At 37.0% G+C, this 72,089-nt stretch overlaps 2 protein-coding genes across 7 annotated transcripts; both read left to right on the top strand.

Moving 5' to 3' along the window:
• Nucleotides 1-28,913: 28,913 nt before the first annotated feature.
• LOC131948771 (outer dense fiber protein 2) lies at nucleotides 28,914-57,867 on the top strand. 6 transcript variants are annotated; one of them, XM_059310448.1, is made up of 21 exons: nucleotides 28,914-29,001; nucleotides 32,744-32,853; nucleotides 33,508-33,660; nucleotides 34,938-35,081; nucleotides 35,973-36,026; nucleotides 36,375-36,562; nucleotides 40,774-40,864; nucleotides 41,552-41,797; nucleotides 42,152-42,223; nucleotides 42,528-42,644; nucleotides 43,171-43,286; nucleotides 44,316-44,495; nucleotides 45,762-45,897; nucleotides 46,591-46,701; nucleotides 47,807-47,854; nucleotides 50,223-50,486; nucleotides 54,029-54,129; nucleotides 54,815-54,896; nucleotides 56,227-56,340; nucleotides 56,755-56,847; nucleotides 57,587-57,867. In XM_059310448.1, the coding sequence occupies exons 1-21, from the start codon at nucleotides 28,989-28,991 to the stop codon at nucleotides 57,764-57,766; spliced, it is 2,613 nt and encodes an 870-aa protein (XP_059166431.1). In that variant the 5' UTR covers nucleotides 28,914-28,988; the 3' UTR covers nucleotides 57,767-57,867. The 6 variants fall into 6 exon arrangements, with proteins under 6 accessions (XP_059166431.1, XP_059166433.1, XP_059166435.1 ...); XM_059310450.1 differs by lacking the exon at nucleotides 35,973-36,026; XM_059310452.1 differs by lacking the exon at nucleotides 44,316-44,495.
• Nucleotides 57,868-69,041: 11,174 nt separating this feature from the next.
• On the top strand, nucleotides 69,042-71,828 carry LOC131948768 (G-protein coupled receptor GRL101-like). The gene is made up of 4 exons (XM_059310444.1): nucleotides 69,042-69,268; nucleotides 69,515-69,609; nucleotides 70,051-70,244; nucleotides 70,857-71,828. Exons 1-4 carry the CDS (start codon nucleotides 69,042-69,044, stop codon nucleotides 71,826-71,828), a joined length of 1,488 nt encoding a protein of 495 aa, XP_059166427.1.
• Nucleotides 71,829-72,089: the final 261 nt, after the last annotated feature.

Below are 72,089 nucleotides of genomic sequence, written 5' to 3'. Positions count from 1 at the left end.
AAAAAGTCATCAAGTCATCAGTAGAAAGTCATATAGTCGTCAAGTCATGAGGAGAAAACCAAGTAACCGCCAAGTCACCAGCAAGAAGCCAAACAGCCATCAAGTCATCAGTAGCAAGCAAAATAGTCGTCAAGTCATCGTTAGCGAGCAAAACAGTTGTCAAGTCATCAAACAAAAGCAAAATAGTCGTTTAGACATCAGTAAAAAGTCATCAAGTCATCAGAAGAAAGTCATATAGTCGTCAAGTCATGAGGAGAAAGCCAAACAACCGCAAAGTCATCAGCAGTACGTCAAATAGCCGTAAAGTCAACGTTAGCAAGCAAAATAGTCGTTAGGTCATCAGTAGAAAGTCATACAGTCGTCAAGTCATGTGGAGAAAGCCAAACAACCGCCAAGTCACCAGTAAGAAGCAAAACAGCCATCAAGTCATCAGTAGCAAGTAAAATAGTCTTCAAGTCATCAAAAGAAAGCAAAATAGTTGTCAAGTCATCAAAAGAAAGAAAAATAGTCGTCAAGTCATCAGTAGAAAGTCATATAGTCGTCAAGTCTTAAGGAGAAACCAAATAACCGCCAAGTCACCAGAAAGAAGCCAAACAGCCATCAAGTCATCAATAGCAAGCTAAACAGTCGTCAAATCAACAGCAGTAAGTCAAACAGTCGTAAAGTCATCAGTAGCAAGTAAAATAGTCTTCAAGTCATCAAAAGAAAGCAAAATAGTTGTCAAGTCATCAGTAGAAACCAAAAAAGTCCTCAAGTCATCAGTAGAAAGTCTTATAGTCGTCAAGTCATGAGGAGAAAGCCAAATAACCGCCAAGTCACCAGTAAGAAGCCAAACAGCCATCAAGTCATCAATAGCAAGCAAATTAGTCGTCAAGTCATCAAAATAAAGTAAAAAGTCGTCAAGTCATTAGTAGAAAGTCATATAGTCGTCAAGTCATCAGTAGAAAGTCATATAGTCGTCACGTCATGAGGAGAAAGCCAAATAACCGCCAAGTCACCAGTAAGAAGCCAAACAGTCATCAAGTCATCAGTAGCAAGCAAAATAGTCGTCAAGTCATCCTTAGCAAGCAAAGTAGTCGTCAAGTCATCAAAGGAAAGCAAAATAGTCGTTATCAAAATCAGTAAAAAGTCATCAAGTCATCAGTAGAAAGTCATACAGTCGTCAAGTCATGAGGAGAAAGCCAAACAACCGCCAAGTCACCAGTAAGAAGCAAAACAGCCATCAAGTCATCAGTAGCAAGCAAAATAGTCTTCAAGTCATCAAAAGAAAGCAAAATAGTTGTCAAGTCATCAAAAGAAAGAAAAATAGTCGTCAAGTCATCAGTAGAAAACCAAAAAGTCGTCAAGTCATCAGTAGAAAGTCATATAGTCGTCAAGTCTTGAGGAGAAACCAAATAACCGCCAAGTCACCAGAAAGAAGCCAAACAGCCATCAAGTCATCAATAGCAAGCTAAACAGTCGTCAAATCAACAGCAGTAAGTCAAACAGTCGTAAAGTCATTGTTAGCAAGAAAAATAGTCGTCAAGTCATCAAAAGAAATCAAAATAGTCAAGTCATCAGTATAAACCAAAAAAGTCCTCAAGTCATCAGTAGAAAGTCTTACAGTCGTCAAGTCATGAGGAGAAAGCCAAATAACCGCCAAGTCACCAGTAAGAAGCCAAACAGCCATCAAGTCATCAATAGCAAGCAAATTAGTCGTCAGGTCATCAAAAGAAAGTAAAAAAGTCGTCAAGTCATCAGTAGAAAGTCATATAGTCGTCAAGTCATCAGTAGAAAGTCATATAGTCGTCAAGTCATGAGGAGAAAGCCAAATAACCGCCAAGTCACCAGTAAGAAGCCAAACAGCCATTAAGTCATCAATAGCAAGCAAATTAGTCGTCAAGTCATCAAAAGAAAGTAAAAAAGTCGTCAAGTCATCAAAAGAAAGCAAAATAGTCGTTAAGACATCAGTAAAAAGTCATCAAGTCATCAGTAGAAAGACATATAGTCGTCAAGTCATGAGGAGAAAGCCAAATAACCGCCAAGTCACCAGAAAGAAGCCAAACAGCCATCAAGTCATCAATAGCAAGCTAAACAGTCGTCAAATCAACAGCAGTAAGTCAAACAGTCGTAAAGTCATCGTTAGCAATAAAAATAGTCGTCAAGTCATCAAAAGAAATCAAAATAGTCGTCAAGTCATCAGTAGAAACCAAAAAAGTCCTCAAGTCATCAGTAGAAAGTCTTATAGTCGTCAAGTCATGAGGAGAAAGCCAAATAACCGCCAAGTCACCAGTAAGAAGCCAAACAGCCATCAAGTCATCAATAGCAAGCAAATTAGTCGTCAAGTCATCAAAATAAAGTAAAAAGTCGTCAAGTCATTAGTAGAAAGTCATATAGTCGTCAAGTCATCAGTAGAAAGTCATATAGTCGTCAAGTCATGAGGAGAAAGCCAAATAACCGCCAAGTCACCAGTAAGAAGCCAAACAGTCATCAAGTCATCAGTAGCAAGCAAAATAGTCGTCAAGTCATCCTTAGCAAGCAAAGTAGTCGTCAAGTCATCAAAAGAAAGCAAAATAGTCGTTAACAAAATCAGTAAAAAGTCATCAAGTCATCAGTAGAAAGTCATACAGTCGTCAAGTCATGAGGAGAAAGCCAAACAACCGCCAAGTCACCAGTAAGAAGCAAAACAGCCATCAAGTCATCAGTAGCAAGCAAAATAGTCTTCAAGTCATCAAAAGAAAGCAAAATAGTTGTCAAGTCATCAAAAGAAAGAAAAATAGTCGTCAAGTCATCAGTAGAAAACCAAAAAGTCGTCAAGTCATCAGTAGAAAGTCATATAGTCGTAAAGTCTTGAGGAGAAACCAAATAACCGCCAAGTCACCAGAAAGAAGCCAAACAGCCATCAAGTCATCAATAGCAAGCTAAACAGTCGTCAAATCAACAGCAGTAAGTCAAACAGTCGTAAAGTCATCGTTAGCAAGAAAAATAGTCGTCAAGTCATCAAAAGAAATCAAAATAGACAAGTCATCAGTATAAACCAAAAAAGTCCTCAAGTCATCAGTAGAAAGTCTTACAGTCGTCAAGTCATGAGGAGAAAGCCAAATAACCGCCAAGTCACCAGTAAGAAGCCAAACAGCCATCAAGTCATCAATAGCAAGCAAATTAGTCGTCAGGTCATCAAAAGAAAGTAAAAAAGTCGTCAAGTCATCAGTAGAAAGTCATATAGTCGTCAAGTCATCAGTAGAAAGTCATATAGTCGTCAAGTCATGAGGAGAAAGCCAAATAACCGCCAAGTCACCAGTAAGAAGCCAAACAGCCATCAAGTCATCAGTAGCAAGCAAAATAGTCGTCACGTCATCGTTAGCAAGCAAAATAGTCGTCAAGTCATCAAAAGAAAGCAAAATAGTCGTTAAGACATCAGCAAAACAGCCATCAAGTCATAAGTAGCAAGCAAAATAGTCTTCAAGTCATCAAAAGAAAGCAAAATAGTTGTCAAGTCATCAAAAGAAAGAAAAATAGTCGTCAAGTCATCAGTAGAAAACCAAAAAGTCAAATCATCAGTAGAAAGTCATATAGTCGTCAAGTCTTGAGGAGAAACCAAATAACCGTCAAGTCACCAGAAAGAAGCCAAACAGCCATCAAGTCATCAGTAGCAAGCAAAATAGTCGTCAAGTCATCGTTAGCAAGCAAAATAGTCGTCAAGTCATCAAAAGAAAGCAAAATAGTCGTTAAGACATCAGTAAAAAGTCATCAAGTCATCAGTAGAAAGTCATATAGTCGTCAAGTCATGAGGAGAAAGCCAAACAACCGCCAAGTCATCAGCAGTAAGTCAAATAGCCGTAAAGTCATCGTTAGCAAGCAAAATAGTCGTTAGGTCATCAGTAGAAAGTCATACAGTCGTCAAGTCATGTGGAGAAAGCCAAACAACCGCCAAGTCACCAGTAAGAAGCAAAACAGCCATCAAGTCATCAGTAGCAAGCAAAATAGTCTTCAAGTCATCAAAAGAAAGCAAAATAGTTGTCAAGTCATCAAAAGAAAGAAAAATAGTCGTCAAGTCATCAGTAGAAAACCAAAAAGTCGTCAAGTCATCAGTAGAAAGTCATATAGTCGTCAAGTCTTGAGGAGAAACCAAATAACCGCCAAGTCACCAGAAAGAAGCCAAACAGCCATCAAGTCATCAATAGCAAGCTAAACAGTCGTCAAATCAACAGCAGTAAGTCAAACAGTCGTAAAGTCATCGTTAGCAAGAAAAATAGTCGTCAAGTCATCAAAAGAAATCAAAATAGTCGTCAAGTCATCAGTAGAAACCAAAAAAGTCCTCAAGTCTTCAGTAGAAAGTCTTATAGTCGTCAAGTCATGAGGAGAAAGCCAAATAACCGCCAAGTCACCAGTAAGAAGCCAAACAGCCATCAAGTCATCAATAGCAAGCAAATTAGTCGTCAAGTCATCAAAATAAAGTAAAAAGTCGTCAAGTCATTAGTAGAAAGTCATATAGTCGTCAAGTCATCAGTAGAAAGTCATATAGTCGTCAAGTCATGAGGAGAAAGCCAAATAACCGCCAAGTCACCAGTAAGAAGCCAAACAGTCATCAAGTCATCAGTAGCAAGCAAAATAGTGGTCAAGTCATCCTTAGCAAGCAAAGTAGTCGTCAAGTCATCAAAGGAAAGCAAAATAGTCGTTATCAAAATCAGTAAAAAGTCATCAAGTCATCAGTAGAAAGTCATACAGTTGTCAAGTCATGAGGAGAAAGCCAAACAACCGCCAATTCACCAGTAAGAAGCAAAACAGCCATCAAGTCATCAGTAGCAAGCAAAATAGTCTTCAAGTCATCAAAAGAAAGCAAAATAGTTGTCAAGTCATCAAAAGAAAGAAAAATAGTCGTCAAGTCATCAGTAGAAAACCAAAAAGTCGTCAAGTCATCAGTAGAAAGTCATATAGTCGTCAAGTCTTGAGGAGAAAGCCAAATAACCGCCAAGTCACCAGAAAGAAGCCAAACAGCCATCAAGTCATCAATAGCAAGCTAAACAGTCGTCAAATCAACAGCAGTAAGTCAAACAGTCGTAAAGTCATTGTTAGCAAGAAAAATAGTCGTCAAGTCATCAAAAGAAATCAAAATAGTCAAGTCATCAGTATAAACCAAAAAAGTCCTCAAGTCATCAGTAGAAAGTCTTACAGTCGTCAAGTCATGAGGAGAAAGCCAAATAACCGCCAAGTCACCAGTAAGAAGCCAAACAGCCATCAAGTCATCAATAGCAAGCAAATTAGTCGTCAGGTCATCAAAAGAAAGTAAAAAAGTCGTCAAGTCATCAGTAGAAAGTCATATAGTCGTCAAGTCATCAGTAGAAAGTCATATAGTCGTCAAGTCATGAGGAGAAAGCCAAATAACCGCCAAGTCACCAGTAAGAAGCCAAACAGCCATTAAGTCATCAATAGCAAGCAAATTAGTCGTCAAGTCATCAAACGAAAGTAAAAAAGTCGTCAAGTCATCAAAAGAAAGCAAAATAGTCGTTAAGACATCAGTAAAAAGTCATCAAGTCATCAGTAGAAAGACATATAGTCGTCAAGTCATGAGGAGAAAGCCAAATAACCGCCAAGTCACCAGAAAGAAGCCAAACAGCCATCAAGTCATCAATAGCAAGCTAAACAGTCGTCAAATCAACAGCAGTAAGTCAAACAGTCGTAAAGTCATCGTTAGCAAGAAAAATAGTCGTCAAGTCATCAAAAGAAAGCAAAATAGTCGTTAAGACATCAGTAAAAAAAGTCATCAGTAGAAAGTCATATAGTCGTCAGGTCATGAGGAGAAAGCCAAACAACCGCCAAGTCATCAGCAGTTAGTCAAATAGCCGTAAAGTCATCGTTAGCAAGCAAAATAGTCGTTAAGTCATCAATAGAAAGTCATACAGTCGTCAAGTCATGAGGAGAAAGCCAAACAACCGCCAAGTCACCAGTAAGAAGCAAAACAGCCATCAAGTCATCAGTAGCAAGCAAAATAGTCTTCAAGTCATCAAAAGAAAGCAAAATAGTTGTCAAGTCATCAAAAGAAAGAAAAATAGTCGTCACGTCATCGTTATCAAGCAAAATAGTCGTCAAGTCATCAAAAGAAAGCAAAATAGTTGTCAAGTCATCAAAAGAAAGAAAAATAGTCGTCAAGTCATCAGTAGAAAACCAAAAAGTCGTCAAGTCATCAGTAGAAAGTCATATAGTCGTCAAGTCTTGAGGAGAAACCAAATAACCGCCAAGTCACCAGAAAGAAGCCAAACAGCCATCAAGTCATCAATAGCAAGCTAAACAGTCGTCAAATCAACAGCAGTAAGTCAAACAGTCGTAAAGTCATCGTTAGCAAGAAAAATAGTCGTCAAGTCATCAAAAGAATTCAAAATAGTCGTCAAGTCATCAGTAGAAACCAAAAAAGTCCTCAAGTCATCAGTAGAAAGTCTTATAGTCGTCAAGTCATGAGGAGAAAGCCAAATAACCGCCAAGTCACCAGTAAGAAGCCAAACAGCCATCAAGTCATCAATAGCAAGCAAATTAGTCGTCAAGTCATCAAAAGAAAGTAAAAAGTCGTCAAGTCATTAGTAGAAAGTCATATAGTCGTTAAGTCATCAGTAGAAAGTCATATAGTCGTCAAGTCATGAGGAGAAAGCCAAACAACCGTCAAGTCACCAGTAAGAAGCCCAACAGCCATCAAGTCATCAGTAGCAAGCAAAATAGTCGTCAAGTCATCAGCAGTAAGTCAAATAGCCGTAAAGTCATCGTTAGCAAGCAAAATAGTCGTCAAGTCATCAAAAGAAAGCAAAATAGTCATCAAGTCATCAAAAGAAAGCAAAATAGTCGTCAAGTCATAAAAAGAACGCAAAATAGTCGTCAGGTCATCAGTAGAAAAGCAAAAAGTCGTCAAGTCATCAGTAGAAAGTATTTTAGTCGTCAAGTCATGAGAAGAAAGCCAAACAACCGCTAAGTCACCAGTAATAAGCCAAACAGCCGTAAAGTCAGCGTTAGCAAGAAAATAGTCGTTAAGTCATCAGTAGAAAGTCATATAGTCAAGTCATGAGGAGAAAGCCAAACAATCGCTAAGTCACCAGTAAGAAGCAAAACAGCCATCAAGTCATCAGTAGCAAGCAAAATAGTCTTCAAGTCATCAAAAGAAAGCAAAATAGTCGTCAAGTCATAAAACGAACGCAAAATAGTCGTCAGGTCATCAGTAGAAAAGCAAAAAGTCGTCAAGTCACCAGTAGAAAGTCATATAGTCGTCAAGTCATGAGGAGAAAGCCAAACAACCGCCACGTCACCAGTAAGAAGCAAAACAGCCATCAAGTCATCAGTAGCAAGCAAAATAGTCTTCAAGTCATCAAAAGAAATCAAAATAGTCGTCAAGTCATAAAACGAACGCAAAATAGTCGTCAGGTCATCAGTAGAAAAGCAAAAAGTCGTCAAGTCACCAGTAGAAAGTCATATAGTCGTCAAGTCATGAGGAGAAAGCCAAACAACCGCCACGTCACCAGTAAGAAGCCAAACAGCCATCAAGTCATCAGTAGCTAGCAAATTAGTCGTCAAGTCATCAGCAGTAAGTTAAATAGCCGTAAAGTCATCGTTAGCAAGCAAAATAGTCGTCAAATCATAAAAAGAAAGCAAAATAGTTGTCAAGTCATCAGTAGAAAACTAAAAAGTCGTCAAGTCATCAGTAGAAAGTATTATAGTCGTCAAGTCATGAGAAGAAAGCCAAACAACCGCTAAGTCACCAGTTATAAGCCAAACAGCCGTAAAGTCATCGTTAGCAAGCAAAATAGTCGTTAAGTCATCAGTAGAAAGTCATATAGTAAAGTCATGAGGAGAAAGCCAAACAATCGCTAAGTCACCAGTAAGAAGCAAAACAGCCATCAAGTCATCAGTAGCAAGCAAAATAGTCTTCAAGTCATCAAAAGAAAGCAAAATAGTCGTCAAGTCATCAAAAGAACGCATAATAGTCGTCAGGTCATCAGTAGAAAAGCAAAAAGTCGTCAAGTCATCAGTAGAAAGTCATATAGTCGTCAAGTCATGAGGAGAAAGCAAATAACCGCCAAGTCACCAGTAAGAAGCCAAACAGCCATTAAGTCGTCAAGTCATCAGCAGTAAGTCAAATAGCCGTAAAGTCATCGTTAGCAAGCAAAATAGTCGTCAAGTCATCAAAAGAAAGCAAAATAGTCGTCAAGTCATCAGCTGAAAACCAAAAAGTCGTCAAGTCATCAGTAGAAAGTCATATAGTCGTCAAGTCTTGAGGAGAAACCAAATAACCGCCAAGTCACCAGAAAGAAGCCAAACAGCCATCAAGTCATCAATAGCAAGCTAAACAGTCGTCAAATCAACAGCAGTAAGTCAAACAGTCGTAAAGTCATCGTTAGCAAGAAAAATAGTCGTCAAGTCATCAAAAGAATTCAAAATAGTCGTCAAGTCATCAGTAGAAACCAAAAAAGTCCTCAAGTCATCAGTAGAAAGTCTTATAGTCGTCAAGTCATGAGGAGAAAGCCAAATAACCGCCAAGTCACCAGTAAGAAGCCAAACAGCCATCAAGTCATCAATAGCAAGCAAATTAGTCGTCAAGTCATCAAAAGAAAGTAAAAAGTCGTCAAGTCATTAGTAGAAAGTCATATAGTCGTTAAGTCATCAGTAGAAAGTCATATAGTCGTCAAGTCATGAGGAGAAAGCCAAACAACCGTCAAGTCACCAGTAAGAAGCCCAACAGCCATCAAGTCATCAGTAGCAAGCAAAATAGTCGTCAAGTCATCAGCAGTAAGTCAAATAGCCGTAAAGTCATCGTTAGCAAGCAAAATAGTCGTCAAGTCATCAAAAGAAAGCAAAATAGTCATCAAGTCATCAAAAGAAAGCAAAATAGTCGTCAAGTCATCAGTAGAAAACTAAAAAGTCGTCAAGTCATCAGTAGAAAGTATTATAGTCGTCAAGTCATGAGAAGAAAGCCAAACAACCGCTAAGTCACCAGTTATAAGCCAAACAGCCGTAAAGTCATCGTTAGCAAGCAAAATAGTCGTTAAGTCATCAGTAGAAAGTCATATAGTAAAGTCATGAGGAGAAAGCCAAACAATCGCTAAGTCACCAGTAAGAAGCAAAACAGCCATCAAGTCATCAGTAGCAAGCAAAATAGTCTTCAAGTCATCAAAAGAAAGCAAAATAGTCGTCAAGTCATCAAAAGAACGCATAATAGTCGTCAGGTCATCAGTAGAAAAGCAAAAAGTCGTCAAGTCATCAGTAGAAAGTCATATAGTCGTCAAGTCATGAGGAGAAAGCAAATAACCGCCAAGTCACCAGTAAGAAGCCAAACAGCCATTAAGTCGTCAAGTCATCAGCAGTAAGTCAAATAGCCGTAAAGTCATCGTTAGCAAGCAAAATAGTCGTCAAGTCATCAAAAGAAAGCAAAATAGTCGTCAAGTCATCAGCTGAAAACCAAAAAGTCGTCAAGTCATCAGTAGAAAGTCATATAGTCGTCAAGTCTTGATGAGAAACCAAATAACCGCCAAGTCACCAGTAAGAAGCCAAACAGCCATTAAGTCATCAATAGCAAGCTAAACAGTCGTCAAATCAACAGCAGTAATTCAAACAGTCGTAAAATCATCGTTAGCAAGAAAAATAGTCGTCAAGTCATAAAAAGAAAGCAAAATAGTCGTCAAGTCATCAGTAGAAAGTCATATAGTCGTCAAGTCATGAGGAGAAAGCCAAAAAACCGCCAAATCACCAGTAAGAAGCCAAACAGCCATCAAGTCATCAGTAGCAAGCAAAATAGTCGTCAAGTCATCAGCAGTAAGTCAAATAGCCGTAAAGTCATCGTTAGCAAGCAAAATAGTCGTCAAGTCATCAAAAGAAAGCAAAATAGTCGTCAAGTCATCAAAAGAAAGCAAAATAGTCGTCAAGTCATCAGTAGAAAACTAAAAAGTCGTCAAGTCATCAGTAGAAAGTCATATAGTCGTCAAGTCATAAGGAGAAAGCCAGACAACCGCCAAGTCACCAGTAAGAAGCCAAACAGCCATCAAGTCATCAATAGAAGGCAAATTTAGTCGTCAAGTCATCAGCAGTAAGTCAAATAGCCGTAAAGTCATCGTTAGCAAACGAAATAGTCTTCACGTCATCAAAAGAAAGCAAAATAGTCGTCAAATCATCAGTAGAAAGTCATATAGTCGTCAAGTCATAAGGAGAAAGCCAAACAACCGTCAAGTCACCAGTAAGAAGCCAAACAGCCATCAAGTAATCAGTAGCAAGCAAAATAGTCGTCAAGTCATCAGCAGTAAGTCAAATAGCCGTAAAGTCATCGTTAGCAAGCAAAATAGTCGTCAAGTCATCAAAAGAAAGCAAAATAGTCGTCAAGTCATCAAAAGAAAGCAAAATAGTCGTCAAGTCATCAGTAGAAAACCAAAAAGTCGTCAAGTCATCAGTAGAAAGTCATATAGTCGTCAAGTCTTGAGGAGAAACCAAATAACCGCCAAGTCACCAGTAAGAAGCCAAACAGCCATCAAGTCATCAATAGCAAGCTAAACACTCGTCAAATCAACAGCAGTAAGGCAAACAGTCGTAAAGTCATCGTTAGCAAGAAAAATAGTCGTCAAGTCATAAAAAGAAAGCAAAATAGTCGTCAAGTCATCAGTAGAAAGTCATATGGTCGTCAAGTCATGAGAAGAAAGCCAAACAACCGCCAAGTCACCAGGAAGAAGCCAAACAGCCATCAAGTCATCAGTAGCAAGCAAAATAGTCGTCAAGTCATCAAAAGAAAGCAAAATAGTCGTCAAGTCATCAAAAGAAAGCAAAATAGTCGTCAAGTATCAGTACAAAACCAAAAAGTCGTCAAGTCATCAGTAGAAAGTCATATAGTCGTCAAGTCATGATGAGAAAGCCAAATTACCGCAAAGTCATCAGTAAAAAAACCAAACAGCCATCAAGTCATCAGTAGCAAGCAAAATAGTCGTCAAGTCATCAAAAGAAAGCAAAATAGTCGTCAAGTATCAGTACAAAACCAAAAAGTCGTCAAGTCATCAGTAGAAAGTCATATAGTCGTCAAGTCATGAGGAGAAAGCCAAACAACCGTCAAGTCACCAGTAAGAAGCCCAACAGCCATCAAGTCATCAGTAGCAAGCAAAATAGTCGTCAAGTCATCAGCAGTAAGTCAAATAGCCGTAAAGTCATCGTTAGCAAGCAAAATAGTCGTCAAGTCATCAAAAGAAAGCAAAATAGTCATCAAGTCATCAAAAGAAAGCAAAATAGTCGTCAAGTCATCAGTAGAAAACTAAAAAGTCGTCAAGTCATCAGTAGAAAGTATTATAGTCGTCAAGTCATGAGAAGAAAGCCAAACAACCGCTAAGTCACCAGTTATAAGCCAAACAGCCGTAAAGTCATCGTTAGCAAGCAAAATAGTCGTTAAGTCATCAGTAGAAAGTCATATAGTAAAGTCATGAGGAGAAAGCCAAACAATCGCTAAGTCACCAGTAAGAAGCAAAACAGCCATCAAGTCATCAGTAGCAAGCAAAATAGTCTTCAAGTCATCAAAAGAAAGCAAAATAGTCGTCAAGTCATCAAAAGAACGCATAATAGTCGTCAGGTCATCAGTAGAAAAGCAAAAAGTCGTCAAGTCATCAGTAGAAAGTCATATAGTCGTCAAGTCATGAGGAGAAAGCAAATAACCGCCAAGTCACCAGTAAGAAGCCAAACAGCCATTAAGTCGTCAAGTCATCAGCAGTAAGTCAAATAGCCGTAAAGTCATCGTTAGCAAGCAAAATAGTCGTCAAGTCATCAAAAGAAAGCAAAATAGTCGTCAAGTCATCAGCTGAAAACCAAAAAGTCGTCAAGTCATCAGTAGAAAGTCATATAGTCGTCAAGTCTTGATGAGAAACCAAATAACCGCCAAGTCACCAGTAAGAAGCCAAACAGCCATTAAGTCATCAATAGCAAGCTAAACAGTCGTCAAATCAACAGCAGTAATTCAAACAGTCGTAAAATCATCGTTAGCAAGAAAAATAGTCGTCAAGTCATAAAAAGAAAGCAAAATAGTCGTCAAGTCATCAGTAGAAAGTCATATAGTCGTCAAGTCATGAGGAGAAAGCCAAAAAACCGCCAAATCACCAGTAAGAAGCCAAACAGCCATCAAGTCATCAGTAGCAAGCAAAATAGTCGTCAAGTCATCAGCAGTAAGTCAAATAGCCGTAAAGTCATCGTTAGCAAGCAAAATAGTCGTCAAGTCATCAAAAGAAAGCAAAATAGTCGTCAAGTCATCAAAAGAAAGCAAAATAGTCGTCAAGTCATCAGTAGAAAACTAAAAAGTCGTCAAGTCATCAGTAGAAAGTCATATAGTCGTCAAGTCATAAGGAGAAAGCCAGACAACCGCCAAGTCACCAGTAAGAAGCCAAACAGCCATCAAGTCATCAATAGAAGGCAAATTTAGTCGTCAAGTCATCAGCAGTAAGTCAAATAGCCGTAAAGTCATCGTTAGCAAACGAAATAGTCTTCACGTCATCAAAAGAAAGCAAAATAGTCGTCAAATCATCAGTAGAAAGTCATATAGTCGTCAAGTCATAAGGAGAAAGCCAAACAACCGTCAAGTCACCAGTAAGAAGCCAAACAGCCATCAAGTAATCAGTAGCAAGCAAAATAGTCGTCAAGTCATCAGCAGTAAGTCAAATAGCCGTAAAGTCATCGTTAGCAAGCAAAATAGTCGTCAAGTCATCAAAAGAAAGCAAAATAGTCGTCAAGTCATCAAAAGAAAGCAAAATAGTCGTCAAGTCATCAGTAGAAAACCAAAAAGTCGTCAAGTCATCAGTAGAAAGTCATATAGTCGTCAAGTCTTGAGGAGAAACCAAATAACCGCCAAGTCACCAGTAAGAAGCCAAACAGCCATCAAGTCATCAATAGCAAGCTAAACACTCGTCAAATCAACAGCAGTAAGGCAAACAGTCGTAAAGTCATCGTTAGCAAGAAAAATAGTCGTCAAGTCATAAAAAGAAAGCAAAATAGTCGTCAAGTCATCAGTAGAAAGTCATATGGTCGTCAAGTCATGAGAAGAAAGCCAAACAACCGCCAAGTCACCAGGAAGAAGCCAAACAGCCATCAAGTCATCAGTAGCAAGCAAAATAGTCGTCAAGTCATCAAAAGAAAGCAAAATAGTCGTCAAGTCATCAAAAGAAAGCAAAATAGTCGTCAAGTATCAGTACAAAACCAAAAAGTCGTCAAGTCATCAGTAGAAAGTCATATAGTCGTCAAGTCATGATGAGAAAGCCAAATTACCGCAAAGTCATCAGTAAAAAAACCAAACAGCCATCAAGTCATCAGTAGCAAGCAAAATAGTCGTCAAGTCATCAAAAGAAAGCAAAATAGTCGTCAAGTATCAGTACAAAACCAAAAAGTCGTCAAGTCATCAGTAGAAAGTCATATAGTCGTCAAGTCATGATGAGAAAGCCAAATTACCGCCAAGTCATTAGTAAGAAGCCAAACAGCCATCAAGTAATCAATAGCAAGCTAAACAGTCGTCAAATCAACAGCAGTAAGTCAAACAGTCGTAAAGTCATCGTTAGCAACAAAAATAGTCGTCAAGTCATTAAAAGAAAGCAAAATAGTCGTCAAGTCATCAGTAGAAAGATAAAAAGTCGTTAAGTCATCAGTAGAAAGTCATATCGTCGTCAAGTCATAAGGAGAAAGCCAAACAACCGCCAAGTCACCAGTAAGAAGCCAAACAGCCATCAAGTCATCAATAGAAGGCAAATTTAGTCGTCAAGTCATCAGCAGTAAGTCAAATAGCCGTAAAGTCATCGTTAGCAAACAAAATAGTCTTCACGTCATCAAAAGAAAGCAAAATAGTCGTCAAATCATCAGTAGAATGTCATATAGTCGTCAAGTCATGAGGAGAAAGCCAAACAACCGTCAAGTCACCAGTAAGAAGCCAAACAGCCATCAAGTCATCAGTAGCAAGCAAAATAGTCGTCAAGTCATCAGCAGTAAGTCAAATAGCCGTAAAGTTATCGTTAGCAAGCAAAATAGTCGTCAAGTCATCAAAAGAAAGCAAAATAGTCGTCAAGTCATCAAAAGAAAGCAAAATAGTCGTCAAGTCATCAGTAGAAAACCAAAAAGTGGTCAAGTCATCAGTAGAAAGTCATATAGTCGTCAAGTCTTGAGGAGAAACCAAATAACCGCCAAGTCACCAGAAAGAAGCCAAACAGCCATCAAGTCATCAATAGCAAGCTAAACAGTCGTCAAATCAACAGCAGTAAGGCAAACAGTCGTAACGTCATCGTTAGCAAGAAAAATAGTCGTCAAGTCATCAGTAGAAAACCAAAAAGTCGTCAAGTCATCAGTAGAAAGTCATATAGTCGTCAAATCATGAGGAGAAAACCAAATAACCGCCAAGTCACCAGTAAGAAGCCAAACAGCCATCAAGTCATCAATAGCCTTCAATGCATTAACAGAAAGCAAATTAGCTATCAAGTCGTCAGCAGCAAGCCAACTAGCCATCAAGTCATCAGCAGCAAGCCAGCTAGCCATCCAGACATTAAAAAGAAAGAGACTAGCCATCAAGTCATTAGCAGCAAGCCGACTTCTCATTAGTTCATAAATTTGAAATCTACTAGTCCTCTAGTCATCAGCTGCAAACCAACTAGCTATCAAGATTTTAACAGCAAGCCAAATAGCCATAAAGATTTCAACAACAAGCCAATTAGCCGGAAAATACGAAGCACGTACTTCAGGAATGTACTTTGTATAGCCAGGCACGAGTCAGATACTGGGCCCTGCCCACCCCACTCAGGGGAAAATTATATGGGGCACCTGCCAAACTAGAGATCACATTCCGGTATGTTCACGAAGTTGGACTTGTTGTCTGAATCCTCCACCATATTCTCAATTAAGAACGAAGAAGAAGAAGAAGAAGAAGAAGCCATTATTCGCAAGAAAATAGACATTAAGCGAATTCATATTCAGTTATTCGAATAGCCATTACGTCATCACCAGCAAGCCATCTAACAATCACGTCATCTACAGCAAGTCTACTATCCACCCGGTCATCATCAGTAAGCCACCTAGCCGCCATTTCATCAACAACAATCAAACTAGCCAACAAGTCATCAGCAACAAGCCAACTAGTTGTCAAAGCATCAACAACAAGCCAACTAGCTGTTAAATCAACAGCAGTAAGTCAAATAGCTGTCGTGTTATCAGTAGTTAACTAATAAACAATCTATTCATTAGTAGAAAGAAAAGTATCTGTCAAGAGATTAGCAGCAGGCAGAGTAGCTAAGTCAAGAGAAGCAAACCAAGTATCTGTCAAGACATCAGCAAGCCACCTAGCCGTCAAGTCATCAGCAACAAGCCAACTAATTGTCAAGGCATAGGCAACAAGCCAACTACCCATCAAATCAACAGCAGGAAGTCAAATAGCTGTCATGTTGTAAGTAGTAAACTAATAAACAATCTATTCATTAGTAGAAAGAAAAATAGCTGTCAAGTGATTAGCAGCAGGTAGAATAGCTTGCAAGAGAAGCAAACCAAGTATCTGTCAAGACATCATCACAAGCCACCTAGCCGTCCAAGTCATCAGCAACAAGCCAACTAGCCATTAAGGCATCATCAACAAGCCAACTAGCTGATCAACAGCAGTAAAGTCAAATAGCTGTCGTGTTGTAAGTAGTAAACTAATAAACAATCTATTCATTAGTAGAAAGAAAAGTAGCTGTCAAGTGATTAGCAGCAGGCAGAGTAGCTAAGTCAAGAGAAGCAAACCAAGTATCCATCAAGATATCATAAGCAAGCCAACTAGATATCAATTCATCAACAATAAGCATACTAGCCATCAAATCAACAGTAGTAAGTCAAATAGCTGTCGTGTTGTAAGTAGTAAACTAATAAACAATCTATTCATTAGTAGAAAGAAAAGTAGCTGTCAAGTGATTAGCAGCAGGCAGAGTAGCTAAGTCAAGAGAAGGAAACGAAGTATCTGTCAAGACATCATCAGTAAACAACCTATCTGTCATGTCAGCAGCAACAAGCCAACTAGTCATCAAGTCATCAGCAACAAGCCAACAATCCATCAAATCAACAGCAGTAAGTCAAATAGCTGTCGTGTTATAAGTTGTGAACTAATAAACAATCTATTTATTAGTAGAAAGAAAAGTAGCTGTCAAGTGATTAGCAGCAGGCAGAATAGCTAAGTCAAGTGAAGGAAACCAAGTATCCATCAAGATATCATAAGCAAGCAAACAAGATATCAATTCATCAACAACAAGCATACTAGCCAACAAGTCATCAGCATCAAGCCAACTAGCCATCAAATCAACAGCAGTAAGTCAAATAACTGTCGTGTTGTAAGTAGTAAACTAATAAACAATCTATTCATTAGTAGAAAGAAAAATAGCTGTCAAGTGATTAGCAGCAGGTAGAATAGCTTGCAAGAGAAGCAAACCAAGTATCTGTCAAGAGATCATCACAAGCCACCTAGCCGTCATATCATCAGCAACAAGCCAACTAGCCGTCAACTCATCAGCAACAAGCCAACTAGCCATTAAGGCATCATCAACAAGCCAACTAGCTGATCAACAGCAGTAAGTCAAATAGCTGTCGTGTTGTAAGTAGTAAACTAATAAACAATCTATTCATTAGTAGAAAGAGAAATAGCTGTCAAGTGATTAGCAGCAGGCAGAGTAGCTAAGTCAAGAGAAGCAAACCAAGTATCCATCAAGATATCATAAGCAAGCCAACTAGATATCAATTCATCAACAACAAGCATACTAGCCATCAAGTCATCAGCAACAAGCCAACTAGCCATCAAATCAACAGCAGTAAGTCAAATAGCTGTCGTGTTGTCAGTAGTAAACTAATAAACAATCTATTCATTAGTAGCAAGAAAAGTAGCTGTCAAGTGAAGGAAACCAAGTATCCATCAAGATATCATAAGCAAGCCAACTAGATATCAATTTATCAACAACAAGCATACTAGCCATCAAGTCATCAGCAACAAGCCAACTAGCCATCAAATCAACAGCAGTAAGTCAAATAGCTGTCGTGTTGTAAGTAGTAAACTAATAAACAATATATTCATTAGTAGAAAGAAAAGTAGCTGTTGAGTGATTAGCAGCAGGCAGAGTAGCTAAGTCAAGTGAAGGAAACCAAGTATCCATCAAGATATCATAAGCAAGCCAACTAGATATTAATTCATCAACAACAAGCATACTAGCCAACAAATTAACAGTAGTAAGTCAAATAGCTGTCGTGTTGTAAGTAGTAAACTAATAAACAATCTATTCATTAGTAGAAAGAAAAGTAGCTGTCAAGTGATTAGCAGCAGGCAGAGTAGCTAAGTCAAGTGAAGGACACCAAGTATCCATCAAGATATCATAAGCAAGCCAACTAGATATCAATTCATCAACAACAAGCATACTAGCCATCAAGTCATCAGCAACACGCCAACTAGCCATCAAATCAACAGCAGTAAGTCAAATAACTGTCGTGTTGTAAGTAGTAAACTAATAAACAATCTATTCATTAGTAGAAAGAAAAGTAGCTGTCAAGTGATTAGCAGCAGGTAGAATAGCTTGCAAGAGAAGCAAACCAAGTATCTGTCAAGACATCATCACAAGCCACCTAGTCGTCAAGTCATCAGCAACAAGCCAACTAGCCATTAAGGCATCATCAACAAGCCAACTAGCTGATCAACAGCAGTAAGTCAAATAGCTGTCGTGTTGTAAGTAGTAAACTAATAAACAATATATTCATTAGTAGAAAGAAAAGTAGCTGTCAAGTGATTAGCAGCAGGCAGAATAGCTAAGTCAAGTGAAGGACACCAAGTATCCATCAAGATATCATAAGCAAGCCAACTAGATATCAATTCATCAACAACAAGCATACTAGCCATCAAGTCATCAGCAACACGCCAACTAGCCATCAAATCAACAGCAGTAAGTCAAATAACTGTCGTGTTGTAAGTAGTAAACTAATAAACAATCTATTCATTAGTAGAAAGAAAAGTAGCTGTCAAGTGATTAGCAGCAGGTAGAATAGCTTGCAAGAGAAGCAAACCAAGTATCTGTCAAGACATCATCACAAGCCACCTAGTCGTCCAGACATCAAAAGCAATGCAACTAGCCACCAAGTCATCACCAGCAAGCCGACTTCTCTTCAGTTCTTAAACTTGAAATCTACTAGTCCTCTAGTCATCAGCTGCAAAACAACTAGCTATAAAGATTTTAACTGCAAGCCAAATAGCCGTCAAGATTTCATCTAGCCAATTAGCAAGAAAATAGACAATAAGCCAATTTATCATCAGCTATTCAAATAGCCATCATGTCATCATTAGCAAGCTAATTTATTCAAGACTTCAACAGAAAGTCAAGTAGCTTTCAAGTCACAAGCACGATTCTTCATCATTTCCACATCCTTAAAGTCATCATCAGCAAGCACGTTTCTCGTCAATTTATGAGTAGTCAATCAGCAAGAAAAGTAGCCTTTGTCAGCAGCATTCCAACTAGCCCTACATTAGCCTACAAGTAAACAGAGGCCCGTCATTAGCCTTCAAGTAAACAGAGGCCCCTCATTAGCCTTCAAGTAAACAGGGGCCTGCCATTAGCCTTCAAGTAAACAGGGGCCCGCCATTAGCCTTCAAGTAAACAGGGGCCTGCCATTAGCATTCAAGTAAACAGAAGCCCGCCATGAGCCAAGTAAACAGAGGCCCGCCATGAGCCAAGTAAAGAGAGGCCCGCCATGAGCCAAGTAAACAGAGGCCCGCCATGAGCTAAGTAAACAGAGGCCCGCCATTAGCCTTCAAGTAGAGGACCGCCATTAGCCTTCAGTTAAACAGAGGCCCGCCAATAGCCCTTAAGTAAACAGAGGCCCGCCAGTAGCCTTCAAGTAAACAGAGGCCCGCCAGTAGCCTTCAAGTAAACAGAGGCCCGCCATTAGCCTTCAAGTAAACAGAGGCCCGCCATTAGCCTTCAAGTAGAAGCCCGCCATGAGCCAAGTAAACAGAGGCCTGCCATGAGCCAAGTAAACAAGTAAACAGAGGCCCGTCATGAGCCAAGTAAACAGAGTAAAAAATAAGTTACCCAACTAACCGTCAGGTTATTATGTCCTTAAAGAACCAGCATCAACTACCCAACTGAAAACCAACCAACAAAACGAAATAACAAACCACAACCCTACCACTAACCGACAACCAACCAAACGTCGACCACCAGCCAACGAACTACAACTAACACCACTAACCGACAATTGACCAACGAACGACAACCGACCAACCAATGACAACTAATCCACTAATCGACGATCAACCAACAAACGACCACAAAACTTCGAATCACAACTAACACCACTAACCGACAACCGACCAACCAACGACAACTAATCCACTAATCGACGAAAAAGCCAACCACCAACGACCACAAAAATACGAACCACAAATAACACCACTAACCGACAAACGACCAACCAACGACAACTAATCCACTAATCGACGACCAACCAACCAACCAACGATCACAAAACTACGAACCACAACTAACACCACTAACCGACAAACGACCAACCAACGACAACTAATCCACTAATCGACGACCAACCAACCAACCAACCAACCAACCAACGACCACAAAACTACGAACCACAACTAACACCACTAACCGACAAACGACGAACCAACGACAACTAATTCACTAATCGACAACCAACCAACGAACACAAAACTACGAACCACAACTAACACCACTAACCGACAACCGACCAACCAAGGACAACTAATCCAGTAATCGACGACCAACCAACCAACCAACGACCACAAAACTACGAACCACAACTAACACCACTAACCGACAAACGACCAACCAACGACAACTAATCCACTAATCGACGACCAACCAACCAACGACCACAAAAATACGAACCACAGCTAACACCACTAACCGACAACCGACCAACCAACGACAACTAATCCACTAATCTACGACCAACCAACCAACTACCACAAAACTACGAACCACAACTAACACCACTAACCGACAACCGACCAACCAACGACAACTAATCCACTAAACGATGTCCAACCAACCAACCAACCAACGATCACAAAACTACGAACCACAACTAACACCACTAACCGACAACCGACCAACCAATGACAACTAATCCACTAATCGACGACCAATCAACCAACCAACCAACGATCACAAAACTACGAACCACAACTAGCACCACTAACCGACAAACGACCAACCAACGACAACTAATCCACTAATCGACGACCAACCAACCAACCAACGACCACAAAACTACGAACCACAACTAACACCACTAACCGACATCCGACCAACCAACGACAATTAATCCACTAATCGACGACCAACCAACCAACGACCACAAAAATACGAACCACAGCTAACACCACTAACCGACAACCGACCAACCAACGACAACTAATTCACTAATCTACGACCAACCAACCAACTACCACAAAACTACGAACCACAACTAACACCACTAACCGACAATCGACCAACCAATGACAACTAATCCACTAATCAACGACCAATCAACCAACCATAAACGATCACAAAACTACGAACCACAACTAACACCACTAACCGACAAACGACCATCCAACGACAACTAATCCACTAATCGACGACCAACCAACCAACCAACCAACGACCACAAAACTACGAACCACAACTAACACCACTAACCGACAACCAATGACAACTAATCCACTAATCGACGACCAACCAACCAACGACCACAAAAATATGAACCACAGCTAACACCACTAACCGACAACCGACCAACCAACGACAACTAATTCACTAATCTACGACCAACCAACCAACTACCACAAAACTACGAACCACAACTAACACCACTAACCGACAACCGACCAACCAACGACAACTAATCCACTAATCGACGACCAACCAACCAACCAACCAACCAACGACCACAAAACTACGAACCACAACTAACACCACTAACCGACAACCGACCAACCAATGACAACTAATCCACTAATAGACGACCAACCAACCAACCAACGACCACAAAACTACGAACCACAACTAACACCACTAACCGACAACTGACCAACGAACGACAACTTACCCATTAACAACCAACCAACCAACGACCACCAACCAACGAACCACAGCTAGCACCAGTAACCGACAACCGACTAACTAACGACAACTCAATCACCAAACGTAACCATCCAAGGTCTACAAACTAGCATACGACAATTAACACCACTAAACGACAAACTCAACAAACAGTCAGTTTATTAGGTAAGAACAAGAACGCGTTGAAACCAGCATCAGAAACCAACCGGCAGCCAGCTAGAACCTGGATCTAACCCGGATGCCGGGAACCCATCAAGAAGTCTACAATCCAACAAGAACCCTCCAACCCAATTCTACAATACAAGATCTCTGCCACCCTTAAACAAACCCAACATGAAGATGCAACTCAACATGATTTATGTGAATCAACAAGAACACTGCGACACAACAGGCAGAAAGATTAAACGCGCTGAAATTATTGGTGAGTTCTTGATGCTTAATGCTCAGTTTTCACAGTTTAGATTTCAGTACTAATAAACAAAAATAATGTTCAAAGTTTTAATAGAAGCCATACATTTTTGTTAAATAGTAATAAATCAGATTTGGAAGTATTGTATTCTAATTATATGATATATAAAGAAGCTAAGCAAACTAATACACACCATTTTTCAGACAGCCCACAAGCCCACAACCAAGAAGGAGCCAGCATACTCTCAGTCAATGTAATATCTGCCAGACTTCAAGTCAACAAGAAAATGGACGTCAACCTATTATATGTCAAAATATTATCAGCCCAAAGCCCTTAACAAAAAAGAGACTAGCCTACTTTCCATCAACATATTACTTGCTAGCTCACGACACAAATGAAGCCAGCTTTTTATCATCAACCTTTCACCAGCATTCTCACAACCAAGAAGTCAGCCTTATACCCGTCAAAAAACCAGCTGCTATCTAATTAGCTGCAAGCTAATTAGCCAAGAGATTTCCAGTTGCTAACCCACCAGCCTGCAAGCATCCAGCACGACCGAGAATCAGCAGTTATCCGCAAGTCACTCGCCCAACCAGTAATGAATCTGAAAACATCCACAACCCGACAGCACTTCAGTACCTAGTCTCATTGACAATACTAACTAGCAAATAGTACAAGCAGAAGAAAGCCAACCAGCTAAAAACAAACAGCAACCTACCCATAAATGGAAATACCAATAACGACTACAAACCCAATATTCTAACATCCAGAGCAATACCATACAAGCAACCATCTGCTAGCACATCAGCTAACAACTAGACATAAGTCCGCAAAGAAGCAGACAAGTAACCAGCCTACTAGTTGACCAGCAACCTGACCTCTTGCCATCAACCAAAGAGCGTTCAAAACCAATAGACCAGAGCTTACACGAATCAAGCCTAGAATTCTGCATCCAAATAAGAATCATGCAACCAACCATGAATCTTGCAACCAACCATGAATCAAAAACCGACATGAATCTTTCAACCCATCAAGAATTTTGCAACCCAACAAAAAGCTGCAACCCAATAAAAAGATGCAATCCATCAAAAATCCTGTCACCTATCAAAGATTCTACAACCCATCAAAAATCCTGCAACCGAACAAGAATCCTACAAACCATCAAGAATTCTTCCACCAATAAAAAATCCTGCAATTCAAAAAGAATCCTGCAACCTATCAAGAAACCTGCCACCCATCAAGAAACCTGCCACCCATCAAGAATCCTGCAAGCCATCAAGAATCCTGCAACCCAAAAAGATTTCTGCAACCCAACAAGGATCCTACCAAAAAACAAGAATTGTGCAAATCAACAAGAATTCTACAACCCATCAAAAATCCTGCAACCGAACAAGAATCCTGCAACCCAAAAAGATTTCTGCAACCCAACAAGGATCCTACCAAAAAACAAGAATTGTGCAAATCAACAAGAATTCTACAACCCATCAAAAATCCTGCAACCGAACAAGAATCCTGCAACCCAAAAAGATTTCTGCAACCCAACAAAGATCCTACAAAAAAAAAGAATTATGCAAATCAACAAGTTTTCTGCAACCAAACAAAAAAACCTGCAGCCCATCAAGAATCCAGCGACCCAACATGATTTCTGCAAACCAAACAAGGATCCTACAAAAAAAGGAATTATGCAAGATTTCTTCAACCTAACAATCCTGTACCTCATCAAGAATACTGTAACCCATCAAAAATCCTGCAAGCAATCATGAATTTTGCAACCCAAAAAGATTTCTGCAATCCAACAAGGATTCTACCAAAAAACAAGAATTATGCAAATCAACAATAATTGTGCAACCCATAAAAAATCCTGCAATCCTTCAAGATTTCTGCAACTCATCAAGAATTCTGTGACCCACCAAAAATCCTGCTACTCAAAAAGAATCCTGCAAACCATCAAGAAACCTGCCATCCATTAAGAAACCTGCCATCTAAAAACAATAACACAACCTAACATTTATCCTGCAACCCATCAAGAATACTGTAACCCATCAAGAATACTGTAACCCATCAAGAAACCTGCAAGCCATAAAAAACCCAACAAGATCTCTGAAACCAAACATAAATCATTCAACAGAACAAGAATCCTCAACCCCACAAAAATCCTGAACCTCAACAACCCATCAACAATTCTTCAACAAGAATCATGCAACCCATCAAGAATCTACCAAAAAATTCAAGATTTCTGCAACCCAAAATGATTTCTGAAACCCAACACGAATCCTGCAAAAAAAAAAAAGAAAAGATTTCTATAACCCAATACGATTTCATTTCTGCAACCCAACAAGATTTCTGCAACCCAACACGATTACAGCAACCCAACATGATTTTTGCAACCCAACACTAATCCTGCAAAAAAGAAAAGATTTCTGCAACCCACTAAGATTTCTGCAACCCAACATGATTTCTACAATCCAACAATAATCCTGCCAAAAACAAGAATTCTGCAACACAACAAGATTTTTTGAAACCCAAACGAATCCTGCAACCCATCATGTATCCTGCAACACATATTTACTGAACTGTAACAAGAAAAATTGCACACAAAATTGACACAGTGGCCCAAAGCATAACTGTAAACATGTCATTGACACGGTGGCCTGCAAAAAGAAAAGATTTCTCCAAACCAACATGATTTCTGCAACCCAACAAGATTTCTACAATCCAACATGATTTTGCAACCCAACATGATTTCTGCAACCCAACATGATTTCAGCAACCCAACAAGATTTCTACAATCCAACATGATTTTGCAACACAGCATGATTTCTGCAACCCAACAAGATTTCTACAACCCAACATGATTTCTGCAACCCAACACGATTTCTACAATCCAACATGATTTTGCAACACAGCATGATTTCTGCAACCCAACAAGATTTCTACAACCCAACATGATTTCTGCAACCCAACACGATTTCTACAATCCAACATGATTTTGCAACACAGCATGATTTCTGCAACCCAACATGATTTTTGCAACCCAACATGATTTCTGCAACCCAAAAAGATTTCTACAATCCAACATGATTTCTGCAACCCAAAAAGATTTCTACAATCCAACATGATTTTGTAACCAAACATGATTTCTGCAACCCAACAAGATTTCTACAACCCAACATGATTTTGCAACCCAACATGATTTCTGCAACCCAACATGATTTCAGCAACCCAACAAGATTTCTGCAACCCAACATGATTTCAGCAACCCAACAAGATTTCTACAATCCAACATGATTTTGCAACCCAACATGATTTCTGCAACCCAACAAAATTTCTACAACCTAACATGATTTCTACAACCTAACATGATTTCTACAACCTAACATGATTTCTACAACCCAATGCAAATCCTCCAAAAATGATAAGATTTTTGCAAACCAACATGATTTCTACAACCCAACGTGATTTTTACAACCCGCGAATCCTGTAAAAAAGAAAAGATTTCTGCAACCCAACAAGATTTCTGCAACCCAACAAGATTTCTGCAACCCAACAAGATTTCTGCAACCCAACAAGATTTATGGAACCCAACAAGATTTCTGCAACCTAACAAAATTTCTGCAACCCAACAAGATTTATGCAACCCAACATAATTTCTGCAACCCAACAAAATTTCTGCAACCCAACAAGATTTATGCAAACCAACAAGATTTCTGCAACCCAACAAGATTTCTGCAACCCAACATGATTTCTGCAACCTAACAAGATTTTGCAACGCAACAAGATTTCTGCAACCCAACAAGATTTCTGCAACCCAACATGATTTCTGCAACCTAACAAGATTTTGCAATGCAACAAGATTTCTGCAACCCAACATAATTTCTGCAACCTAACAAGATTTTGCAACCCAACATAATTTCTGCAACCCAACAAGATTTCTGCAATCCAACAAGAATCCTGCCAAAAACAAGAATTCTGCAACCCAACAAGATTTTTTGCAACCCAAAAGAATCCTGCAACCCATCATGAATCCTGCAACACATATTTACTGAACTGTAACAAGAAAAATTGCACACAAAATTGACACAGTGGCCCAAAGCATAACTGTAAACATGTCATTGACACAGTGGCCTGAAAAAAGAAAAGATTTCTCCAAACCAACTTGATTTCTGCAACCCACCAAGATTTCTACAACCCAACATGATTTCTGCAACCCAACATGATTTCAGCAACCCAACAAGATTTCTACAATCCAACATAATTTCTGCAACCTAACAAGATTTTGCAACCCAACATAATTTCTGCAACCCAACAAGATTTCTGCAATCCAGCATGATTTCTGCAACCCAACATGATTTCTACAACCTAACAAGATTTTGCAACCCAACATAATTTCTGCAACCTAACAAGATTTTGCAACCCAACATAATTTCTGAAACCCAACAAGATTTTGCAACCCAACATAATTTCTGCAACCCAACAAGATTTCTGCAATCCAGCATGATTTCTGCAACCCAACATGATTTCTACAACCCAACATGAATCCTGCCAAAAACAAGAATTCTGCAACCCAACAAGATTTTTTGCAACCCACAAGAATCCTGCAACCCATCATAAATCCTGCAACACATCATGAATCATGCAACCCTTCAAGAATTAAGCAAGTCAATAAGAATTCTACAACCCAACAAGAATCCTGCAACACAACTGACAGAAAGATTTAGCACTCAGAAATAAATGGTGAGTTCCTAACTCTTAACGCTCAGTTTTCACAGTTTAGCTCTCAGTGCTAATAAATATTCAATACTGTTTATGGTTAGCAATATGCAATAGAAGCAATATATTTGTTTGTGTTGCATAGTAATCAATCCGATTAGGAATTATTGTTTTATAATATTACGATATATAAAGAGAAGCAGTAAAATAAAAATCAACCATAATTTTTCAGTCAGCTCACAAGCCCACAACCAAGAAGAAGCCAGCCTATTATCAGTCAATGTATTACCAACAAGAAAATGGACGTCAACCTATTATATGTCAAAACATTATCAGCCCAAAAGCAAATAACAGAGTAGACACCATCCAACCATCCATCAACGTATTACCAGCCAGCCTCAATATGTGTAGCGTCCGTTATCAGCCGATTCACTAACCCACAGCCAACCAGCTGCCAGGCTTCTAATCTTCAACATATAGCCTGCTAGCTCTCAACAAAAATGACGCCAGCTTATAAATCATCAACGCTTTACTAGCTAGCCCACACGTCCACAATCAAGACGCCAGCCTTATACACGTCAACAAACCTGCCGCCATCTAATTAGCAGCAAACTAATTAGTCAACAGCTATCCAGTTGGTCTGCTAGCCGACAAGCATCTCGCACGACCGAGAATCAGCAGTTATCCGCAAGTCACTCGCCCAACCAGTAATGAATCAGCAAACATCCGCAACCCGACAGCACTTCAGTTTCTAGCCTCATTGACAATACCAACTAGCAATTAGTACAAGCAGAAGAAAGCCAACCTGCAAAAAAAAAAACAGCAACCTACCCATAAATGGAAATTCCAAAAAAACGAATATGAACCCAATATTCTAGCGCCCAGTCATTAGCTGACAAAGATTTGTGCACACCTAATTAAAACAGTGGCCAAAAACAGAACTGTGTAGGCCTACACTTAATTAACACAGTGGCCAATGAAAGAACTATTTACGTCTGATTAACATGTTGGCCAAAAACTTAACTGTACATATGAAAGTGACACGGTGGCCGAATACAGATCCCCAACAGACGGAGTGTTGGAATAAAAACCTGCAACCCATATTAACTGAACTGTAACAAGAAAAATTGCACACATAATTGACACAGTGGCCCAAAACTTAACTGTATACATGTCATTGACACAGTGGCCCATAGCATAACTGTAAACATGTCATTGACACAGTGGCCAAAAACTTAACAGTAAACATGTCATTGACACAGTGGCCCAAAGTATAACTGTACACGTCATTGACACAGTGACCCATAGCATAACTGTAAACATGTCATTGACACAGTGTCCCAAAGCATTACTGTAAATATGTCATAGACACAGTGGCCCAAAGTATAACTGTACACGTCATTGTCACATAGACCCATAGCATAACTGTAAACATGGCATTGAAACAGTGACCCATGGCATAAAAGTAAACATGTCATTGACACAATGGCCCAAAGTATAACTGTGCACGTCATTGACACAGTGACCCATGGCATAACAGTAAACATGTCATTGACACAATGGCCCAAAGTATAACTGTACACGTCATTGACACAGTGACCCAAAGCATAACTGTAAACACGTCATTGACACAGTGACCCATAGCATAACAGTACATAACTCATTGACACAGTGGCCTAAAACAGAAATGTACAGTCATGAAACAAGAAATAGTCCGCTTCACATGATCTTGATCACTCCCCTAGACCATATCTAACTCGACACTTAGATGCTACTATTTAATGTTGTTATTATAGTAAAATTCTAGCTACTACATTTTGATATTTACTTCGAATCTTATACTAGAGTTTTCAGGAATCTATATCGCAATACAATATGTTTAAACTCTTCAGTTTGCTTACAAATAATATTTTTCTTATATTTAGCATTCTAGACTTTTAGCACAGTATGACCAATCTAATATACATTAATTGTCAAATTTGATTAATTCTAATTATGTAACTTTTAAAGAAATTATTAATGTAACTTGGTTTATGACGATGATTAAAAAAACTAGATACTTTATAGGCCTATTTGTTTAATTTTTTAAATTATTTACCCATTGGTCATTGTTATAAACTTTGTCTTATATATATATATATTATATATGTATGTTATATATATATATATATGTTATATATATGTAATAATTATGTATATAAGCCGGTATCACATATTTGCGAAATTCGGAAATTAACATGGGCCACGGGTGTTGATTTTTTTCTTTTGATGCTTTATAATCTGTTTCTTGATGGTCTTTCGTCTCTTTTCAAACTCATATAGATCTATACACAAACAGACATACACAGTCACACAAGAACACACATCTCTCTCTTTCGGAGGTCTGACGATTTATTAAAATTATTATAAATTCCATTCTATCATTTCTCCACAGATTACTGCTAGACTACAGCATAAATACTTAACCCGTTGTTTAGCATTCAGTACCATTGCCAGCTAAGCAGCTACACAGTTTTAAATAATCTATTTAAAATTAAAAAACAATAACCATAAAAGTCTTTATTAATTAGAATGCTATAGCAAATAATTATTTTAGAATTAAAATGTTATATTATACTGTTTAATTAAATTGGTATGCATTCAAGTCAAACACTCAATGTTATTTAAAATATTGATTATGTGGTAAACATCAATAATCTGGCAATGTTGTTTATGATAATGGCGTCTGTGGAGAATTAAAACGATGAATAGTTAGCACATGAAAGATCATTGCATTCTGCTAAATGCTCTCTAGAGGTACTTGCTGATGAAACGTACTCATGTGTTATTATTTTACTTGTATAAAACAACAGTTATCACTGTACGATGGCATCACTAGCCAATTCAAAGGAATACCTTAACTGAAAAACTTCCACGCCCGCTGAAACTGCAAGTTAGATCTTGCTTTTTAAATGTTTTTGTGTGGATATTATTCGGTACTGATGTGTAAAATTATCTAGATCTAAGAACCATTATTAATTTTATACACCTGCCAGACATTTAAACTAAACTAAGCCAGTTGGTCGGGCCTAAATCTCTAGCTTGAGGAGATCTTGCTCACCTACTCTTGTTAGTTAGAGGCCCATAATTTTAATTTAGGCATAGGCCTAAATAATTTTGTTATTTCCTAATTTTAGATTGTCTTATTAAATTATTTTTTTCCTTATTGAACATATTTTATTGCAAAATATAGCCTATTCATTACAAGTTAGCTAAACAGTAGGCCTTTATTGTAGGTTGAATTATGGATTTTTTCAAATAAAATATTCTGTTATTTCAAATACACCATTAAGTTCCTTACCCCTTAAGAGAACATTTGACACCACATTTAAATATCTAGCTTATTCGGTTGACGAGAAAAAAGAGAATTTGAAAATTTAGCTAGAATGGAAAATGAATGACAAAACAAGAATCTTGCTCCTGGACCGGCATAACATGACGCCGTGAACTTGTGTGCACGAGCTTTTAATTCCCGCCATGGTAATTGCGTCAGCTTAGGTCATTTACTCACCGGAAAATAACAAAAAGCAACTGGTTGATAATAAAACTATATCTAGTTATTTTATTATTTATTAAATTCTACTCTACATTTTATTCATACCATTTTAAGAAATAATGAACACCTACATAAATCAAACGACCATAATAAATATTTTTATTTCAAATTCTAATTTTAAATAATAAATATGCATAAAATAATATGATAGTAATAGTTAAGATAGTTTATAAATGCAAATACATTTTACACTCAATCACATTATATTGAGTCAACAGTGTGGCAGCTGAGGTTCATACATGGTATTAGTGTCTTTTTTTTTTTTTACATTACATTTTTTTCATCTTGAAAACATGACGTATGTGATTTTTTTAAAAATAAAATCTCCAAACATCGTCACTCGCGTGATTGCTTGCTTATGTTTACTATCCTGTGGATGAAAAATCCCACCACGGTCGCGGGGTCACCGTGACTTCAGCAGGCCTACAGTACACGTCATAGAATGAACACGCGTACACGAGATGGTCGGTGTCTTCACTTCTCTCTCTCTCCCCCCCCCCCCCTCTTCTTCAAGCAAATTGAAAAAGAGACCTACTTCCCTACTTCTGGTCATTTTTTTTAGTTCGGTCATTTTTTTTTTTAAGTTCGGATATCAGGCATGCTAGACAGCCAGCTGTATAAAAAAAAAATATTTTTTAAACTAGATCTACGTCTAGCTTAAAAAAAATAAATAAATAAACGCTTAAAATGCCCGTAAACAGATTATTTAGCGCCAAAAAAAAGGCCGCTGAACGAGCATTTTTTACAATACGCAGCAATGAAAAAGGCTAACGGCCAATCAATTAAGTCTAAAAATCGCCCGTAATTAGGCCTAGCTCTGAAAAAGGCCACTGAACGAGCAACACTGATTATATAAACGAATAGGCCACGCGGCGTTGACGAGGTCAACCACCGGTCACGAATGCAGCAACGGTCGGCCCACAGTGAAGAAAAAATCAATATACTAATAAAATTACTAATACAATAATAATGTCTATAATTTTACTTTTTCCACACATGCTACAATTGATTTATAATTAAAATACTAGACTTAACAGTTCATTCCGTAAAAAACAAAAACTAGTTGTTTCAGTCTGGCAACTAGCGTAACAATGACGTCATGATACGTAAATAGCGGATAGAAATGTCAGCGTGGGTACCTCATCCTCGAGGAAGATTTTAGAAAAAGTAATCAAAAATACTGTAAATATACATGATAAATATATCAATTATATATTAATGTACAGTTAGTCGAGCCGTTTTCCCCGTTAGTCGGTCGTTTTTGGCGGCGGTTCAGTTTTTACGGAGAGTGCTCCACTAGAAATCCTCTCATTATTTACAACCACGAATCTTGCGATTTTTTCTGGCATTCTAAGGCATATTATCCATTTTATTAGCAATTTGCATTAAAATAATGATGAGAATTTGCGATATAAACAGTTTTTTCATTTGTCGTGGATGGGACCCCTAAAATAAACGGAAAAACTGTCAGAAAACGATGCGTGACGTTTCAGGGTCAGAGGTCAATCCTGCCATCTAAGCAATGCGCCAGACTACTTTATTGCCCTATATTCATTGTTGTTAAAGGCCCACTAAATTCACATCATGACTGAAATAATGAGCCAAAGTTTTAGTTAATCTATCGTTTTGGGTACGTAAAATCGCCCGCGGCTATTAATGTACGAAAACGTTACCTCATTGTCAAGGCTGTAATAGAAGTATATTGTGATATGTTTGTGTCAAATAAAACTAGATAAATGAATAATAAACCTAAATCAATGGCTAAATATATCAATATAGGCCAGAAATTAACTTTAAACAGCAGTGTCTACAAGCAAGGTTTGCTATATAAACAGCAGCCATTTGTAAAATAGAGTGACTTCCGCCTGAATCTTGCGCGTTAAGTCTATAAAAATAAAACTTTAACAAGATGGCTGCTATAGTAAATGAGCATGGTTGCATCTGTTGGAAACATCGCTAGTCTTCATTTATTACTGAAACGTTTTAATTCAATTGTTTAAAAACAGGTACATAAATGAAACAAGGAAACATTTTTGTATTTTTAAAACATAAATCCTCCTCAAAATGTGAAATAATTATTAAAATGTAAGGAGTCACCTGTTTTTCACATTACTAGTCGCGGGCGATTTTACGTACCCAAAACGATAGATTACCAAGTTTTAAAACAATCAGTAATGCACTTAGGCTAATCATGGCTAATGGCTATTACAAATCAAGAGAAACTGGAAAATTACAGTCTGAAAATCTACTTCAAAAATTTATATAATTTTTGAAGTAGATTTTCAGACTGTAATTTTCTAGGTTTACTAATCTTTTGTCATTGTTATGTAATATAAAGTATCATATGTTTGCCCAGTAAATAAAATATATTTAAAGAAGGAAAACTGTAAAATGGGGTTATTGTTACTAAAAATCAATTTTTAAAAGACAATGATTTTTCTTGAACGCTGGTAGGTACATTTGAAAAATAAATCTCACAAATAGGCTTTTATTATATTCACAAATCACTAAAAAATAATCACAAATGAAAAAAATTCACTAAAAAGTTTAAGATAAATTTAGTTTGGTATAGCATTACTAAAACTATATGCTGGTATGACTAAAAATAATAGCCTGGGTGCTCACTTTTTGAGAATATATTCCCTTTTATAGGGAGCTCATTTCATAGGTTTACTTCCCATAAGATAACAACTATATTCAGTTTTCATTATTGAGTGCCCAGGCTTTAACTTTAATATTGAGACTTTTTTTTTAAGTCCTTACTTATTTTATTTTTACTTTTTGTACTTTGCTTTATTATTGCAATGGTTTATATTATAAATTTTAATTCTGAACACCAATTATTTTCTTGGCTCAGTTACTAATAATCCTTCTTTTGATTAAGACTAAAAAAAACACATCAAAGTTGTTCTAAAAATTTTTTTTTCTGAAACATATTTACAGGACGTAATAAAAAAATGACGAAGGAAAAAGGGCTTCACCCTACTTCTCCTATTCATGTTCATGTGGATGATACACCTGTACATGTTCATGTGAAGAAAGGAAAGAAAAAGGTGGACACTGAATTTGCTATTTTTTACTGTTTTCAAAATTAACTAAAGCAAATGTAATATAATGACACGAATAATGTATTGTAAGATATGGTTATTATTAACAGCATACTTCTTAATAAATAATGGTATCAATATATTTTTGATTTTTACTATATACTTGGACTGCATATTAGAGGTCGGCGTGGTCAAGTTGGTAAAGCTCATGGTAGCTAAACCAAAATGCTTGAGTTCAAACCCTCGGGCAGATGAGGCTCGTTAGCTGGGGACAGCCACTCTTCTAGGAGAGATAACTCCAAAATCAAACAACTTCTGCCTTGTAGTTTGTTCTTGGTTGGACAAAGGCTATGGAAGCAAATCCAAAAAGAAAAGCAGGCTGAAATCGGAGTCAATGGCCTCAATGGCGCATAACCAGTTGACACGTAATCCTTAATTGTGATGGAAGCATAGTCGAGTCGGCAAAGCTCATGGTTGATAAATTCGAAAAAAGTCTCGAGTTTAAACCCTCTGGCAGATAATGCTCGATCCCTCCCAACACTAAAAATTAAGAACGAAGAAGAAGAGAAGAAGGAATGCATATTTCAAAATATACACATTTTTTTCCTGTAATTGAAATGCTTTATGTATCCTATAATAAAAGAAATGATTGTACTTTAGAATGCTCTTGCGAAGTCTGCTAGCAATATGAGACTTCAGAAATCAACAGCTGCGTCCAGAGCCCGAGCGAGGAGTATGAGCCCCCCCTCCAAAACTGGACCCTGGGTGCCTGCACCAGGTAAAGCCACACGAGGAGGCAGGGTCACATGGCAGGTGAGAGTTAGCCTGTGATAAAGTATAAAGTAAAGTAATTCTTTTGGTCTTTGATAAAGTAGAGAGTAAAGTAATTCTTTTGGTCTTTGATAAAGTAGAGAGTAAAGTAATTCTTTTGGTCTTTGATAAAGTAGAGAGTAAAGTAATTCTTTTGGTCTTTGATAAAGTAGAGAGTAAAGTAATTCTTTTGGTCTTTGATAAAGTAGAGAGTAAAGTAATTATTTTGGTCTTTGATAAAGTAGAGAGTAAAGTAATTATTTTGGGCCTGTTGTCCATAGGCCTGGTGAAGCTAATCTATTTCTGTAACCATGACCTATTAAGGGATGATGTAGTCTGTTCTATGGCTAGATGATTTACTATCCATAACTTAAGATAACCATCAGGGCTTGTGGACTTAGAGGCATGCTACGGATTTAAGTTCAAGATCTGAACTTGAGACATTCAGGTCAGCAGCCATGCACTCTACTGTCTGACCATACTATTCCACATACTTTCTTTTCCAGTTAGATGTACCTTCTCATGAAATACGTAATCAACCTTTTGCAGGAAAATTTAGCGTAAACCACCATCTGTAACAAGTTTTGTGGTACAACCATGTGTTGTAATGATATTGTAGATGAATTTTGCTATAAGAATATTATTTTGCTACAATCATTCAGTTTTAGGAAGTTTGGCCAAACTTATTCAATAGATTTGAGTAGTGTTGTTCTGCAAACATGCGAACATATTTTTTTGTGTGTGCTTAGTTGATGGTTAACATTTAGGAAATTATTTTCAACTTCAAATACAATATTAATTTCCCTTTGTTCATTCATACAGAAAGGTTCTGTAACAATGGGCTGCATTCCTTTTCCGGATAATAATTTTAGGTTATAGCAGTGATGACATGGTCGGATGGTAGAGCTTATGCCTGCTAGCCCAAATGTCTTAAGTTTTGGATTCTGGGCTCAAGTAGGTAGGACATTCAGATGTCCTCAAAGCGCTGTTGGGTACTTGACTAGGCATCAGAAAAACTAAAATAGCTGGGTATAGTGCTTACCACACTATCCCCTTTTCTGTCACAGTCATTGAAACAGATGAAATCTACTGGCATTAGAAAAAGTAAAGCAGCTGGGCATAGTGCTTACCACACAGGTAGTAGGCTAAGGTTATTGAAACAGATGAAAACCACTTCATCTGACCCATGTCTCTTGGGCATGAACAGGAAAAGACAATGAATGAAAACTTCAATTTTTAAAATGTTTTTAATACTTTTTAAAAATATTTTAATACTTTAGGGAGCAGGCTCAAAGCTGGAGGTAAACCATTTACGCAGCAGTGATTTATCAACTGATGACGAGGAGAGGGCAGGACATGAAGTCAGGAAATACGAGAAAAAGATCAATAACTTACTCAATGAGGTTGGCAGTCTCAAAAATGAGGTATGTTTATATCATGTTATCTTATACTCTAGACTGCTATCTAAAAATAGATGTGATTATATTATCTATTTTCTTTTCCTATTGACAATAATACTCTAAAAATGAGTTCTGTGAGATGGGTCCAAATAATCAGTTTTCTTGTATTGATTAAAAAAAACATGCAATTTTATATCATCTAAATCTTCTTCTTCTTCGTTCTTAATTTTTAGTGTTGGAAGGGATCAAGCCTTATCTGCCAGAGGGTTTTAACTCGAGCCTTTTTTTTTTTCGAATTTATCAACCATGAGCTTTGCCGACTCGACCATGCTACCATCACAATTAAGGACTTACGTGTCAACTGGTTATGCGCCATTGAGGCCATTGACTCCGATTTCAGCCTGCTTTTCTTTTTGGATTTGCTTCCATAGCCTTTGTCCAACCAAGAACAACCTCCAAGGCAGCAGTTGTTTGATTTTGGAGTTGTCTCTCCTAGAAGAGTGGCTGTCCCCAGCTAACGAGCCTCATCTGCCCGAGGGTTCGAACTCGAGACTTTTTGGTCTAGCAACCATGAGCTTTACCGACTCGACCACGCCGACCCCTATCATCTTAATTATTCTATTATATTTTGAAATCTAAACAAATAGGTTTGTCTACATATAATTTATTTTCTTTTCCTATTGATAATACTTTGAAAAAGAGGTATTATTTACTATCTATTTTGTTTTACTCTTGACTGCACTTTAAAAATTATCTGTGTTTATATCGTCTACTTTTTTTTTACTGTTGACATGATACTTTAAAAATTGATCATTTGTCTTTAAACCTTGTGCTGAATATGAGCCAGAACTTTTTTTTTATACTTTACTTTATCATGAGTTGTTTCTGTTGATGGTAAATAACTTCTCCAAGCAGTATAGCATGAAAGAAACTTGTAGACTACACTGTGTTGCTCATGAATTAAAACTTGTAAGATGAGATTGGTTGTTTAATTTACATTTAAATTATAACTTGTTGGTTACATTTCTTTTACAATTTTTGCTTTTTTAGGTTCTATTTAATTAATTAAATAATTTTTTTGAGATGCATTTCTTTAATACATTTTTTCTCAAGTTAATTAAGTAAAAAAAAAATTAAATAGTTTTTTTTTACAATTGATAGTCAGTACAAGATAAAATAGCTTACTCTTTATGTTCTTAAATTTCTGTATTTTGAAATACTTGATTTATTTAAACCAAAGCTTTAGCTACAAGACTAAATCTTTAAGTTTTAGAGTTTAGAAACAACTATTCAAAAATTAAATTCAATCTTCCACAGGTTGTCCTACAAAAAGCTCTGAAAGAAATAGAACACAAAGATGACCTCCTGAACACATCCTCTAGGATCCTGGAGCGCCAGGAAGCAGAGCTGGAACATGTTGAAGAAGAGCTGGCCGCTACAGAAACTGAAAACAAACTTCTCAGGCAGAACATGCACCTTATATCAGAAGAGGTGGAGATAACTAAGTAAGTTTTTTTTTTCAAATATAATCTTATTTTTAGGGTTAGCATGGTTGAGTAGGTAAAGCAAAAAGTCTCGAGTTTGAACCCTCGGATGGATGACGCTCGATAGCTGGAGCCGGCAACCCATCTAGGCGAGACAACTATAAAATAAAACAACAGCTGCTTTGTAGTTTGTTCTTTGTTGGACAAAGGTTATTGGAGCAAAACCAAAAAGAAAAGCAGTCTGAAATCGGAGTCAATTGCCTACACAGCTAATTGCTTTTATTTGAGATTTTGAAGCATAGTACGCAACCACAATGAAAGTTTAAATTTTATTTTGACACTTTTTATAAAGCAGGAATACTTCATTGGTTTTTTTTTTCAAACAAAAAGATAAATCTTAATAAACTAATTACTTGAAGTTATTTTGATACAACGCTTTGAGTGGGAGATCCTTTAACATATAAAAAAAAAAAATAGTAAAAAAAATTAAAGTTAGACCATTTTGTGCAAATTTTATGAAAGATTTAAACAAAGTAAGATGAAAGCCAAGCAGCTACCAGCAGTCTAAAATAAAACCTATCTAGTTCTTTAGCAAGCAATTTAATCTTTACTGTTGGATGTGCTGTAATAATATGATGTCTACAGACCTGAAGATAACCAAGAAATAAATGAAACCCATGAGGACATAGATACTAGTTCATGGAGTTCAAGGTCATTTTGTTTTTTGAACGTTTATCATTTCATTCAAATAAAGTTATTTCATGTGTTTACTGCAGAATTAAACTGCAGAGATTTGTTGTTAAATTTTTGGTTTATTTTAAAAAATAAATGAAAATGTGAATTTATTTTAAGTCTTTTCTTCTAAATTTGATTTGAACAAACAAGCTGTTCACTTACTGTATTGCTTATTTTTATGATTTAAATTCCATTTCTCTAACAATTTTTTATATTCCTATAGCTGTGGTTAAAATTAATGTAATATTGACATGCACAAGGTTATTAAAATAACAGCAAAAAAACTTTATAAATATTACAGTCAAATTAAAATCTCCCAAATCTTCTCATTTTGTGGGACAAGACTAAAAAATTCTGTATAAAATGTTTATTATTTAGGGGTCGGCGTGGTCGAGTCGGTAAAGCTCATGGTTGCTAAACCGAAAAGTCTCGAGTTCGAACCCTCGGGCAGATGAGGCTCGTTAGCTGGGGACAGCCACTCATCTAGGAGAGACAACTCCAAAATCAAACAACTGCTGCCTTGTAGTTTGTTCTTGGTTGGACAAAGGCTATGGAAGCAAATCCAAAAAGAAAAGCAGGCTGAAATCGGAGTCAATGGCCTCAATGGCGCAAAACCAGTTTACACGTAATCCTTAATTTTGATGGAAGCATGGTCGAGTCGGCAAAGCTCATGGTTGATAAATTCGAAAAAAGTCTCGAGTTTAAACCTCTGGCAGATAAGGCTCTATCCCTCCCAACACTCAAAAATTAAGAATGAAGAAGAAGAGAAGAAGGACTGCATATTTCAAAATATCCACAACATTTTATTCCTGTAACTGAAATGCTTTATGTATCCTATAATAAAAGAAATGATTGTACTTTAGAATGCTCTTGCGAAGTCAGCTAGCAATATGAGTTCAAACCCTCTGGCAGATAAGGCTCGATCCCTCCCAACACTAAAAATTAAGAACGAGGAAGAAGAAGTTTATTATTTCTGTTATGTCAGAGGTGGAAATTATCTTTAAAAAATCTAGTCTTCTGAAAATTGTGCTCCTTGGCTTGGATCACCACACCCACTACAGTTAATGACTTTACTGTTTAAAAATAAGCTTTTAAGATATTAATTGTTTTTAAAAATGTTTTTTATAAAATGAAAATCAAGTTTAAAAATTCTTAAAGTAGATTTACCTGTTTTTGTAGGTAGTACCTTTTAGTTAACATTTATTAACTTAAATTTCGTAAATTCTTCATAACATGAATCATATTTATATTATTTTCAAATCATTTTATACAATATTACTGGTGTTAACTTCATCTATTTTATAAAATAAAACATATTCTTGAAATATTTGTTTCTCACCACAACTACAGTGTATGTCAGCTAGCTAGTAAAGCTAGCTCTAGTAGTTATTCAAAGGGGGGATCCAGGTGAGCCCAGATAATACATTTAATTTTACCTGTACATTTTTAAAAGTTGTATTCAATATTTTGTCTCATTTTTGCATGCATTCAGTTATAGTTCTTAGTTTTTTCATATTGAAGTTTTTTTACTATTTGCATTGGTTTAGTATATATTCTAATATTCACACTAGAAACTTAGTCTTCAATTGTACTTGCTTTTCAAAACATTGAAGTGTACATCAGCATAAAATTGGATAAATGTAACTAATATGATGTTAAGTCTAGATGTTGATTGTTAAATTGTATGACCATGACACTAAGAGAAAAGTTGTGTTAATCTAGACCCCCATCTAGTTTTTTATACTCACCATAGAGCAGTGAAATGTGGTTTATCTCACATCACAATATTTGTAACATTTTATTATGATTGAGTGATGAGCAATTATTAAACTTTCAGCACAGATGTGAAGAGCTCTATAGCTTTATCAGAATCAAGGTTTGCTTTTGAGTTTGTTTTAAGTCAAATTTTTATTTATTTTTAAAATTGGCTCCCTTTATACATTTACTTCCCTTGAGTTTATTTACTATGTCTTTTATTTTTACTTTCTCGTATATACGTAGTATAGAGAAAGTATTGTAATCGTGCAAAAAAAAAAATCGAGATTTTTACAAATCTCGACGTTTTACACCTCACTGATACGGAAAAACATAATTTTGCAATCTTGTCCGTATGTCTGTGTGTGTGTCTGTCCGTGTGTAAACACGATAACTTGAGTACCGTTACAGCTAGGTTGATGAAATTTCATATATAAGTATTTTATCAAAATCGTAGATCCGTATCAACTTTTGAGCGATTTCCGATAACCGGAAGTTGTACTTTTCCTACTTTGAATTTTTTAAAAGCCTATAACTTGAGTACTATTTCAGATAGATAAATGAAATTTCACATGCAAGTAAAAGATCTAATTCTCTACCTTCTGTTAAATTTTGAGTAATTTCCGTTGACTGGAAGTAGTAATTTACGCTACTTCCGATTTCTCAAAAAACTAATGTAAATTTTAAAAGTACTAATAATATTGCGCACTATTATGCGCTTTTTTTATTTGCGTTCACTTGGTGTGCAATTAATTTGTCTACGAGATTTTATTCTATTTTTAAAACTTTAAGTATTTAAAATGGATTAAAAATCATGTCTATAGCCCGAGTTTCCATCCCCTGTTATTTTATATAAGAATATTCGAGAAAGTTTAGGGGAGATCACTCCCGGTTTATTTTCTACAATGTTCATTCATCATTCATGCTGTATTATTATCCTAATAGCTCAATAGCAATGCAACATTTAGAAATTTGAGCTGCTTGAAATAACAAACATTATTAACTAATTAATTTAAAAAGAAATTTAAAAAATCAAAACCTTTCATTCCCTTGTTAAGATTATCATATTTGTTTCTTTTATTTCTTGTTTATGAAATTATTAATGCTATTTTTTACATTGCTTTGCAACACTACGGGTCAAACATTATAGAATAACGAGCCGGCCCGCGGCATAACATACGCCGCTATTTAGTTGTTTCTAATTTTCAATAATTCATAATTTGTGAATTCGACAGTACCAACGCTGACACTGAAAATATTTCTTTAAAACACTATAAGTAGCTCGTTAAGGACCATAACCCCCCCCCCCCCCTTCCTTCCCCCCCCCCCCCCCCCTACGTTTAAAATCGTTGGCTCTGCTTGTAAACATTTAGAGTGAACACAGCTCACTAAAACCATGTAGGGGTGGGGAGGTAGGGAGAGCGTTTGCAGCTTGTTTTCTAACGGCTCGAAGAAGAGAATTATATATATAGATTTAAATTGTAAAAACATTATATTTTTGCAAATATTTAGATCATGTGATTTCCATTTCATGCAATCTCAGTTTGAAACAACAAACAGAAGTAAAACAATTTTAATGTAAAATTAATTTATTCTACTTTTCCTGTTTAAAAAGTCCAGAAAACATTTGTTTTAAAACATTAAATGCTTTTTTATGCTTAACCAACACCTAATGGGTGATCAATATTTATTTAAAAAATTGAATTAATACACTTTAATTTTTAACATTTTGTTTTTTTCAGAAGCCAGAAAGACTTGCTGAACTATGACAGAGAGAAACTAATGAAGAAACTGATAGAAGCTGAGATGGATGGGCAGGCTGCATCACAGCAGGTGGGTGAAGGTTTCTTCCTAATGTTATGTTTCACTGGTCAACATTAGGGTTCATAGGGTATACCTTAAGGGTCCATAGGGTACAGTGTAAGGGCCCATAGTATGCAACATTACGGCCCACAGGATAAACCTTTTGAGTCCACATAATAAAGGGCCCACAAGATACAACATAAGGGCCCAAATGACATTGTATAAGGGGCCACAGGATACAGCTTAAGGGCCCACAGGATACACATAAGGGCCCACAGGATAAACCACAAGGGTCCATAAGATACAACATAAAGGCTCACATGATACTACATATACTGTGTATACTGTAGCTAGTTTCTCATTATGTGGAATAATTCTTTTCATGACAACTACCATTAATGTAGAAGTGTTTGTTTGGTGTGTTTGTGTGTGTGTGTGGGGGGGGGGGGGGGGCTTATGTGCAAAATTAATCTTCTCAACATACTCCTTATGAATCATATTTAATGAATAAATATTCTAAAATTACCTCTTGTGGCATATATTTAATTATATATTTAATTATTGAATATATCTTCTTAAATAACTTCATATGGCATATATTTAATTAATGAATAAATCTTCTTAAACTACATCATATTGCACCTATCTAATTAATGACTAAATTTCAAATTACTTCATACTTCACCTGTTTAATTAATGAGTTAATCATCTCACCAGGTGCGTGAGCTTAAAGATTTGATCAGGCGTCTGAAGGATGACTTCCAGATGAGCACTGCTGACCAGGCCCGTCTGGCCAAGCAGAAAGAATTGTTCCTGGAAACTATGGCAGACTTTGAGGCGACCAACCGCACGCTGCGACATCTCTTGCGTGACCAGCACCGGCTGGAGGCCTCGGGGCTACGGCTGAGTGAACAGAGGGATGTTTTGATGAGAAAACTGGCAGATTCGGATATTTCTAATGAGGTAAGTAAGACTTTTCTTTATTGTATTTTAGTGCTCAGTTATGTTATATCTAATGAGGTGAGTAAATTTTTTCTCATGCTGATTTTAGTGCTTAGTTATGATATGTCTATAGGACGGCGTAGCCTAGTGGCAGAGCACTAGACTTCTAAACCGAAAGTTATGAGTTGGAATCTAGGGATAAGTCAGCAGAACATCCCTGAGTCCACCCAGCTCTGATGGGTACCTGACTCACGTTAGAGAAAGAAAAGTTTGGAATAAATTGTGTTTTGTACTTAGCTTAGGCCTTCTTTAAAAAGCCAATATTATCTACTGTTACTTTTGTGTTAATCTGTACTGTCATTAATTTTTCCACAGAGAATGAGGAACCAGCTACTGGACTGTGAAACTTTGATCACAGAACTCCGCAACCAGCTCCGTGCTGAGAAGGTAAATAGATCCATCTTAAAATCTTGTCCTAGCTTAGTTTGTATGTAGATTTTATACTGCTATCTAATTGTGTGCAATTTAAATTTGATACTGCTATCTAAAAATGTGTAGTTTAGATTTGATACTGTTGTCTAATTGTGTGCAGTTTAGATTTTATACTGCCATATAAATGTGTGCAGTATAGATTTTGTACTGCTATCTAAGTCTGTGTAGTTTAGATTTTATACTGCTATCTAATTGTGTGTAGTTTAGATTTTATACTGCCATATAAGTGTGTAAACAAACAATTCCACCACTGTTACAGGAAGAGAGAATGGCACTGAGTAACTTGCAAGGTTCCCTAGAGAACACAAGGGGCCATTTACAGAAACAGTTGCGGACAAAGGAAGCTGATTGTAATAGGATGGCTGTCCAAATACGTGTAGGTGGCTGTTTATTATTTTTGTACTCTTTTTCTTGCGTTAAATAATCTACATATTTTTTTTAAATGTATGTATTAATAACCATTAGGTTTTATTATCTGCCTTCTTATTTAATACCTGATTCACATGCCATGAAATATAATTTTTTTAACACATTTGACTTAAATAATATTCATTTTGAAAAATTCAGGACTATGTATAAGTAATTAAATAAGTAAGACTCTTGATGTAGTTTAGTGACATAATACATGGCAACTGTTAACACAACACCTACTGTAGTGTTTACTTAAGACCCAGCTGACTGATAATTATTGTTGCTCAAGTACTCATTTTGGTTCTTAGTATAACCACTTTGTAACTGTGCCTTTTGATTGTGGTAGATAATATTCTTGCTCTTCTACGCATTCAGGGTTTAGTATAACTGCTCAGTAACTGTGCCTTAAGTCTTATGATTGTGGTAGATAATTTTCTTGTAGGTAGAAATATTTTGGTTCTTAGTTTAACCACACAGTAATTGTGTTTCAGAGCTTGGAGGGTCATTTAGCAGAAGAGAAGCTAGAGAGGGAAAGACTGCAGGAAATTGTGGGCTCCTCCAAAGACAGGACAGACCGTGACAAAGATGCACTTAAAAAAGCTGCCAGGTAAATGTTTTTAATTTACTAAATGTTTTTCACCCAGAATTATTCTATTTGCCTGTTTGTCATGCCATTTTGAGACCAAAATAATAAACAGGTTGATTTCACTGAAAGTACTAATTTTACACCTCAAAAAAAGTGGTTATTCATTCCTGAGAATTAAACTTTAAAAATTAAAATTGATATTAAAGGCATGACAAATGGTAATCATTGTGTATTTATTTTGCTTTTTATATATCCAGCTTAGTAATCTTTTAGTTTGGTTGTTTTGGCTTAAAATTTGATGGTGTAGGTCTACATATCATAGTAATTATTCAGTTGTAGTACAAATATTTTAGTTATCAATTATTATATTTTTGCTTTAAAAAACTTGTTGCAAAAAAAGTTTTCAAAATGATTCTAATTTTTTTTCTATTTTTAAAAGAAGTAATTTTTGATAACTTAAGTGCTACTGCTTTATTAATGGTCATACATTGCTAAATATTGATTTTTTTTCTATTGCTTTGAATAAACGTAATAGTTAAAATATTTTTGTGTTTAATGTTAATAAAATTTATACTTTTTAACAACAAATGGTCAGGTTTGTTAATTAAAAATCTGGTCAATTTTTTACAGCAGTTTTAATAAATGAAGTCAAATTTTCCCATTAATTTCTCTAATCATAGTACTTGTTAGATGTCAAAAAAGGTGAATGAGGTACTAACAATCTTAGACCAGGTTTTGAAAACTTATAAAGCTGTTTGAAATTTCACATCTTTTAATAAATACTTGTCTATAATTATAGTACTTGAAATGAGATATGGACAATTTTAGACCAGGTTTTGAAAACTTACAATGCTGTTTGAAATTTCACATCTTTTAATAAATACTTGTCTCTAATTATAGTACTTGAAATGAGATATGGACAATTTTAGACCAGGTTTTGAAAACTTACAATGCCTTTAGAAATCCCACATCTTTAAATACCTACCTGGCACCAGTGTGTACGTGTACGCTCAGTTTCTGTTTTCCTCTCACCCCTGGCCACACATCCAGGGCACAAAAGGTCAGGGCCGAGAGACTGGAGGAGGAGGTGAGTCGACTGACTAAACAGCTGACTGACCTGCAGTGCCAAGGGTCTGAGCAAACAGCCAGGTTGTCATCCACCCACGCCAGGTTTGAGAGTCTGGCCAGGGAGAAGGAATCTCTCAGCAAAGATTGTGAGCAGTATAGGGCGTGAGTGGAGTTATCCCCCTTTTTTAGTTTTTTTAAAAATACAATTTTATTTCAAGATTAATGTTATAGATTGTTTTCAAAGTAATTATTCTTTATATTTTTCTTTTTGCATTTATTTAACTGTTCAGTAGGAACTTTTTTTTATGTACTACTTTGGCTTTGCTTTTATTGTTTATCATTGGCTACTAAACTGTTTTTGCACTGCAAACTGGAACATTTTACTGGTACATTTAACATCACTGCATGTTGTGTTTTTTAAATTAGAGATGTTTTCTCTCATTGATTACCAAGTGATTCTGTTTAATAATAATATAAATAGGCAACAGAGTACTTGACTTTTCTTGTTGTCATTTAATAAAAAATACAACTGGCTTAAAATAACATTTTAAAAATTTACAAAAATTACCTATATTTCTTACAGCAAAATACTGTAAATTTGTTTATAACTAACCTCACAAGTGAATTCTGTTGTTATGGACAGTTACAAATAATTTATGTTAAAGAAATCCTTGAAAATATAACTTCAGCAGTGCCTTGCATATATCAGTAAAACAAATAATTTATGTTAAACAAATCCTTATTAAAAATATTACTCGAGCAGTGCCTTGTTTAAAGCACTATAGAATGGTCGTTCTGTGGAAAGCAAGTACATTGAGGATGCTGTTAATGATCTATTTGTTGATTCCTTACATCTCTTATACTTCCCAATACACAACTGTACCTTCAGTGACATTCATCATCCTCTTGTCCAAGACACATGAGGCAGATGAAGTAGAGTTAATCTGTTTCAATGACCTCAGAATACGAAAGGATAGTGTGATCAGCCCTATGCCCAGCCACCTTTATTTTCCCTAACTTGAGTTAGGTACCTATCGGAGCTAAGTGGACAGGGACATAACACTGACTTGAATCCAAATTTGAACTCGAGACTTTCGGGTTAGCAGTCTAGTGCTCTACCACTAGGCCACACTGTCTTAAATTATATTATCAAATACAAAAATATAATAGCAATATCTCCTTACTGTTTACCCCTTTGTAATGCAAGAACACAGTTTGCCTAGAAAACTATCGCCATGTATTCAGTAATTTTTATTTTAAGTACTGTTTACTAATTCTTTATTTTTTAATAAAATAGTAAACTATTTATTATATAAACTATTTAATCATGCTAGTAATTTTGTTTTATAAGGACTTTAGATTAAATTTGAGATGAGTAATTCTTATGTTAGCTGTAAATAAATGTAAAGATTTTTTTTTTGTCTTTAGGAAAATTGCTGAGTTGGAATCATTGATAGAGAGAATTGAAGACACAGCCAAGTCACAGAATGAATCCTTGACCACTAGACTTCATGACAAGATAACAGAGAACACAAATCTTAGACTTGAAAATGAACGAATAAAGGTAGGCTTTTCCCACAAAAAAAGTGAATAATTTGAAAATAAAATTTCAAATATTGAGGTTTGTTTTTCACTTAAGTCCTCGAAAAAATAAAAGGTCCCATTAATATATAAAAATATATAGTTTTTATATACCTTTTAAAAACTTTTCGTTTGGTTTTGAGCTATTTTTTTAAAACTGTTTTTAATTAGGCTTATTGTGAAGGGCAGTTAACTGACCAAAAAAATTATTAACTTTTGAAGTTTGTGAATGAAACTTTTCCTTTCTAACTGTTGATGTGGATATTTACAAACTAACCCAGCATGTTTGAAACTGATTTGATTGATTGCCTGCTTGTATACCACAACCCCCCCCCCCCCCCCCCCCTTCCCCATGTGTGATAAAGTACTAAAGAAAAATTATCACTACTTTTTTAATATCTATATTTCGATACTTATCAATATATTGCTTTTCGCATTGAAAAATTAGCTTGATTTTATGCATTTTTGAGATACATTTATTTTTATTTATTTTTTTTTTTGCTTGAAAAGTATTGGATTGCCTATAATTTAACTGTATTTTTATTAACAATTATTTTCTTTCCTTATCTTGGTACAAATTCAATTTAAAAAAACTCGACTTTTTTTTTATTGTGCAACATGCCTGTTTATCCTAATTCTTGTGTCCTGTCCATCATTCATTGTCGATGATGTCTAGAATTCTGTGAATATCTTGGAGACCAAACTGCGACAATCCGATGAAGACATCCAGCAGTTGCGCGGAACAATTAAACAATATGAGAAACTGGTCGACGAGTATAAAGAACAGGTAAACAGAAAATCTTTACCCTTCTTCATCTTTTGTCTGTAGGGAAATTCTTTTCTCATGGAATTCACATGAATCTTCTTGGATTACTTTACTTGGAGTGGTTTTCTTTATTTTCTTACCTAGAGTATGGCATGCTAATTGTTATAATAATGAATGTAGTCAGTAGACGTGGGTGTGTTAAAGAGTGTGGTGCTTATTAATTTTTTGGGTGACTAACTTGATTACAAAATTGCTAGTTGGCTCTTCTATTATGTAGTATTACAAGTGAATAAGGGATAGTATCAGTAAAGTTCCCTTTTCAAACCTGACGGTACATGGGCCTAGTGAAATAGAGTTCACTTGTTTCTGTGACCTCTGCATACAAAGGGATAATGTTGTCAGCACTACGCCCAGCCGTTTTTACTTTCCCTTGCGTTAGTTACCCATCAGAGCTGGGTGGAACGTTCTATTGACTTGCACTGGGATTTAAACTCAAGAATTTCATGGCCAAGCGGTAGAGACCTGGACTGCTAACCTGAGAGTCTCGAGTTCAAAACCCGGGGTCGAATAAATGGAACATCCCTGAGTCCACCCAGCTCTGATGGGTACCTAACTCATATTAGGGAAACAAAGGCGGCTGGGCATAGTGCTGACCACGCTATCCCTTCATATGCCAAGGTCTCTGAAGCAGACTAACTCTACTTCACCTGCCCCATGTGTCTTGGGAACTACATTGGGAAATAAAAAAGAATAGATGATATTAAGTTTTAAGAATAGTTTCTTGTGGATAAATTCATTACAGAATCTGAAACAAGTTTAGGACAAAAGATACACCTTATCATGTCCATGTTTCTTGCATGGGGAGCATGCATTGCTGTACCTAAATCATGCAATCAAATTATTACCTCTTTTATGAATTAATGTTTATACAATCTTCATTGGGACTAATTGTTTTGAAAAATGACAAATCTGAATTACTTTGGCAAAACACATTTATTTGAATAAATTATTAAAATGAATGTTAATTTTACATACTAAACTTGCTAAGTATGAAAAATATATAATTTTTAATTTAAAAATTGTTTTAATCATATTATTAATTGATATCTGGTAATTTTTCAATCAGGTCCTAAAGGATAGCTTTAGATGGAAACCAGCTCTTGTAGAAATTCTTGTAAATTATTTGTTTTGTTGAGGATATTTTACTTGATACATTTCTAGTTAGAGTTTTTATTTTGTTTCATTTTTTCATTATTTCTAAGATAGATTGAAAGGCAACAGTGAAAACTGTAGTATGTCATAATCACATAAATAAAGTATAGCTATGCATCTTTATAGCTCTTAAATATCCATACACACATTTAAAATAATTAATTTATTTTGTTGTGGATTTTGCCAAGGTTCAGGTTTTCATATAACCAGACTTTCATACTTGTCTCAAAGTTGTAATGTTTTGTGTGTCACCCCCTACCATCTCACTCAGTACCACTGTGACAGAGGCTGTAGCTTTACTAACTGAGTTGTATCACTCTTTCCTGGTGCGGCTAGATCCAGTGGTTTTTGAAGAAAACTAACGTCATTGTTCTCTCCACAAGACGCAGCTATAACTGTTGGGTAACACGTTAGACTTGATCACATGAAGCAAGTTGTGGCTTCTCACATTTAATATACCAGTTTATTTCACAATTCACAGAAAATATATCATGTGGCCCTTCACATTTACCATACCAGTAGATTTCACAATTCACAGACAATATATGTTGACTCTTCACATTACTATACCAGTTGATTTCAGTTTATTTCACAGTTCACAGAAAATATATCCTGTGGTTCTTCAAATTTACCATACCAGTTTATTTCACAACTTTTCACATGGCTATACCAGTTGATTTCATAATTCATATACAATATATCTTATGGCTCTTCACATTGTTATACCAGTTGATTTCACAGTTTACAGAAATATATCTTGACTCTTTGCATTGTGATAGTTTATTTCACCAGTTTATTTCACAATTCACAGAAAATATATCCTGTGACTCTTCACATTTACTATACCAGTTTATTTCACAATTCACAGAAAATATATCCTGTGGCTCTTCACTTTTATATTACCAGCTGATTTCACCAGTCACAGAAAATATATCTTGTGACTGTTCACATTTACTATACAAGTTGATTCCACAATTAACAAATAATATATCTTGGCTCTTCACATTACTATACCAGTTGATTTCACAATTCACTGAAAATATACTGTTCACTTGAAATGTATCTTGAGAATTGATAATTTGTTTCTACATTTCACCATTATTAATCAGCATTGCACTTGTGTCAAGGTGTTTAATTTCAAAATTTAGCTTTTTTTTTTTAAAGTTTCCATTAATAAGTAAATTCATAAAAAATTAATTAACATGATAAATACAATTTTTAAAATAAATGAAATATCCTGACACATTTTAATACAATTATTCCTTTGTGCAATTAACTTTACATTTAGTTCTTTACACAAATTTTAAGTTTATTTTCGCGTAAGATTTAATTCAGTTGTAAGTGAAGCAAAAAAAAAAAATGATACTGCATGCCATTTTAAATAGTTTTTTCTCACTTGCTGATTCTAATAGGTTTTTCACATTCTCATTTCTTTTTTTCTATTTCTGCAGTGTGAAAAACACATTTTTTATAGAGTTGTTTGGTTCCATAGAATTTAGTGTTAATATAACTTTTAGCTAATTGTTTTTTTTTATTATACCAAGTTTTAAAATTAATTTTCCAAAGTCATCTAAATTACTTAAATTTTATAATAGAAACCCTTATTTCTTTAATTTACAGAACATGTGTAATATCAATACGTGTATATGAAACCATATAAGTGTATGTTATCAATAGAACATTAAAGAATAATTTCAAAGACGTAAATAAAATATTAATAGTATAAAAAAATATGTTGAAACAATGTACAAATAATATACATATGATACATGTGTGTGTAACATATGTAGATACTGTAAATAGGTTGTTAGTAGATTTTGAATTGTGTGGACACTTCCTGCCTTATGCTAGTGTTAATGTAACTTTCTTGCCATAATTTTTCAATTTTGAATTGTTGAATAATCCAGAATCAAGAATGTTCTGAAGCTGTGATAAATGAACGATGAGGGCTGCCTGTATTAGGATACATTTTATATTCTGCTTCACATACCTAATAAATATACATAATATAGTAACTTATTCTTATTTATTATATACCTGACCATACTTTATATCCTTTTTTCCTGATTTGTTTTTATTTATTGTACTTAAAAAAATACTTTTTACTTGTAAGTAAAGTTCCCTTTCAAACCTGATGGTCTTCGAAGGGCAAGTGAAGTAGGGTTCACTTGTTTCTGTGTCCTCGGCATATGAAGGGAGACTTGCATTTACTATTATTCTTTGTCTCCTTTTATATCTTATTTCCTTGATTTATTATCATTTATTGTTCTTTATTTCTACATCTCCTCACTTTTACCATGTATTTACTATCATTCATTGTCTCCCTTTAGGCCAGCCGCACTAGAAACGAAGCAGACGAGTCCTTTGTTAAGCTGGAGGAGCAGTCGAGGGAGAAGGAGAGGATCCAGAGAGAAGGGGAGCAGGAGCTGGAGAAGGTCAAGATGCGCCTGCACCAGCGCCTGGAGGAGCTGGAGCCGCTGCCGGAGATGCTGAGGGCCACGGAGCTGCGGCTGCATGAGGCTAATGAACAGATGATGGCCTACGAGCGGAGGAATGCTGAGAATGTCAAGGTCATTGCTGAGCTCACAGCCAAGGTAAGGGTGGTAGAGAAATGGTCAATGAGAGCGTGTGTTAGTTAGCCAATAAGATTTTGGCCTACGAGCGGAGGAATGCTGAGAATGTCAAGGTCATAGCTGAGCTCACTGCCAAGGTAGGGTTGATGGGGAAGATGGGGGATGTGGGTTCATTAGCCAATTAGATTTCGGCCTACGAGCCGAGGAATGCTGGTGGATGGTTAATGCCAAGGTAGAGTAGATCAAGTGGTTAATTATGATTTACTGCTAAATTAAAGTTGATGCTTAGTAATTAGTTAAATAATAAGCTTGTAGTCAAGGTTGGGTTGATTGAGGTGGGAAAAGAGGGGGGGGGGGGGGGTTAATTAACTTTCAGCTAAGCTGACTTAATGTAGTGGGCTAATTAATTAGCTTAAAGCCATAGTAGCTTTGATGGGTTAGTTTGATGATCTTAGATCTAAGCTATGGCTGATGTGGATCCATTAATTAGCTTACAGAGTATTGTTGATTGTGGCCATTAATTAACTAAATTAGGTAATATCTGATTGGTTGAAGGAGGTGAGTGTTTTCACATAAGGTCAGGTGCATCTGTAACTTGTGTGTTTTCATCATGCTCAAAAACAGCCTAGATTAGTTTAGTTAATTAGCCTGTCACCCCTCCTTGACACTGACAAAAGCTTTCCAGGCATCACTGTCCTGGGCTAGTCTCTCCAACTGTCCCCAGGTGTCCTGGGCTAGTCTCTCCAACTGTCCCCAGGTGTCCTGGGCTAGTCTCTCCAACTGTTCCCAGGTGTATTCTGTCCTGGGCTAGTCTCTCCAACTGTTCCCAGGTGTATTCTGTCCTGAGCTAGTCTCTCCAACTGTCTCCAGGTGTCCTGGGCTAGTCTCTCCAATTTTCCCCAGGTGTAACCTGTCCTGGGCTAGTCTCTCCAACTGTCCCCAGGTTTCCTGGGCTAGTCTCTCCAACTGTCCCCAGGTGTCCTGGGCTAGTCTCTCCAACTGTTCCCAGGTGTATTCTGTCCTGGGCTAGTCTCTCCAACTGTCCCCAGGTGTCCTGGGCTAGTCTCTCCAACTGTTCCCAGGTGTATTCTGTCCTGAGCTAGTCTCTCCAACTGTCTCCAGGTGTCCTGGGCTAGTCTCTCCAACTTTCCCCAGGTGTCCTGGGCTAGTCTCTCCAACTGTCCCCAGGTGTCCTGGGCTAGTCTCTCAAACTGTTCCCAGGTGTCCTGGGCTAGTCTCTCCAACTGTCCCCAGGTGTCCTGGGCTAGTCTCTCCAACTGTTCCCAGGTGTATTCTGTCCTGGGCTAGTCTCTCCAACTGTCCCCAGGTGTCCTGGGCTAGTCTCTCCAACTGTTCCCAGGTGTATTCTGTCCTGAGCTAGTCTCTCCAACTGTCTCCGGGTGTCCTGGGCTAGTGTCTCCAACTGTCCCCAGGTGTATCCAATCTTCTTGGTGTCAGACCTCTCTCTCCTGGGCTAGTCTCTCCAACTGTCCCCAGGTGTATCATGTCCTGGGCTAGTCTCTCCAACTGTCCCCAGGTGTCCTGGGCTAGTCTCTCCAACTGTCCCCAGGTGTCCTGGGCTAGTCTCTCCAACTGTCCCCAGGTGTATCCAGTCTAGTCTTTCCAACTGTCCCCAGGTGTATCCAATCTTCTTGCTGTCAGACCTCTCTCTCCTGGGCTAGTGTCTCCAACTGTCCCCAGGTGTCCTGGGCTAGTCTCTCCAACTGTCCCCGGGTGTATCCAATCTTCTTGGTGTCAGACCTCTCTCTCCTGGGCTAGTCTCTCCAACTGTCCCCAGGTGTATCATGTCCTGGGCTAGTCTCTCCAACTGTCCCCAGGTGTCCTGGGCTAGTCTCTCGAACTGTCCCCAGGTGTATCCAATCTTCTTGGTGTCAGACCTCTCTCTCCTGGGCTAGTCTCTCCAACTGTCCCCAGGTGTATCCAATCTTCTTGGTGTCAGACCTCTCTCTCCTGGGCTAGTCTCTCCAACTGTCCCCAGGTGTATCCTGTCCTGGGCTAGTCTCTCCAACTGTCCCCAGGTGTCCTGGGCTAGTCTCTCCAACTGTCCCCAGGTGTATCCAATCTTCTTGGTGTCAGACCTCTCTCTCCTGGGCTAGTCTCTCCAACTGTCCCCAGGTGTATCCAATCTTCTTGGTATCAGGCACCTTTGTCTTGGGCTAGTCTCTCCAACTGTTCCCAGGTGTTCTGGGCTAGTGTCTCCAACTGTCCCCAGGTGTCCTGAGCTAGTCTCTCCAACTGTCCCCAGGTGTCCTGAGCTAGTCTCTCCAACTGTCCCCAGGTGTCCTGGGCTAGTCTCTCCAACTGTCCCCGGGTGTATCCAATCTTCTTGGTGTCAGGCATCTCTGTCCTGGGCTAGTCTCTCCAACTGTCCCCAGGTGTATCCTGTCCTGGGCTAGTCTCTCCAACTGTCCCCAGGTGTCCTGGGCTAGTCTCTCCAACTGTCCCCAGGTGTATCCTGTCCTGGGCTAGTCTCTCCAACTGTCCCCAGGTGTATCCTGTCCTGGGCTAGTCTCTCCAACTGTCCCCAGGTGTCCTGGGCTAGTCTCTCCAACTGACCCCAGGTGTATCCAATCTTCTTGGTGTCAGGCATCTCTGTCCTGAGCTAGTCTCTCCAACTGTCGCCAGGTGTCCTGGGCTAGTCTCTCCAACTGTCCCCAGGTGTCCTGGGCTAGTCTCTCCAACTGTCCCCAGGTGTATCCAATCTTCTTGGTGTCAGGTATCTCTGTCCTGTGCTAGTCTCTCCAACTGTCCCCAGGTGTATCCAGTCTAGTCTCTCCAACTGTCCCCAGGTGTATCCAATCTTCTTGGTGTCAGACCTCTCTCTCCTGGGCTAGTCTCTCCAACTGTCCCCAGGTGTATCCAGTCTAGTCTCTCCAACTGTCCCCAGGTGTATCCAATCTTCTTGGTGTCAGACCTCTCTCTCCTGGGCTAGTCTCTCCAACTGTCCCCAGGTGTATCCAGTCTAGTCTCTCCAACTGTCCCCATGTGTATCCAATCTTCTTGGTGTCAGACCTCTCTCTCCTGGGCTAGTCTCTCCAACTGTCCCCAGGTGTCCTTGGCTAGTCTCTCCAACTGACCCCAGGTGTATCCTGTCCTGGGCTAGTCTCTCCAACTGTCCCTAGGTGTATCCTGTCCTGGGCTAGTCTCTCCAACTGTCCCCGGGTGTATCCAATCTTCTTGGTGTCAGGCATCTCTGTCCTGAGCTAGTCTCTCCAACTGTCCCCAGGTGTCCTGGGCTAGTCTCTCCAACTGTCCCCAGGTGTCCTGGGCTAGTCTCTCCAACTGTCCCCAGGTGTATCCAATCTTCTTGATGTCAGGCATCTCTGTCCTGGGCTAGTCTCTCCAACTGTCCCCAGGTGTATCCAATCTTCTTGGTGTCTTCTTCCTGGTCACATCTCCAGGTTTTTGGTCGGCCTCTTTTACCTATATAACCTTTTCAAAACAAAGACTCACAATTTATTAATATATTAAGTCACCAAATCACATTCTCCGCTCCTCACATGGAGACTAATCATGAAGGCAGCAATCATTTTATTTTTCAGCTTGAATATCACTCCGGTGCTACAGAGCAGTACAGAAATAAATGTAATGACTCCATGGACTCAAATAGATCACTACAGTCCAAGTACGACAGCTTAGAAAGGTAAATTCTCTTCAGGTGATAAATATTTCAGTGGTGGGAAATATTATAGCCTTTTGTTATATTTGTGTCTACTGAGATATTATTCTGATGGTTACTTTTAAAATAATTTAGAGGCTGTAGTTTGAATTTATTCATGCAGTTTTTGCTGCCTTGTGTAAGAAATTAATTCCAGAATAAAAAGAATGAAAAAGTATGTTACCGGCAGTGTATGAAAACCCAGCATTCTATAGAATACCTAGGCAATGTATACAATCCCTGTTGTTTTTAGGCAAAGTATGAAATATTTGCGTTATATACTTTTTCTAGGCATTGCATAAAAGGCCTAATGAAATTATGAAGTTAGGTTATGAGATATATTTCAGGTGAGGGCAAAGATTGGTTCTCCAGTTTTTGGTTTAATAATTGATGAAATATAAATGAAACATAATAAAACTAGCTCTTTGCTTCTTATTTCAGCAAATAATAATTTATTTATTGATGAATTACATTGTTAAGGAATACTATTTACTAGCTCTCTGCTTCTTTTTTCAGCAGTAAATAATCTATTTTCTAATAAATTACATTGTTAAGGAATGCTGTTTAAAGTAATGAATAAATGATATAATTTTTATAACAACACACTATGTCTTCACTATAAACTGCATTAACCACAAAACAAATTGTTCCCTCTGGTGGCCACTGGCAGACGACTGAAAGATCTAGAGGAGCAGAACGCTGAACTTCACTCCAACCAGACCAAGTTACAGGACATAATCCATCAGGAATCTGTAAGTCTTGCTAGTCTGTATACAGTCTTAACCAGGGACTGACATTTGACATAATCCATCAGGAATCTGTAAGTCTTGCTAGTCTGTATACAGTCTTAACCAGGGACTGACATTTGACATAATCCATCAGGAATCTGTAAGTCTTGTTTGTCAGTATACAGTCTTAACCAGGGACTGACATTTGACATAATCCATCAGGAATCTGTAAGTCTTGTTTGTCAGTATACAGTCTTAACCAGGGACTGACATTTGACATAATCCATCAGGAATCTGTAAGTCTTGTTTGTCAGTATACAGTCTTAACCAGGGACTGACATTTGACATAATCCATCAGGAATCTGTAAGTCTAGCTAGTTTATCTATAGTCTTAACCAGGGACTGACATTTGACATAATCCATCAGGAATCTGTAAGTCTTGCTAGTCAGTGTAACTACAGTCTTATACAGGGACTGACATTTGACATAATCCATCAAGAATCTGTAAGTCTTGCTAGTATGTGTAACTACTACAGTCTTAACCAGGGACTGACATTTGACTGACTTAACCAGGGACTGACATTTGACATAATCCATCAGGAATCTGTAAGTCTTGCTAGTCAGTGTAACTACTAGTCATAACCAGGGACTGACACTGTCCTAATCAGGTACTGACACTCTCTTGACCAGTGACTGACACTCTTCAGTCTTAACCAGGGACTGATACTCTTAATTGTGTTTTTAAAGGGGTCGGCGTGGTCGAGTCGGTAAAGCTCATGGTTGCTAAACCGAAGTCTCGAGTTCGAACCCTTGGGCAGATGAGGCTCGTTAGCTGGGGACAGCCACTCTTCTAGGAGAGACAACTCCAAAATTAAACAACCGCTGCCTTGTAGTTTGTTCTTAGTTGGACAAAGGCTATGGAAGCAAATCCAAAAAGAAAAGCAGGCTAAAATCGGAGTCAATGGCCTTAATGGCGCATAACCAGTTGACACGTATCCTTAATTGTGATGGAGATGTGGTCGAGTCGGCAAAAAAGCTCATGGTTGATACATTCGAAAAAGTCTCGAGTTCAAACCCTCTGGCAGATAAGGTTCGATCCCTTCCGATACTAAAAATTAAGAACGAAGAAGAAGAAGATTGTTTTTAAAATATTTTCTTTGTAGCTTCTCCAAGACGAGTGGATATCATCTTTAGGAAATTACTCACACCTGTGTTTTTTAAATATTTATTTTGTAGTTTCTTCTTGATAGGTGGATGTCATCTAAACGAAGCTAGAACCTTCTCATTTGCAATAGTTACAAGGATTGGTGCAGTAAAACATTCAAAATACTTTATAAAATTTTAAATTCTGCAGCTTCGCCTAGAAGAGAAAACCAGAGAAAATGCCAGCCTGACCAGACAGCTAGAGAATGCCCTGATGGACAACCGCAAACAACAAGAACAATACAGGGACAGATTCACATCCAAGGTTGGTTGTCATAACTAGTAAAGATCAGGTTCTCTAATTATATATTGATACAACATTCAAAAATGACAATTTAAGAATGGAATCTGAAGTTATATATGTGACATTCAAAGCTTTTTTTTTTTTTAAATTTTGTGTAGGATCATTTCAAACATACTGCATGATTTTGTTGCAAAGATACTTTCATCGTTTGTACTACATTTTTCTTGTTTTCTGATTGAAAAAACCTTACAAGTTCAGAATATTATTTTATAGTCTTCAGCTTATTCTATTATACATTTTTTTCAATGTACTATGTATCTATAAAAAATCTCCACTGAACATACTATTTTCCTTCTAGAAAGGGTTTGGTAACTTGTATAGAAATTATTGGTTTTAAAATCTCAGACATTTAATCCACATTTGAATTAATTTAAGGAACGAACATACCAGAGCAGGATAGTTGACCTTGAGACTCAGCTGAGTGAGTTAAGAGCTGAACATGCGAAACAGAAGAGAGAAAAAGAAGAGGTGAGTAAAATACTTTTTAAGTAGACTAACATTCATAATTTACAAAAATATCTAGCATTTGACTAAATTGTTTAGTCGCTTACAAAAACGTTCAGTAATTTACAAAAGTATTTGGTAATTGACAAAACATTTTTTTAAATTTAAAAATGTATTTAGTAACTTACAAAAGTATTTACAATATTTAGTAATTTACAAGAATATTTAGTAATTTACAATAATATATAGTAATTTACAATAATATTTAGTAATTTACAATATTTAGTTATTTGCAATGATATTTAGTAATTTACAATAATATATAGTTATATACAATATTTAGTAATTTACCAACAGTTAGTAAATTATAAATGTACATTTTAGCGTTAGTGTTGCAAAAAGTCTGAAAGGTTAGCATGCTAGTTATTGCTCCCTTGTTATGACTTTTTACGTAGAAAGAGTAAAGGGAGGAAAGTAAAGAAGGAATAATCTCAGCTTCACTAAAATAGCAATGGGATCTTAAAAACATGTAGGTTAATCTAGCTCTGCATGCTGGTAATTATTGTTAGAGTTAATCTGAGTTATTCCCCATAAATAACTAGCCTTGTGTACATCTACTATGTTGGTACATGACAAAGGAGTTGATATTTTAAAATCTTATAATCGTTCCCATGCAGCAAAGAAAAAGAAACAATCTCCAGTGTTAATAGGTGTAAAGAAATAATTTTTTAAGTGGCAAAAATTTTAACTCCTCCTCCCACAGAACGAGCGCAAGTTCAACTCTCGACTCTACGACCTAAAAGACAGGCTGGAACAATCACACTCCACCAACCGCTCCATGCAGAACTACGTCCAGTTCCTCAAGAACTCTTACTCCACTGTCTTTGGTGAGCCTGGTGCATCCATACCAGCCCCACCCTCCCCTATTAAACATTACCCCTGATTAAACCTCGATTATTTTAAATCCCGTTTTAAATGTCTTAAATGAATGTCCAGTTTATATAAATTATTAAAGAATTGTGACTTTTATTTTCGGGTAATTTCAGAATGACAAATTATGACGACTTACTTTTAACCTGACTTGATCAGATAGTAAATGTAGGTATGTAGTTAACTTATATACCCAATGATAATGTATGAACTAAAAGGTTGTAAACCTGTGGTGAAGTATGTTTTCAGGTCATTATCTTCATACATATGTGTAGGCCCCAGAGTGTTAAGAACGAATTTTAAGTTATATTTTTTTTTAATCATAATTAAAATAGTTTTAAGAATGGTAATTGAACCTCAGAAATATAAGCTGGTTAAGGAGATGTACTTTTTGCATGTTGTTTTAAATATGGTGTTAGTGAGATATTTAAGTAACCTTGTAGAAACATGGCCAGCCAACTTATACTTTTTAAAACCAACTATGCTTTTGATTACCCATGCATAAAATGGAGTGGTTATGTATGTACAGTAAGTTTTAAGGGAAGTATGTTTACCAAATTTTAAACTTTTTATTTTGCCTCAAAACCATTTTATATTTAATACATTGACTATTTTAAACAACTCTTTTTATCAAATTATTCATATCATGTAGACTAAATGACAAATAAAAAAGACCATCATTATGTGCCTTCAACTAGTAACATAACCTTTGCATTTCTATGAGCTAGTGTTTAACAAATTATTGTCAAGTATAAACTTTTTGTAGATATTTATAAATACCAATATACTCACTCACTTCTTTATAAAAGCACTTTTATATATAGATCTGTTTCATCCCTATTGAATATATATATATATATATATATATATATATATATATATATATATATATATATATATATATATATTACTCTATTGATCTATTTTTTCTTTTACTTTCTGAATAGATTATCAAAACTTTGTATGGATATTTTAGATTAGCTTCTCTAGTACCAACTAGAAATATTGTTTTGTGTATTTTACTAAAACCAATTTTGACATTTCTCAATCAACATTGTTTGCATGTTTAGAAATATCTGTAGTTGGGCTCTATCAACACACACACAACTAGAAACATTGTTTTGATCTTTCGATTTTATCAGAGTTTCTTCCAGGCATCTCTTTGAGTGTGATTTCCAACCCTTCCCCCCCCCTCCTGAAGAAAGTCAACCGCCCCTGGAACAAAATGGAATTTAGAAAATATATACTTTTACCAGTGTCAGCCACCCTCTCTCTGAAAATTGAGTCCCTCCCCCAGTAATTATTAAGTCATCCCCGTCCCATCCCCGAGAAAAAAAGTCTGAAAGAAACACTGGATTGGATGTTTCAGTTTAACAGTGTGTGTATGTAATCAGGGATAGTTCCCCAAGATAACAATTAAACAAAACCTGCTCATGCTTCTGTAATTTTTATTTCATTCTGTGGAAAGAATTCTTTTTAAGTTTATGGTTAATTTTAGATTTTCGATTATTATTATAATTTTATAATTATAATTACTTTGGTACTATCTTTAGAATCAAAGAAAAAAATAAAGCTTCTTTTTAAGTTTTGAATTAAACTTCAATGTAGTAGAGGGCAGGTATATATGTTCTGTTGAAGTAAAAGACTTTGTGGCCAGATTAATGTCTCTATCATTCAACCAAATAAAACCAAATGGCAAACTATTTTAAGCCAAAATTTATTTTATTATCGCCAAAAAAATCAGTACCGTTTTTTTTTGTATGAATAACTAATGAATGTTTATAAAGTAGACTCTATTTTAGTATCAGCTGCAATCAAATTTGTTGTTTTATTTATATTTTAAACCTTTTAGTTCAATATAAATTATTTTTTATTGTAATTTTGTTAAAAATCATTGATGATATTTATTCAGTTAGTGTTATTTGGTCAGCTATTAAATGAAATAATCAGCTTTAAATTAATAATAATAATAATTTTTTTACACAAAAATAAATAAATGAGTTGTCAACTTTATGTAAATTAACATACAAGATGGCTACTTTCTCTTTTTGATTGCAAATAAATAGATGCATCCGTGTAATATTTTTATGAGTAGATTTTTAAAAATATCATTATATTTAAATCTGTGATAAAAAACTTAAGTAATTTTTAACTCCATTTATCTCCACTTAAATGTGTCAACAGAAAATGTAATAAATTTTTATACAATTAATTTGTTGGATTGTTTCCTATGTGCTTGTGTTTATTTATAATTATATAATTTTAATGTCAAGCTTTTATGCATCAATAGACAAATAATAAAGTAGCTATGAAGGGTGTTAGTTTCTGGGAAGTGTCTGTAAAGTTTGTGTAAATTTTGTGTAAAGTTTGTGTAAATTTTGTGTAGAGATTCTGTAAAGAAATGTAGTGATGAAAAATAATGACCACCGTAACAAGGACGAGAGTACAAAATGAAACGTTTTGGGCGTTGGCTTTAGTGAATTAACATGCGCAGGTTGTGTGTGAGGGGGGAGGGGGGGGGTTTGAATGTCACCTATGTAATTATTGAGTAATTAATTATGTATGAATGTCACCGCTCAATGACCAAAATATCAGCGCAAATGACCAACAACAGTTACACCCATGTTGTGTACAATTTATTAGCTCTTAATGTCAGTGTTGTGTGTAAGGTATTTGTGGGGGTGATGTGAGGGTGTCAGGAATCTCATAGAATACACAAACCAACACAAATGAGGCTATGTATCACAGTCTCTTATATTTCTTCTCAAACACACCTCCAGCCCCAGATCAACATGTTTGCTTTCAACTGTCCTCCGCATTCATTCCTACACACCACCTTTCTCTCGTTCACAACACAGCCGCTGTTACCCGACTAGTCGCTTCCCTTGTACCCTCGTTCATCTGAACAACAACAAACACGCCAACACACCCAGTCTCGCTACATGATACATACACGCAGTGATCCTTTCCACGTATTCACCTTTCATACACATTAGATCACCACAGTATTGTGTTGGGGAAGATGGTGTCATGTTGGGGAATATTGTGTCTTGTTGGGGAATATGGTGTAATGTTAGGGAATACGAAGTTATTTTATGGACGATGGTGTTATGTTGTGGACGATGGTGTCGTGTTAGGGACTATATTGTTAGTTGTGTAAGATGGTGTTTTGTTGGGAGATATTGTGTCATGTTGGGGAAGATGGTGTCGTGTTAGGGACTATATTGTTAGTTGTGTAAGATGGTGTTTTGTTGGGAGATATTGTGTCATGTTGGGGAAGATGGTGTCGTGTTAGGGAATATATTGTTAGTTGTGTAAGATGGTGTTTTGTTGGGAGATATTGTGTCATGTTGGGGAAGATGGTGTCGTGTTAGGGAATATATTGTTAGTTGTGTAAGATGGTGTTTTGTTGGGGGATATTGTGTCATGTTGGGGAAGATGGTGTCGTGTTAGGGAATATATTGTTAGTTGTGTAAGATGGTGTTTTGTTGGGAGATATTGTGTCATGTTGGGGAAGATGGTGTCGTGTTAGGGAATATATTGTTAGTTGTGTAAGATGGTGTTTTGTTGGGGGATATTGTGTCATGTTGGGGAAGATGGTGTCGTGTTAGGGAATATATTGTTAGTTGTGTAAGATGGTGTTTTGTTGGGAGATATTGTGTCATGTTGGGGAAGATGGTGTCGTGTCAGGGACTATATTGTTAGTTGTGTAAGATGGTGTTTTGTTGGGAGATATTGTGTCATGTTGGGGAAGATGGTGTCGTGTTAGGGAATATATTGTTAGTTGTGTAAGATGGTGTTTTGTTGGGGGATATTGTGTCATGTTGGGGAAGATGGTGTCGTGTTAGGGAATATATTGTTAGTTGTGTAAGATGGTGTTTTGTTGGGGGATATTGTGTCATGTTGGGGAAGATGGTGTCGTGTTAGGGAATATATTGTTAGTTGTGTAAGATGGTGTTTTGTTGGGAGATATTGTGTCATGTTGGGGAAGATGGTGTCGTGTTAGGGAATATATTGTTAGTTGTGTAAGATGGTGTTTTGTTGGGAGATATTGTGTCATGTTGGGGAAGATGGTGTCGTGTTAGGGAATATATTGTTAGTTGTGTAAGATGGTGTTTTGTTGGGAGATATTGTGTCATGTTGGGGAAGATGGTGTCGTGTTAGGGAATATATTGTTAGTTGTGTAAGATGGTGTTTTGTTGGGAGATATTGTGTCATGTTGGGGAAGATGGTGTCGTGTTAGTGAATATGGTGTTATGTTTTGGGAATATGATGCTTTCGTCATTTCGGCGTTTTGTTTTTTGAATGTATAATACTCGACAAAGGTAAATAAAGACGAGGTGTGGTAATATATTAAAGTAGTATCGGCTATTTTTCCAGCTGCTGTTTTTGCCATTCAGTAGCACGCTTATTTTTGTGTGCGTGCAGGTGGAAGTGGAGTTAAGAACAACTCCCCCCCCCCCCCCACACATGTTACAACCAAAACACAAACCCCCCATTCACTGACTACGCCTCTGGCACAGGAATATTCTACGAGCTCATGCAAAAGAACTAGCTTCTCGGTGATTTGTTGGATACATCACGACCACACGAACAACATGTATCGGCTAAAATGGGCCGACATTTTTTTATAAATGATTTTACAATTTAATGCTGTAACAAATAATTATGTTACCATGTAAAAAACATCTTCACATATATATATATATATATATATATATATATATATATATATATATATATATATATATATATATATATATATATATATATATATATATATATATATATAAAGTTATTAATTGAGATAGACATAAAAATGGCTAGATATAGTTTTGTATAATGCTGCGTACGTGCACTAAATACATTACTGAGCAGTGGCGGACTGAGGGGTAGGCTGAGAGGGCAGCAGTCAGAGGCCCCGGAGTTTTAGGGGGCGCCAAACTTTACTCTTACAAACCATGGTTAATTTCACTTGACTACATAAACAAACAATAGCTATTATTAAAACCTTATCTGTGATTTACAATCTTCATTACGTTTGATTATACTAACATGTTAATTAATCGACACGTAAATATAATACAAATTACTTAATGCTCAATGCTACAAAGTAGTATTGTGTGCGTGAATTTGAAGTTTTAGGGTTATTTCAGAAGGTTAATGAGAGTCCATTTTAAAACAATTATCCTGCAGTTCGTCGAACATTTTTAAATACTAAGTAAAAAATTCAGTACTATCGTCTTGCGTTTATGTCCACCCACCTAACCCCACCCTAAACTGAAGACCGTCGTACATTTCCAGTGCCTGATTAATATGAAATCCTATAAAATCTGTCAAATGTGATATTTTGTACAGAAAACGCCCAGTGTAACACGCAGATTTCTCACTACACTATTCATGAGCCGTAAAGGTTTGACGATAGGGTATCAGAGAGGCGTTGGTCACTTTCAATAATGTAGGATGTTCGTGTTGGTATATAACTCGGGCCCATCTAACTGTAGTAACAACTCGGGATCTGATGGTGAAGTTTAGTGACGGATATAAAATTTTCTACAATGTCTTTAAAGTTTACATTGCTGTGTTTTTTCATGGCTGTAACGACAAGCAGGGGTATGTACTAGCTGTTTTTAACGTAGTCCTCTCATCCGGCCCTCTGAAAAATCTTTTTGTCCAAGGAAAAATCGTTTGTTGGTGATGGCTGAGGAACTTTGCCCAGAAAAATCAAATACATGCCTGGAAGTAAGAAACTGGCCCCCGAACTGAAATTTGATAGTTAATGCGGCCCTCGGACTGAAAAGTTTGGAGACCCTTGGCGTAGGTCAAGCTACACAGTTGTTTACAATACCCCATGAAAGAGTTCTATTTATTTTAGCTCACTGTGTCACGGGCATCGTGCTTGTGAAAGTGCTGAGAGGGGTCATCTATACATGACGTCACGCCTTTTTTGAAGATTTTACCTCCCCTCCCCTCCGTAAAACATCGTCACAAAAAGCCAACCCCCCCCCCCCCTAAAATGACGTCAACCCTCAGCCTACAACCCCCCCCCCCCTCAAAATTGCAGTTGAATTTTTCTTAAAACATCGATATTTTTCCAAAATCTTGTCTGAATTCTGTCAAATTAGAGTATTTTAATTAATTCCTATTGCAATTTGTTAAAACAGATTTCTTAAACGCGAAATAACGTCTAAAATTCATTTTCTAACATTGCTTTTTTATGATGCAAAAGTGTGACGTCGGACCATCTGAAACCCCCCTCCCCCTCGTTACACACCGTCATAAAAATTACGGACCCTCCTGTGAGTGTGACATCATTTATGGACGACCCCAGAGTGGGTAGTTGGCGACATTAAAACGTTTTCTTTTTCGGTACCGCCAAAGTGTTGTTCGATATACTAGAATGGACCCGAGCGAGAATAGTCCCAATGGTATTCGAGAGGCCCATTAAATAGTTTAAAAACCATGCCCGGCATAGTTAAAATTAATATCGTTATAAAATCCTGCCTGTTTAGTTTTTTTTTGGACTTAACTAAACATTGGATGTATTTGATGTTTTAAATATTTTCGTTAACTAAATAAAAATAAAGCTGGAGTTTATATATATATATATATATATATATATATATATATATATATATATATATATATATATATATATATATATATATATATATATATATATATATATATTTTTTTTTTTTCCTCTTCCCTTTTTTTTTGTAATCTTTATCAGCGAGCCTCGACGTTGTCACAGAGGCGTCCGCTGTTACATAACTTTGTTCATCATTCGACATACGAGGGCTGGTGTAGGTTTACAATTTACAGCTATTCTGTTGTGTTTCTTACATAAATAATATACATACAGGGCCGGCGCTACCTATTAGGCGAACTAGGCGGCCGCCTAGGGCGCTGTCCGTAGGGGGCGCCAAAATGGGTTGGAAAAACAAATTGAAAGTTTGAGGAGGGGGTGCAAATCGAAAGTTTTAGGGGGGGGGGGGTGCACATCGAAAGATGTTACGGGGGCACGAAAAAAATTGCTGAGGGGGGGCGCTTTTAAAATTTTTTGCCTAGGTCGCTAAATAACCTGGCGCCGGCACTGTATACATATAAATACATAGTGTATGGATGTTTGGGGAGCCTTTAATTACATTTACTGGAGCAAGTTGTTCTACCTGAAAGAAAACGAAGGCACAGTGAGATCGGGTTTTTAGGGGAGAGTGTGGGGCGGTAGGGAGGAGGGAATACACAAAAAGGCTGTCTGTGTAAAATGTTGGTCTGGTTCAGGTAGGGGTTGGGATTCCCTGAAATAGAGCATGTATTTTAGAAGGGGGGACAATGATTATAATGTACAGTTTTATTTTTTTTAAAGAAGAAGTATCATTCACCCTGTACAGGTACACCTACCACAGTCCTCTTTATATATATATATATATATATATATATATATATATATATATATATATATATATATATATATATATATATATATATTTAAATTTGACAATCAACAAAATATAAATACTTACAAAAGTTCAAGTTAGGCGTCACAGAAAACAGAGAGAAACGTAGAGAATGTGATAAATGGTATAAAAGGATAAATGGGTAAATAAAGGGAGACAGTCATGGCTTACTGCATGACTGCTCTACAATTACTTGATGGCTTCCCCTTTCGGGAACAAAGCAGCTAGATTATATATGACGAGCCGACCCGCAGCGTATCATACGCCGCTATTTAGTTGTTTTATTTTCTACTTTTCAGTAATTCATAATTTGTAAATTCGACAGTACCAATGCTGCCACTGAAAATATTTGCTTTAAAACACTACCCCCCCCCCCCCCCACTTTCCCCCAACCCCGACCCTACCCCCCCCCCCCCCGTGAAAGCAGCCTCCTCTTAGTTATTTCTTAGTTACCTCCTTAAGTTTAAAATCGAACTAAATTATCTGCCCCTAATAGAAACCCGGCTGTACGGCTCTTCGATTTGTAAACATTTAGCTTTGTAAAAATTTAGAGTGAACACCGCTCACTAGACAATGTTGGGGTGGGGTGGGGGGTGGTAGTGATAGTGATAGAGAGAAAGAGAGGGGACTGCAAGGAGGCGCTTGCAGCTTGTTTTCTAACTGATCCCAGAAAAGAATTATATATATAGATTAGTTCTTTTTTTTTTTTTTTTTTTTTTTTTTTTTTTTTTTTTTTTAAATTTTCATATATATGTGTTGACGACAATGGCATTTGTTGTTTTGCGATTCATTAGTTCTTAAGATCTTAATGCATTAACAAAATAAAAGCAAATTGTGTGCTTATGTGGTTTGAGTACAGTTGAAGAACAAAAGAATGGGGCCGGACTTGGCTCGTTACCTGACCCTGCATTACATTTCTGTTTTTTTCTTCAAGAAGAGGGAGCACTTGGCAGTTGCATGACTACTTGGTATCTCTCTGATATGCATACTGTTGTAGTGCTTGTGGACTGTGGTATTGTGTCTATTGCTTGCAATTGCTGGGCAACAGTGTGTGTTACTTGAACCAGTGTTCGTTTCTTTATTGTTTCCCTTTCATTCTTGTATTTTTTTTTTTTACAATTTATTTTTTAAATAACTTGTAAGCAAATAAAATAAGAAATTCAAGATTCCTTCAAGCATAATAAACTAGTTTTCATTGTTTTTTTTCATTACATTTTATACATGTCTATACAAATTAAGCCGTGTTGACATTTTTATGTTTTCCCATTATACAAAACGTCTTAAATGCGGTTAAATAACAATTAATGCAGCGTTCAGTCCCTCTTTCTCCTCTATGTACAAAAGTTCCGAAGGGTGATTTAATACGTGCGTCTTAATGCCTTCTGCTGGGAGGGATATGTCGCAGAAGCAGCATTGGAGGACATTTTCATTGTTGTGTGCTTGATAGTGGTGCCATCTTATGTCAGTGAACTTTTTTGTCCTTGCAGATGTTACACTGTTTAAGTTTTGTATGTGCTGTGTTGTCATGACTTTTCGCTTCCTTGGCTGTTTTGAACTGGGTGGGGCAGAATTTGCATTTCGTGTGGTCGTGAATTTGATCCTTGGTTTTTTGTTCTTTTGTTGTTTTCCTTTGTTCTTTAGGGCTGTGCTCGTTCTTCCTTTTTGATGAGGTGGTGTTTATTCCTGTTTCTGAGCTTGTTGTAGTGGTGGGAGTTGGTGTAGCTGAATCTTGCTTTAGTGTCCTGGTATTTGCTGTTGTCGTTTCCTCGACAGTGACTTTTTCTTTGTTGAGGCCAGCTGGTGGTAGGGTGTTTCTGCCACAGCTTGTCGGCAGATTTGCTGTATTTTCGGTTGTTGGTGGGACCAGAATTTCCTATCGTGGCGAGTCTTGATTAGGTGACACTGATTTGTCCAGTGTTGTGTGGATGCGCATGTTTGGCATGTTTGTTTTCTTCCTGTGATGGCTATGAGAATGTTAATAGATTTGTTTTTTGTAGTTGAACTTGATGTAGTGAGGGATGGTTGACGGGTTATCTGTGAAGATGGTAAAGCTTCGATTGTTGGTGTGCGGAATTTTTTGGACTGATGGTTCTGTTTTGCTAATCATTCTTAGTGCTTTGAGCAGGGTGTCGTTTTCGAGTGCCGGAGGAACCCATCTGAATGTACCGTTGATTTTGTCCTTATGGTAGATTGTAAAGTGTAGTGAGTAAGGTCCGTACTGTTTGGTTGTGTTGTCCAGTTCTGCCACGTTAAAGCTTTCGGACGAGAAGAACCATGTGTCACCTCGTCCGTAGTTCAATAGCAAGATTTGGTGTGGGCTGATGAGTTGGCGGATGATGTGTCCACGTAGATTGGCATGACCATTAGCTTGAATGTATTTGGTGATGGTTGACTCGAAAAAAGGCCAGGGCTTTCTTCTTCAGGCAATTCAATTTTGAGTGTTGTTGACCTCGCTGCGTCTGAAAAGGGTTGGACCAAGGATTTCATTAAGTACGGTTCGCGTGGCTCCTCTCCGGGTCTCTCGACTTAGAGGGAACAGGAATGGGCAACAGTTGCATAGTCCATAGAGATCAGTACAGGAGTAGTAAAAAGCAGAAATCTTTAGTAAAAGGCGAAAGATTTACTCGCTGTGAAAAGAAACCAGATTTCATTGTGGTGAAACATTTACAAGAGGTAGGCTAAAACCAATGCCTTTCGATCTTATATAGTTATTTAAATAGTAATGTATACAATTTGTTCTCCTTTTTAGTGAATTATTCCATAAAAGCTTGTTATTAAGACGTTTTTTATGATTTTGTTATGACATTTTTTTAGTATTTTTACACTAGAGTTGCTTGACTAAAAACCATTGCGCACCTATTGAACGTGACGACGCGTGTACAATAGCGCAGAATAGTTGGGTAATACTGCCTACTAATTTAGACACAATTTTAATTAATTCATAAAAAAATTAATTAGGCAACCAATTAAGTCAAATGGAATGTCATGTTGCATTGTCTTTATGTCTTGACCCACGTACCAAATATAAACCCTATATGTCAGTTAGAAGTGCCTGCAATTTCGCTTGGGCGTTTCGATCTAGACAGACTGACGACAGACTGACGACTGACGACAGCGAAAGTAAGTTAAATAAAAGCTTATAAAAAAGATCATGAACCATTTGATTCTTCTTAAAGATTTATAATTCTTTTTGTTTTATTTTCAGGTTTGTATTTTACCAACTGCACCACAGAAAAACACCATTTATTACTATTGAAATGTAAAGGTGAGCGGACCAAAGTTGTAAAAGATTTTTTGGAGTTTTTTCTAAAAAGTTTTGAATCAAATTCTACCGACTCCGAGAGGGTTGCAGTTACTTGTATGACGGATCACGAAGATAACTGTTTTAAAGGATGTGAGGGGATATTACCTAACTACACGTTTCCCTTTAAGATTTCATGTTTGCCATCTAAGAAAAGAAAACAAGCGATTGATCTCCTCAGAGAAGCTAAAACAATCTCCGTTCTAATCAGACCATTGAACAAGAACTGCTTTAATGACAATTTTATGGCTCACATTCTTATCTTATCTGAACACGTATTTGTTCTAGGCAATTACAACTTTGATGGTCGACCACAAGTATTTGCTCAAAGCGTAACAGCGATAGACTTGAAAACCTCAACACGTCTACCCTATACCCTCATATGTACTGAATGCAGACCCGGCTGGACTTCGTTTGTAGATTCCAGGACAAATACAGTTTCATCCTGTTATTTTGTTCATCGTTTGAATTATACAGAGGTCGATATGAAAGAAGCTGGCGAACAATGTAAAAATATGGGAGCTAACATGGTAACCATAGAAACAGAAGAAGAGTTCCAGTTTGTACAAGACCTTCTAAAGAAAACCTTGAATGTCTCAGGTCCAGAGACTTGGTGTAGACAACAAAACAACAGCGTGTGCCTGGCCTTGAACCTAACTCGACATGGGGGACGTTTTAGGTGGGGTCAAGGTCGACCACTGGCTATATCTCCGATTTGGTCACCAAATCTTGAAGAAAGTGGAGATTGTGTCACGTGGGTTTTATCACGCTTTGAAACGGGAGACAATGGAATATGGCGTCAAGTTGATTGTAATAGCACACATCGATATGTTGTTATCTGTGAGCTGGAAACATTTAAAAAACGTAACCCAGACTACATAACGATGGGGAATGAATTTGTTAAGCACAACAACGATGTCGTATCCCTTGCATCTTATTTTGATGACAAACACTTAATCGATTGGATTTATGGAAAATTTGTAAATGATTTGCGTTTTAGCTGTGGCGATGAATCCTCCAAATATATAGCTTATTCCTTTGTTTGTGACAACAAACACGACTGCCCTAATGGTAGAGACGAAGCCTGTTCAAAAAGTAACACATACACACAAAGTTTCTATAATTCAAATTATATAAGCAGCATCACAGCTATTAAGCAAAACACAAACCAATGTTGTATAGCGAAAAGTGAGACTCTTTTCTATCTAATCCACCTATTACTTGAGTTGTGTATCTCAAAATCAGAAGATCTAGAGTTTTTCGACAAAACAATAAACATTACAAGTATTGTACCAGAAAACTGTACGCTGACTTCACTATGGCCTGATATACTGCCATGCAGTATGGGTCATGTTTCTGTTGAAACAATAGGATCTAACCAAACTATGACATGCGAGATGGCTCCAATATGTTTGTATGTCAAATCATTTGATGGTGACGTCATCGGATGCTATGATATGATCCATCTACAGAACTGTACGACATACGCATGTCCATCTGGCTACTCTAAATGCCCACTGTCTTATTGTATCCCAGAGACTTACGTCAATGACGGGACACAGGATTGTCCACAGGGAGAAGATGAAAACAATCTGATGTTGAAGTGTTTCAATACGTCACAGTATGTTTTCCTAGAGAAAGTTTGTGATGGTTTCAAAGATTGTCCTAGAGGTGATGATGAGATAAATTGTCATATTGAATGTCCTAATGGAGCTTATTGTACGGCGGGGGTTGCCATTTTTCATACATTATTCTCTCAATTTAACAACACAAAAGAAGTTACACTCGTTATTGGTAGTTCTATTCGCCAAATTGTGTTTTTATTTCAAAATCAGAATACGTTAATATTTAAGATGCATAATTCTTCAAAACTGACAAAAGTATCTTGTAAAGAAATGGGACTAAAATCAGATAATCTTAGTTTCTTTGTTATCTATGAGAAAAATATTATATTGTATGCCTACTTTAGTTTTAATTTGTTTAAAGAAATAACACCCCTTGGAAGTTTTTCTAAAATGAAAAAACTTAAAACACTTGATCTGTCATACAACAAAGAACTAACTAATTTTAGTCTGTTTCTTCCTACTTTAGAGACTTTAGATTTGTCTTACACAAGTATTTCATATCTTGATAGAAAATTATTTCAGAACATGAGAAAACTTATAATTTTGAATTTGTCAGATACTAAATTGACGAACTTAAACTTTATCCCTGACGGTTTTACGCTAGAAACACTTGATATTAGCGGTACTAACATGCTAGGGATAGGATTGAATTATTTTAATAACCTGAACATTACAGGGGTTGTAAAAACATCCCAGTTTAAACTGTGTTGTCCACAGGTGCTTGGCCCAAACATACCCGTTGAGAAGTGTGAATCAAATGACAAAAGCATTTCTTCCTGTACACACCTAATCAGGGGTGTTAGCATGAGAATTATTCTGTGGGCGATAGGTCTTATGGCCTTGTTGGGGAATGTGTTTGCTCTAGCGTATAGGATGATATGGGATAGAAAGGTTTTACACACAGTCTACGGGCAGTCTGTGTCCAACCTCTGTATCTCAGACATGATCATGGGTTTCTATCTCATTGTTATTGGCGTGGCTGATGAGGTGTATCGGGACAATTATTTCGCCCATGAAGAAGAATGGCAATATGGGGTTGTCTGCCAAGTGGCCGGGTTTCTTTCAACCCTCTCCAGCGAGGTCACGACGTTCTTTATCTGTCTGATAACACTGGACAGATATCTGACACTCAGGTTCCAAACTGGCAAGTACCGGTTCACCACGAGGACAAAACGTGCCTCCATCATCCTCTCCTGGCTTCTTGGGTTCACTTTAGCTTTGGTGCCAGTACTGTGCTCTGAGTGGGGAATATTCACATCCAATTCCATGTGTTTGGCATTTCCATTAGACACTGCTGTAAGTGGCGGACGTTATTACGCTGTCGCACTTTTCTTAGGTTTAAATTTTGTTCTGTTTCTGTATATCATGGTCGGCCAAATTTTAATCTTGCGTTCTCTCTCGGCTAGAAGATATGTTTCTACTTTCAGTACCGTAAATAATTCAAGACGAATCCAGGACGTTCTCGTTGCTAGGCAACTGTCTCTTGTGGCCGTAACCAACTTCCTGGCCTGGGTTCCGGTTCAGATAATGGGGACACTTGCACTTGCTGGGATTGAACTCGACGATGACGTCTACGTGTGGACGGCTGTGTTTGTTTTACCCTTGAACTCGGCCTTGAACCCTTTAATATACTCTTTTCCAAGACTGTACAACCTGTTTCAGTCTCTGAAGAATTTTTGTTGTAAATAAAACTGCTCAGTCATTTCTAACCTGAGGCTAGTTAAATATGTTACAGTCATAGACACGCTTTTGTCCTGTTAGTAGACTGCCTTACCAAATTTTAAATTAATTATTTAATCATTTCCTAATTTAGTAATTTAACCTATTTCATCGCAAAGTATATCACAAGACAAAAAATCACACAAAGTTTTCCCTAACTCATTTCGAGCGAGATATAATCGTGCTTTAACAACGTTTATATCTCCTTTATACCTCTTTTAAAGATAAATA

This window comes from Physella acuta, unplaced genomic scaffold (assembly GCF_028476545.2).
Source record: "Physella acuta isolate Inbredline_101_S28 unplaced genomic scaffold, ASM2847654v3 ptg000659l, whole genome shotgun sequence".
Taxonomy (NCBI): Eukaryota; Metazoa; Mollusca; class Gastropoda; family Physidae; genus Physella; species Physella acuta.
Note: the sequence above shows the minus strand (reverse complement) of the source record. Positions and strands in the feature narration are given on the sequence as shown.

What these genes read in the sequence shown, in the direction of transcription:
- LOC131948771 (XM_059310448.1), top strand. An exon ending in GGCAGGCTGCATCACAGCAG is followed by an intron (nt 40,865 to 41,551) that starts GTGGGTGAAGGT and finishes TCATCTCACCAG; the next exon opens with GTGCGTGAGCTTAAAGATTT. An exon ending in GCACTTAAAAAAGCTGCCAG is followed by an intron (nt 43,287 to 44,315) that starts GTAAATGTTTTT and finishes CCACACATCCAG; the next exon opens with GGCACAAAAGGTCAGGGCCG.
- LOC131948768 (XM_059310444.1), top strand. Translation starts at nt 69,042, where the DNA reads ATGGTAACCATAGAAACAGAAGAAGAGTTCCAGTTTGTACAAGACCTT. An exon ending in GAAAGTGGAGATTGTGTCAC is followed by an intron (nt 69,269 to 69,514) that starts GTGGGTTTTATC and finishes TTTGCGTTTTAG; the next exon opens with CTGTGGCGATGAATCCTCCA. An exon ending in GAGCTTATTGTACGGCGGGG is followed by an intron (nt 70,245 to 70,856) that starts GTTGCCATTTTT and finishes TGTTGTCCACAG; the next exon opens with GTGCTTGGCCCAAACATACC.